The sequence below is a fragment of the Amblyomma americanum genome, chromosome 10 (assembly GCF_052857255.1).
Source record: "Amblyomma americanum isolate KBUSLIRL-KWMA chromosome 10, ASM5285725v1, whole genome shotgun sequence".
Lineage (NCBI taxonomy): Eukaryota > Metazoa > Arthropoda > Arachnida > Ixodida > Ixodidae > Amblyomma > Amblyomma americanum.
The window spans coordinates 88,968,045-89,040,133 of NC_135506.1; the positions used below are offsets into that span (position 1 = coordinate 88,968,045).

Consider the following 72,089-nt stretch of genomic DNA (forward strand, 5'->3'; position numbering starts at 1 on the left):
GCTTGCTTATTGCGACACACTTCGTTGCGAAATGCCTTTGTGCAGCGCGTATGTCGAAAGCGTCGTCTGATTTCCTTATCATTCGCATTTCACGCGGCATTTGTTTCGTTTCTGCTTCGTACGACGGCGTTCGTGGAAATTGTGCTCCTTATTGTCCTCGTTAAAGAATCTCCACAGCTCCAGGAGGGCTGTGTGCTCTTGAACAAGCGTCGTGCTGCACGACACAATAGATAGGCTGCTTTAAGTTCCTGGAAGGCTGGTCTTGCAGCGCAGTGCATAGTCTCTTGCCATCGCAATTTTGAGGGGACTACTGTTCCGAGATAAATGATGAGCATGCTTCGCGCGTCACTTGGGAATTAGACAAAGGTATCTATGTTACGCCCCCAAGAGGCGATACACTTTTGGCAAAAGCACTTCACCGACTATGCAACTCAAAGAGTGCCTGCATAATTAATCATCACGGTACACGTGACACCTTCAGAAATAATGGACGCACTACGTCCGCTGCTATGGGCGAGGGTGGCGCTGGTGAACACTCTCAAAGCTAGGTTAACCGCGACGTAAATGATATCGAAAGTGGAGCACTGGACAGCCGCCGCCGAAGCTCTGTTGGCAGAGCCTCAGACGCGAAATTCAGAGGTAATCGGTTCGGATTCCATCGGCGGCATGAGGCCGTTTTTCTCTTCTACTTTCTAATCAGTTATATTTCAGCGATAAAATAATAACGTATTAATTTCCCATTGATCAACAAAATCAACTAAAGAAAAAAAGATGTAAATATGCCCCTACTCTCCTTAGTTTCGGTGGCTTCCTTCCTAGCTACCTCGGAAAAATTGGAGGAAATATCTTCCTCTATAACGAGTAGGAGGCGGGAAAGGTTGATTGCGGAGCCCCTGTGCCTCTCGCTTCTGCCCGGACTTTGGAAGCAGAGCCTGGGACTTTGTCGACGCTTGCGCGCCAAAGCAGGATCACAATATTTTCATAAAGGCTGCTGTCGAACCGCACTGCAGAGGCGCCGGAACTGATGCGGTGCGTTCGGTATTTTGATTGCTGTAAAAAGAAAAAACACAGAAAAACATACGAAGAAACGGTCGAACAAGATTACTGGGCGAACTTGAAGAAGCTACGCGTGGGTAATGTGAAAACATTCCAATTCTATTCCCATTCTATGCCAATGATATTCTATTTTCTATTTGGTGCAGTTTTAAGTACTATTACTGATTATTCCTGGTTAACGTTCTGTACTTTCCCGCATTTGATGAGGTCAGACATTTTCGACCAATCGCGAGTTTTGTAACGCCTTCCCATTTTAGGCGACACCAGATTTTCGTCTCCATGACCTATTTAACGATTTCTCATTATTAAGACAAAGAGTACCTTTTACAGGAATAGTGGCACGAGTGTCTTCATTCGTGGTAATTTGAGTGCATGCTAGTTAGGGCACTCAGGAAGGCATAATGTAGGGTTCATTAAAGGTACCTCTTTCCCTATTTATCACTCGAAGAAGAGCAAAAACTTTGCTCTTTTTTTACTCTAGGCTTCGGGGTAGAAAGGTAACGACAGAGATAAAGCGAAGAACACAAGGGGTATTAAGAAGGGGTTCCACAAGGCCAGCGCTCGATCAAACGATTTACTGAGCGGAAAATAAAGCATTCTGTTTTCCGCTCAACAAGAGTGGCAGCGACGAGATCTGCTGGAGCCGTTGAAGAGTGAACATGAGAAAATAAGTAAGCACGGAGCCCAAAATACGACCTGTACGGAACTTTACTAAACAAGAGAGGTGGGCTAGTAAGTGCTCTTTAAATTGTCCTAACTTGACTTCAAAAGTCCCGTTCTTTAAGAGCTTTAACGTTCCAGCAAAATGCAGTAATAAAGACCAGAATTTGGTCAGTACGTGCTTGTAAATGATTCGACGGGGCGCCTAAGGCTACGTTCCTCTACCTTTTCTGCTCGTTTGCGCTTCCACGGCTTTAGTGAATCTCGTGGCCGTTCAACATGTCATGCCTGGATGATCTACTTCCCGCTCATCCACTTTCTTCTCTGTTGTTAGGTGCTGCGGAGATCTATTCACAGTCTTTCAAATATTCTCTCTAGTTTCCACGTCTGAGCTCTTCAGCAAGCCCAGACTCGCGATTAATTTTCTTCAGTGAATGTTCCTTTTTTTGGCGATGGAGTTATCAACGAGCACAATCGCGGCAAATTGGATGGAAGAATGGTAATGCGAAGCGTTTCATCACGCCACTAGAAGTGACGCGCGAGTGATGTGGCCAATTTTTTCCCTTAGACCAAAGACACACAGTGGGTTGCAACTGCTGAAAAAATTATTACAAGTACCCTAAATAGTTTCAGAGTTAGTTGGCTATAAAGTTGGCAAAATTTACCGAACAGCATTTTTATGAACGAATAAACAGCTCACAGAACAATGTCCTTGCCTTAAATTCCCACCAAAAACTCTATTGATCGTGGGGTTGCGAATTGTGGAATGAGTACTCTGAGATTTGTTTAAGATTCAATCACAAAATGCTGCTCTTACGCATGCAATGAAGGGTTTTGTTTCAACGGCATACATAGCCACATGATATGCCACAAGTGTTTGAGGGTACGGCGTTTTACCCACGATCCAATTTTTCAATGAAGATCGCTGGTCAGATTTCCACTGAAACAACCCAAAATATTCAAACATGCTCGCGCACTTTGAGCGGGAAGCCGAATCAGGCACCCTAGCCGGTTTAAATAATTCGTCCAAAGCGTCCGTAGCTCAAAGTGAGAAGATGCGGCATAGAAATATGTCCGCGGATGGCATTCCTGCTGTCATCAGGGAACAGCTGCTTGCTCAAGACCACAGCTATCCGTTGAGGCACAAATTTCGGCTAAGGGTGGAAGGGAAGCCTCTACACGGTGACCGATGTTTAATGGCTGCACATGTGTTCTTCCGGGCAAGTTCTGTTGTCCAGGCGTCGGTCGAGGGAATGAGGCTTCCTTCCCTTCCCTTGTTCAGATCTGGGCTGTCAAGAGTCCGGTGTACCTCTTTGTTTCAGAGACCTTAATATCGAGTAGAACACCGACTATGGAAGGCAGCACTTAATATTTGTCATACTTCACTTGCGTAACTTTCAGGAACACACGTTTCTAGTAATCGCACAGAGTTCACTCGCTTGGAATCGAGCACTGAAAAAATTGAAAATTGGCTTTTGAGGAACGGAAATGGCGCAGTATCCGTCTCGAATTTCGGCGGACACCCGAACCGTGCTTTAAGAGAAGAGATAAAGGAGGAACTGGCAGAAGAAAGGAAGAAAGAGGTGCTCTAGTGGACGTCTCCGGAATAATTTTAACCACCTGGGGATCTCTAACGTGCACTGACATCGCACAGTACACGGGCGCCTTTGCGTTTCGCCTCCGAGCACTGTTTCAAAATTAGTATCATGTGTCTATTCGTCATCCATTATCATCAACATTAACAACCTAGCTAGCTACTCTACAGGAGAAAGGCCTAGTGACATCCAATTAACCCTGTCCTGTGCGAGCTGCGGCCACCTTGTCCCCACAAACTTTCTGCTCTCCTCCGGCCACTAGGCTCATAGTGCACCACCCACCCTGTTGAAACTCCACCAATGGCTACACACAAGAATGTGCGGATGAACAACGTTGCAGAGATTATCGTGACCCAAAACTTGCCACGTTCACCAGTTGGGCGGAGAGGATAGTAGGCAGGTGGCCTGGGGCATTGGCGATCGCGCGAAAGCGCTGTGCAAGGTATGGGACTAGTTAGGCGAGGCAAACTGATTGATGGGCAGAGTTGGTAGAGCACTGGACGCGAAGTTTTGAGGTCCTGCGCTCCAATCAAACCGGCGGCATGTGGTTGTTTTCTTTTCTATTTTCTAAGCAATTAGTTAGATAAAAGTATTACAGAATGAATTACCTATTGACAAAAACAAGAAATCAAAAAAGAATAAGATCAATATATTTCCTTACGCTCCTTGGTTTCGGTGACAGTTGGCTTCTTTTTTGCATATGTCAAAAACTAGCCCCTCATTTCCCTTCCCCTGTCTGCTTAACTGATGAGCAAGTTGGTTTGACATATCTGGGCATAGCTCGTCTGTTCTTTACTAGTTCTTATGCTGGTGGGCTGTTTCGCGTGGATGTGTATAGTTGGCACTGCACTCTCGATCCAACTTGGATAATGCGTTCCGTGTGGAGAGAAACACGGAGTTGTCTGCGTACGTCCTCTTCCATTTTGTCCACACTAATCGCATTCGGGTTATATCAAAAGTGGGTCCTGCGAGGTCATATGGCTGCCCTTGGCCCACGTGGTTTCCGGAGGGTGCGCGCTATCATGCGGTAAGGGTGCTCCACAAGTACATTTCGTCTCCTTTACAGAGAAGCGTCGACGTATCAAATCAGTCATCAGTCGCAAGGCACTCTTTGTGAGCGATCACATCGTTTACGACGTGTACCTCGTGGTAAGTCTGTCATTTTGTTACATGCCCAAACAGCGAACGTCCTTAGCACTGCGAAACGAAGCGGCGCACTCGATCGATGCTCTCCGCTGCCGAACATGAGGCGTATGCTTTAGTTGCTTTGATATGGCATCCTTGCACAAGTAATTTGTACTGTCTGCAACGAAAGTTTTTGGTGTGCGGGAAAAAAATTTTTCCACAGCCATTGCATATTAGCCACTGAATAGCCTGCGAAGGCAGGAGGCACACCTGCTTCATCAGGTGGAAAAACAGCGCTGAGTTGTCCGCAAGGCAGCAAAGCTTTAAGCACGGCACGGAAAGGCTTACTGCTCGCCTGATTACTTCGGTTCTCACACCCTGCTTACACTGTAGTTTTGTAAGAATATCGGCTTCAGAGACGTGTAACTTGCTGCGCGAACGCGGTGTTCAATGTGGGTGGTGCCCAACCACAGGCATGCGCTGCAGAATCCTGCGCGCGTAGCGCCTGCTTAAACATACACTCGAAACATTGTAATGAGTGTTTTGTATTAGAAAACTTTTAAGCAAATTCTTCCGTCTTAATTTTCGCTTCGTACGCGTTCCTGAAATATTGTGGTAGAAGCGAAAATTTGAATTTAGCTGCAAAATGGCACACCTTGTCCTATGACGTGTTGATGAATATTTGTAGAGGCAAAGTTTGAAAGGCAGTTGCCCTTAAAAAAAAAAAAACGTCGGCACATGTGTACGCTGCCTCAGTCTTACCCCTTTCATCCACAGCTGGCGTCGCCATGGCAACAAAAGCGGGAGCTTTTCGTTCGAGAAGGTAGATGCACTTGCGAAGCTGGCATTAAAGCTGGCTGCAAGAAATGATCACGAAGCAAAATCATGCACCAGTTAGCTGCAGAAATGGGGCAAGCCAAGTGGGACAGAAGAGGCGCCTGTAACAGCATGTCTGTAGTACATCCTGTTACAACTTAACAGGTCTATCATGTCTCTCGGTTTTCTTTGCGTTGTTGTGGCAGCCCATGACGCAGCCCGCTTTTGTTATTGCGAAAATACCGTTTCGCTAAACGCGCCAGTGTGGAGTTAGCGCACGCAGCTAGCGGAGCGGCATCCCCTCCTGTGCTCCGGCCGGACTCAGGAGCGGGTGGGCGTCGCCTCGAAAGGGGCAGCCCCGGTAGCGCGCATTCCCATTCTCAGTATGCTACGGCTCGCCACCAGGGGAGGGATGCGGCGCTGTCATCGCGCAACCGAACTTCAATCAATCAATCAATCAATCAATCAATCAATCAATGCATAAATAAACAAATTGTTATTCACATACCCTGGAGTTAGCTGGCGCAGACAAAAAGCTCGCCCTGGAGCTTGATTTAGCGCTTGCGGCCCCGTAAAGATTACAAATATTGTTAAATATAATGTATTGGCAACAACCACACACAAATTGCATTTGAGGAAAGATAAGACGCAGACAGGCTACACGAGAAAAAAATGAAAACAATAAAAATGCAAATTATAAATGAAAAGTTAATGAGACTAACTTATGAGAGAATTTGAATTCCATAACTGGTTCGTATCTGTGGAATGAACCCCTCATCGTGATTTCGTATGGCATAGGTGTGTTCTCTGCGTTTCAGGTGATACTTATTGGCTTTATTCGGTTCCTCATAAAGCAGTCCTTGTAACGCTGCCAAAACCAGATAAAAAGCCGCCGCGGTGGCTCAGTGGTTATGGCGCTCGGTTGCTGATTCGAAAGACACGTGTTCAATCCCGGCCGCGGCGGTCGAATTTCGATGGAGGCGAAATTCTAGAGGCCCGTGTACTGTGCGATGTCAGCGCACGTTAAAGAACCCCAGGTGGTCGAAATTTCCGGAGCCCTTCACTACGGTGTCCCTCACAACCTGAGTCGCTTTGGGACGTTAAACCCACATAAGACCAAAACCAAAAACCAGAGAAACGATTGTCGCACTTCCTTGCGTGATAGCAACATTCAAACGAAATGCAGCTGCTGCAAAATCAGAATAGGTATATGCTAGTGCTGCTCATCCACATAATTACGGGTGTAATCACCGTTTTATCTTTAATATTGGTGTAGTTGTACCGGTTCGTTTATGTATTTGGCGGAATTTAGCTCGTGAGCCAAACTTCTCCCACCAGTCAGCCACACAATTAGCTGTTTGGATTGTTGCCATTTCTAAGAGATGCCATGGGAGAAACGCCGCGCTTTTGAAATTTTGCTTGCTTGTTGAGGGTCGGCGCTGAAGGAAAGCACACAGTGTGTGGTGGTTGAGCGGTGTGTTTCAGGTCCCGTCTTGTGCTTGTCGGATAAGTAATTCTTGCTCCCTGGTTGGGGATTTGTCAAAATCATCATCAGCCTAACTTCGTCAGCTGAAGGACAAAGTCCTGCTCCATACTTTTCCGATTAACCATCTCCTGTGCCAGCTGCGGACACTTTATCTCTGATTGGATTGGATTGGAGCAAACTTCATTTGTGCCTGCAGTTGGGCGATCGCGCGCCCCGACGATGGCCTACGTCATCTACGAGGTTGCCGTTATTGGTGCGCTTGCCTTCTCTAGATATCCAGGCCATTACCCTTCACGGCCATCGGTTACCTCGCCTTCGCATTACGCTTCCTGCCCAGTACTTCTTGACTTCAAGTAGGGCTAGTGATGTGTGTGGAAAGGCAAATGAGTAGCAGAGAGATTTTATCGTTTTGAATATGTTGCGCTCCTGATCACGCTGCGTCTGATTATGGTAACTGGAAATGCATAAAAAATAGTGATGAAAATATACACATAAAAGAAGGAGAACAAGACTAAGCAGTAAGTGGACGAAGTTTTTTTTTTTGAATTCACGCGAAACGAGTAACCACCGTACCTTCCTGAACACGGTAGAGGAGCCGACAAGCAGCGGATTTCTCAGATTCTTGGCGCGAAAGGGTGACAGTGATTGGTGGTGCACTCTGCCCACTCCCGCATCCACTCGTGTATCATTCGTATAAGCCTGCTGTACAACGCCGTTGTGTTTTTTGTTGCTCCATTTCTCAGTTGTGACGTCAGTTTCTCCAGAGAAAATGCGGTTCGGAGCTGTTGCTCCTATACAATCGCAAGATGTCGAGACGTGATCATTACAAAGGGTTTCGATTTCGCTCCCGACGCGATTACGGGGACCCCTCAAAAACAAATAATTAGTTCATTGTTATCCCCTTAACACCGAAGTCATGAATGTATCAAAGCAAATAGTGTTTCCTCCATATTATGCCAGCTAGTGTAGCCCAATTGTAATGCCGATACAAAAATTTGTTAGCGCCGCTAAAATTTCAAAAGTTGGCATGTCGCTAATTAGCAAAAATTAGCAGTCGCTTCAATTTTTGACGCTAGTGCGCGTTGTTTGAAAGACCAAATTGGAAGCCTCGCAGTAACTTACAAGCCTAGAGGCATTGAAAAAAATTTTTAAATCAACAAATGTCGTCCTGTTTTCTTAGCGAAGTTTCCCTGAAATTGAGAAAAAGAGGAATTGTTGGACGCTACACTTTAAACACGGGTACAGCCACGTCCAGTTAATATCGACAATTTCGTTCCCGAGTAAAAGTGTCCATAAAGCGAGTCGTCTGCAATAAGGAATACGGAGAAACCGAAATATTCTGAAATAAAAGCACTTTATAATTATACTGACTGTTTCTGTGCATTGTGGAGGAGCAATGAAGTGGAAAGCGGCCATCTCGGTTGCCCTAGGTGCATTAGTTTGTCGCCATTATCTTCAATATCATTCAGTGTTGTTCATCGTGTTGTTCATCGTTGTTGTTGTTGCCTTATTTTTTTTTCTCTGTCCCCTTTTATTAACCAAATTGCATAGTGTTCCTTGTATTTCTGCCCCTCCCCTCTACAATGCTTCTGTAAGCCCTGAGGGTAAAATAAATAAATAAATAAATATATAAATAAATAAATAAATAAATAAATAAATAAATAAATAAATAAATAAATAAATAAATAAATAAATAAGCTGAAGCACGTTTGAAGTGCTTAGTGGTCCATGAAAGGCGTGATGGCACCTCTTGGCGTGATTAGGTATCTCCTAATACGGCTGTTCGCGTCCCAAGAACGCTGTACGCATTCAGCTGACAGCTGCTAAATGTAGTTTTGAGTGCAGCGTACAAAGATAATTTTCTTTGGAACCGTTCATGCAATGCGGGGAATGGTAAGCTGCGTCAACAGGGCGCCTTTCCACTTTGAAGGATGAAACCACACACAAACACAAAGGCCATTGCTGTGACATTTGCACTGCCTTTCGCTGGTGTTCTGCACTAAAAATATATTCGGGATTTTGGTCTCATCGCTTTCAACATTAACAGCACGAAAATACATGTGTCAAAAGGGGCTCCGTGCATTCTCATCCAATCCATTGTCTGGACAGCGAGTTGCCATATTGTCACGTAGTGGTGACGGCAGTCGAAGCAGAGATGAAGACGGACAAAAGGGCATTTTAAAAGAAAACTGTTTATTGGGCTGACTTGCACCCAAAATGGACTGAATCACTTGGCGGCGGCGAAGCGACAAGCGTGCTCGGTGGTCGTCGAACAGAATGCCCGCCGCTGTCGGCCGGGCTCAATTTAAAGCTGATAGCGAACTTTCGAGATAAAGCGTGCAAAGTTACTAGAACATTCCGGAACAACGTAGAATCAGCTCTGCCTGGCTGCGATCAATCGAGATAAATCTAGTCGCGTCTTGCGTCGCGAACAAAGCGATAAGGTGGTGTGGCGGCAGATTTGAAAAACGGAAAAACACTGCAAATATTCGCGGCATTACTCCCCACTCAAAGAAGCATCGACCCGATGCATTAAAACAAATAATGCGACTAGTAAGAGAAATTAAAACGGATCTTGCGTAAATAGAGCATGGAAATGCAGCGGCCTTTAGTGCGCATAATACGGCTTTAGACGTACTACATGGACAACTTCTGGTCGCACGCGGCGTCGCTGGGATGCAGTCATTGCGTCAGGGATGATTTCATAATCCAGTTCACCTAGCCGACGAAGAACCTTGTACGGGCCGAAATAGCGGCGCAAAAGCTTTTCGCTCAATCCACGGCGGCGAATGGACGTCCACACCCAGACTTGGTCTCCTGGCTTGTATTCCGCGTTGCGTCTTCGTAGGTTGTAGCGTGTGGCGTCGGGCCGCTGCTGATATTTTATCCGTAATCGGGCAAGCCTTCGAGCTTCTGCGCGTTGAAGGTAGGCGGCAACGTCGACGTTCCCTTCTTCTGTAACGTTGGGCAGCATGGCGTCTAGCGTGGTCGTTGCCTCCCTGCCATGGACGAGTCTAAAATGCGTCATCTGGGTGGTCTCCTGCACTGCGGTGTTGTAGGCGAAGACGACGTAAGGCAGGATGACATCCCAGGTTTTGTGTTCGGCACCTACATACATGGCGAGCATATCGGCGATGATTTTGTTCAGGCTCTCGGTCAGTCCGTTGGTCTGCGGATGGTATTCAGTTGTCCTCCGGTGGCTGGTTTGGCTATAGCGCAGGATGGCTTGCGTTAGTTCCGCCGTGAATGCTGTTCCTCTGTCCGTGATGAGCACATCGGGGGCGCCATGTCGAAGAAGAATGCACTCCACGAAAAATTTGGCGACTTCTGCTGCTGTTCCGTTCGGTAGGGCTTTAGCCTTGGCGTAGCGGGTCAGGTAGTCGGTCGCTGTGATGATCCACTTATTTCCAGATGTTGGCGTTGGAAAAGGGCCAAGCAAGTCCATGCCAATTTGCTGAAAGGGCCTTGAGGGAGGCTCAATGGGGTTCAGAAATCCTGCTGGTCGTGTGGGAGGGGTCTTTCGTCGCTGACAATCTCGGCAGGTTTTCACATAGGGAATGCTTTATTTTTAATTTGCGGTATTTATGAATTGGAAGTAATAGTGTAATTATTGTTTTGGCAGAAAAATAATTACACTTGTTTTGCATAAATTTTTTGCAAAAACGTCCAAGGTATTTTTTTACGTTTTTTCAGAAATATCTTTTTAAAATATTGCTTATCTCTCAGCTAAAAAATAATTACACTATTACTTCTCAATCATGAAGACCCCAAAATTAAAAATAAAGCATTCTCTGTGCTTTCTTTAGTTCCAAGCTATACTCGCCGCAGTGGCTCAGTGGTTAGGGCGCTCGGCTACTGATCCGGAGTTCCCGGGATAGAACCCGACCGCGGCGGCTGCGTTTCGATGGAGGCGAAACGCTAAGGCACTCGTGTGCTGTGCGATGTCAGCGCACGTTAACGATCCCCAGGTGGTCGAAATTATTCCGGAGCCCCCCATTACGGCACCTGTTTCTTCCTTTCTTCTTTCACTCCATCCTTTATTCCTTGCCTTACGGCGTAGTTCAGGTGTACGCCGATATGTTAGACACATAATGCGCCATCTCCTTTCCCCAAAAACCAATTTTTTTTTCAAGCTATAGCAGTCATACACCGTGGTTAAAGCACCTGCACCAGCAGACCAATTGTTCTCCCGCCGGCGAAGATGCCTTCACCCACAGACAAACGAGACTCTTTTCTAGGTCGGTAGAGGAACGGCTGGGTGCGTCCTGCGCAATCACGTGAACGAATTGTGGCGCGCCCATGCTCGAACAAGTTTACATGCCTCATCGGGCGGGCGAGTGCGCAGTACAACTATTGCTGTACATTATTTGTGCCGCAAGTGGGACAGAATTTGAAATGTTTTGCAGCGATAGCTGTTAAGGGCACGTTTCCCGATTTTGAGGCGTCGGCGTAACACTCCGCTACGGTTGAGAATGTAATTTGTATTGACGTCACGCGCGACGTCACTACAAAACGACAGTCTGATTAGGCCAAACAGAGTGACATCACGAGTGACAATGCGAGAGAATGAGACGAATAACAGCGAATAAAAAATTGTAGAAAGCACTTAAGCTCCGCCTTATGGGTACGAGGCGGCAGCCTTAATGCGTTAATGCCCGCACATGCGGAATTGGTCATTCTCTTTTCACATTCGGAGATCGCAGGGAGTGGTATACCACCCCTGGCGCAGTGGTGTAGCGGTTAAGCGATGCGCCACTGACCTGCGATGGCAGGTGGTGCCACCGGTGAGGCTTACGCGACCCAGGTTGCTCTTCCCGAGGAACCTCTCGCGACCAATCATTAATTTCACTGCCACCTGCCACGGTGGGCAGCTTTTTTTTCAGAATCCGATGTTGCAGGTTGTGATGGCGCCACAACGTCAAATGACTTAAGTTGCCCAACTGCCCCCTAGGTTGCTTCTCTGGGAATTTTTCGTAGGTTTTCTCCATGATCGCCTGTGAGGCTTCAAACTGTCGTCAACGCCAACGCCAGACAATTCTTTTTCGATATGGGGTACTAACGTCTCACATTTCCGCTTCTACAGAAAGCTGTCGCTGAATGCTGTGTTAAGCAGTAGTAACCGTACTGTGAAGTTTATTCATCAACCTAGAGAAGTCACAGGGCCCTTCTCAGTACTTTCAGCGAAGCGCACGATGCTCAAAGCATCGCGAAGCATTCACCACTCACGGCGTTATGTGACCCTGTCTAGCTACGCTGCAATCTCTGGGAGATTCTCTTCACGCTACTGGAACGCTGAACAATTTTCTTCATTTTGCACCCCACCGTGGTAGCTGTTCCATCCAACATGCTGACATGGCCTTTGAGAGTGTTGATCATTCTGGCCCTCAGTGTTTGCTTTAGAAGCGGAATCATGAAAACACATTTTCACACCTGGAATAATGGTTGGCCAGTATGGTAGCCCAGCATCCTTCGGAAGAAAACCCCAGCTGTAAAACGTAGATGAAAAAGTGGTATCAGAAGATGATTACATCATCATTCACAATTCCCGGCATCAGATTGTAGTAAAAATAGCATTCTGTGTTCTTTTCCAAGCCAGAAATGTAACTGACACCATTTATGCCAGCTCGCAGAGATTTGAGTACATGGACTTTACCGTTCCGACGTTGCACCTGCATCATGAGGTATGCTGTGCAGTGCAGAGCTGTGGATTAATTGAGTCCGTTTGAGCTTCTTTAACGTGCACTTACATCCCGGAGCACACAGCCGTCTTTTGCTTTCCGCGTGTATCTATATGACACCGTCGCAACCGGGAGTCGATCTCGCTACCTTAGAATCGGCAACCGAACGTCAAACCCACTCAGCCACCTGCGGGTCACGTATAAATGAGATCGCGCTCCCAGAGCGTGGCGTGTCAATCGTTGACAAAGATACGCAAGGTAAAATTGTGCAGCTTCACATCGTTTTGCACGCTGCGGTGTTTCGCCGCGCCATGTCCCGCCTCGGAAAGTGTCCCGGTAACGCACATGAGCGTCTCGTATGTTTCAGGCCGTAGATATTATGCAGCCAACATGCGCGAAGTTGTCAGCACTCAGACAGCGACTAATTCACAAGAAAACCAACTTCGCTTCCAAAATGCACAGCAAGGCTCCTTAACGGATCGCTCCACTGTCATTGCAGGCTAGCCCCTTACAGGTTTCTTTAGACAGTATGAAGACTTTCTATTACTTTTTCAATAAAGTCTATAGACAAACTTCTTAGGCCAGTCTACAATCAATACAAATGTTATAGACAGTGTATACACATTTTCTTGAGTTATGGTAATACACTTTAGTGGTCTTTTCTCCATAGACTGTGAACAGAAAGAAGGAAATATTAATACAAAGGCAATATACTTTATAAGAAGTCTAGAGCAAGTCTATAGACCATTTTTATAAGGGAGTGCATCGCTCACTTACACTCCTCGATCATGGGCTTCGAAATATGCGCGAGCCATGATCGATCGTAACTTTCGAACACATCAAACCAGGCGATTTGTAGAAAATTTCAGGGTGTGCATAGACAAATAGCTGCAGTCGTGAAAAGTTAGTGGAAGAAAAGGTTTCATTGGTCCCATTTCTATGTCGGAAAAACGTTTCTGTCAGAATCACTGCAAGTTTTAGCCCTTTCCTATGCATACTTATTTGCAGCATTGCAGTAAAAGCATCACGCCGCTCAGGCTGCGAGAAGGACTCGTTTTGCAAAAACATGCAGAGCCACTTAAAATACTGCTTATGTGTGAGAATGCGGAAGCGTTAAAGTGCGGAGAAATACTATAGGTCATCACTGCTAGGCATAACTATGCTTATTTTGTACAAATTCTATGCACTTTACATACCTTACTTGTAAGTGCTGAGTCGTAATATGTTACAGAATCATGACTTTCATAGGTTACAAAAGGTTACAATATGTCTCCTCATTTATGTCTGCATATGTACGCTTATGTGTTACATCGTACATTTGAGTTCTAATATCCTCCGAATTTCGTGCCGTTGACGGCGGACGGCGGACGCTGGCTTTCGTGCTAATGTGACATATAAAGATTTCGCATTAATAACGCTTCTACTTTATAGCTCATCATCATCATTATGAGCCTGACTACGCCAACTGCAGGCCAAAGGCATCTCCAATGTCTCTGCAATTAACCCTGTCCTTTGTCAGCTGCGGCCAACGTATCCCCGCAAACTTCTTAATCTCATCCGCCTACCTAACCTTCTGCCGTCCCCTAATACGCTTGCCTTCTTTTGGTATCCACTCCGTTACCCTTAAGGACCAGCGATTATCCTGCTTTCGCATTACATGACCTGCCCAAGCCCATTTCTTCCTCTTGACTTCGACTAGGATGTCATCAACCCGAGTTTGTTCCATCACCCACTCTGCCCGCTTCCGGTCTCTTAACGTTACACCTGTCATTTTTCGTTCCGTAGCTCGCTGCGTTGTCCTTAAGCTAAACGCTTTTCGTTAGCCTCAACGTTCCTGCTCCATAAGTTAGTGCCGGTAAGATACAGCTTTATAACTCAAGGCAGCGCAAAACAGGCACCACTGCCACAACTCTGAATGAACCTTGGTACTCATATGGGACCTCGACAATTTCATTGCATAAGAACTCTAGTCCTGCTTATGAATAGAAAAATAAAAGCGTCCGCTTTTTGCAGTTCTCCGGAGACAAGGATTGCACTCACTTGGGTCAGGGAGTCTCCAAGCAGCCAGATGCGGGGGTAATCGACGCGCGCCGTATCGATAGCCGTACCATTGATATCCGATGTGCTTCCAAGGTCAAGGACATTCAAGACTAGACAGGAAAAAAGGACAGAGTGTGCTTTGGCCATTCTCGCTTCGTAGCGCAGCCTGCGAGTGGGTCTTAAAGAAATCCTTCTGCTGCTTCGCGATGGAACCAACACAGCGCTCCTCAACGTCTAAGCACGCGTGCGTGATTGAGTAAAGGTGATAGCAGAAGCTCGCGATAAAAGTGGTTTGCGGCTCTTTGTTCGGCCTGATAAGAAGTGCCGGTAGAGAAGAATGAACGTGATATGAACAGGTGATCAGGCAGAGCGAAGGCTGACTGCTTCCACATCTTTGTTCGCCCAATCAGTCTCAGTCCCGGCAGTCACCTGCCCATCCAAGTTTTTGAACTGTATAGCAACCTTAATAACAGCGAACATACACGTAATTAATGTGTTTTATTTCGTGTACTTAATTTGTTTCACTTATGTCACCTATCCCTTAAGTAGTAAAGTGAACTGAATTGAAGTAAAGGAATAAAACCGCCGTTCATAATGTATACAAGGCGACACTTCTAGTGCTCGAACGATGCTATAAAAAGACAAGCAATAAGTGGGCGTGAAGTTTAGATTGTTTGCGTCATTCGCACTTTTACAGGCTTTTATACCGATTAATAAAATGGCTCATTTGATAACTCACACTGTGGGAGACTATGTCCGGGTTACTTGCTCCGCAGACATTAAGGTTTGTGTAATTGTAATGCTCGTGTTGCCGATTTGAATGAAATTGATCATCATTCTGATAATTATTATTAACCTTTATGGCACCAGGGCCGCTTTGGCCAAAGGGTGCCGTGGCTCAAGGTAGTTTTCATTACACAAGGACGCTTCATTACACAGTGGAAACCGGCGGGTAGCCGGCGGCACTGGGGATCGAACCCCGCCCCTCCATCATGCAGTTGACTAAAATTAGTTGAGCTAAACTTTGCCCAAGTGTGAAGCACACACAGGTCTGAAGATAGGCAGAGGTTTGGCATATCGGCGTAGATTCGTGCCCTGTTAAAATGGACGACTCGCATTATGGACAATTTTTCTGAGGAGTGAACTTTTTAAATGCATTTATGCCTCGTTAATATTGCCGCGAATATCTGCAGCGTTTGTCCGTTTTTCAAATCTGCCACCACACCACCTTAACGCTTTGTTTGCGACGCAAGACGCGGCTAGATTTATCTCGATTGATCGCCGCCAGGCAGGGCTGATGCTACGTTGTTCCGGAATGTCCGCCGAGCACGCTTGTCGCTTCGCCGCCGCCGAGTGATTCAGTCCATTTTGGGTGCAAGTCAGCCCAACAAACAGTTTTCTTTTAGAAGACCCTTTTGTCTGTCTTCATCGCTGTTTCGACTCCCGTCACCACTACGTGACATCTGTTGGAGGTGCGTGGTAGCCTTCCATGTTCCGGCCGCCCCCTTCAAGTCGTGAAGCCAGCACTCAGCGCTTCGCTCCCGAGGACGAGCCAGCCGACGTCTCCAAGGAGAGGAGCCTGAGTTCGGGAAACTGCCGCACCGCACCAGACAGCGAAAAGACGCTGCTACGAGCACCGCAACCTCGCCGAAGCTGTCAACATCGATCATACTGCAGCAGCCGCGGGGGCTGCCAAATTTCAATGGATCCCTAGGCGAAGACCCTGAAGAATGGTTGGACCAATTTGAGCGCGTGGCGTCATTCAACAAGTGGGATGATGCGGAAAAAATTGAACACTTGTTTTTCTCATTGGATGGCTCCGCACGCACGGGGTACGAAAACTACGAGTCGTCCCTTACCACATGAGAGCTATTCAAGAGAGAACTATTGGAGGTATTCACCAGTGTCGTAAGGAAAGAAAGAGCGGAACGACTTCTCGAGTCCAGGATCCAGCTTCCGAATGAGCCCGTCCAGGGTTACGTCGAGGAGAGGAAGCGCCTATTTCGCCGCGCCGACCCCGAGATGACCTAGGAAAAGAAAGTTCAGTTTTAATGCGCAGTGTAAAAGAACAACTCTTTGGCACCCTCGTCCGCCAGCCGCCAAAAACAGTACAGGAATTCATGCGACAAGCCTGCACGATTGAGAAGACCCTCGACGTCCGAGCTCGACAGTACAATCGCCCTTCCTCTGCCTGTGCAATCCGTTCGGACACGCCGGCCACCAGCAGCTACAGCTTGCAGGAAGTTATCCGCAAAATCGTCCGAGAGGAGCAACGCCGATTGCCTCTCACGAGCCCCTGTAGATACACCGCCGCCGGACGACGATGAGGACGCCTTCCTGGGAACCATCAGACCCAGCTCTTTTGCCCAGCAGCAACGCTCGGACCCCGACCTAAAACGCCTCATCGAGTACCTGGAAGGCAAGGCTTCTTCACCCCCCGCTTCATTCAAGCGAGGACTGTCTTCCTTCTGTGCGCAGAATCGGGTCCTCATGAAGAACTTTGCAGCGAGCAAAACAGCCTAACTCCTTGTTGTACCTGCTTGTCTCCGCGAAGAAGTTCTACAGGCTTCACACGACGAGCCGACCGCTGAACATCTCGGGTTTACTCGCACCCTCCGCCGCATTCAAGACATTACTGGCCCCTACGGTCTGCCGATGTCGCACACTATGTGAAAACCTGCCGAGATTGTCAGCGACGAAAGACCCCTCCCACACGACCAGCAGGATTTCTGAACCCCATTGAGCCTCCCTCAAGGCCCTTTCAGCAAATTGGCATGGACTTGATTGGCCCTTTTCCAACGCCAACATCTGGAAATAAGTGGATCATCACAGCGACCGACTACCTGACCCGCTACGCCAAGCCTAAAGCCCTACCGAACGGAACAGCAGCAGAAGTCGCCAAATTTTTTGTGGAGTGCATTCTTCTTCGACATGGCGCCCCCGATGTGCTCATCACGGACAGAGGAACAGCATTCACGGCGGAACTAACGCAAGCCATCCTGCGCTATAGCCAAACCAGCCACCGGAGGACAACTGAATACCATCCGCAGACCAACGCACTGACCGAGCGCCTGAACAAAATCATCGCCGATATGCTCGCCATGTATGTAGGTGCCGAACACAAAACCTGGGATGTCATCCTGCCTTACGTCGTCTTCGCCTACAACACCGCAGTGCAGGAGACCACCCAGATGACGCATTTTAGACTCGTCCATGGCAGGGAGGCAACGGCCACGCTAGACGCCATGCTGCCCAACGTTACAGAAGAAGGGAACGTCGACGTTGCCGCCTACCTTCAACGCGCAGAAGAAGCTCGAAGGCTTGCCCGATTACGGATAAAATATCAGCAGCGGCCCGACGCCAGACGCTACAACCTACGAAGACGCAACGCGGAATACAAGCCAGGAGACCAAGTCTGGGTGTGGACGTCCATTCGCCGCCGTGGATTGAGCGAAAAGCTTTTGCGCCGCTATTTCGGCCCGTACAAGGTTCTTCGTCGGCTAGGTGAACTGGATTATGAAATCATCCCTGACGCAATGACTGCATCCCAGCGACGCCGCGTGCGACCAGAAGTTGTCCATGTAGTACGACTAAAGCCGTATTATGCGCACTAAAGGCCGCTGCATTTCCATGCTCTATTTACGCAAGATCCGTTTTTATTTCTCTTACTAGTCGCATTATTTGTTTTAATGCATCGGGTCGATGCTTCTTTGAGAGGGGAGTAATGCCGCGAATATTTGCAGTGTTTTTCCGTTTTTCAAATCTGCCGCCACACCACCTTATCGCTTTGTTCGCGACGCAAGACGCGACTAGATTTATCTCGATTGATCGCAGCCAGGCAGAGCTGATTCTACGTTGTTCCGGAATGTTCTAGTAACTTTGCACGCTTTATCTCGAAAGTTCGCTATCAGCTTTAAATTGAGCCCGGCCGACAGCGGCGGGCAATCTGTTCGACGACCGCCCAGCACGCTTGTCGCTTCGCCGCCGCCGAGTGATTCAGTCTATTTTGGGTGCAAGTCAGCCCAATAAACAGTTTTCTTTTAGAATGCCCTTTTGTCCGTCTTCATCTCTGCTTCGACTGCCGTCACCACTACGTGACAATATGGCAACTCGCTGTCCAGACAATGGATTGGATGAGAATGCACGGAGCCCCTTTTGACACATGTATTTTCGTGCTGTTAATGTTGAAAGCGATAAGACCAAAATCCCGATTATATTTTTAGCGCAGAACACCAGAGAAAGGCAGTGCAAATGTCACAGCAATGACCTTTGTGTTTGTGTCTGGTTTCATACTTCAAAGTGGAAAGGCGCCCTGTTGACGCAGCTTACCATTCCCCGCATTGCATGAACGGTTCCAAAGAAAATTATCTTTGTACGCTGCACTCAAAACTACATTTAGCAGCTGTCAGCTGAGTGCGTACAGCGTTCTTGGGACGTGAACAGCCGTAGTAGGAGATACCTAATCACGCCAAGAGATGCCATCACGCCTTTCATGGACCACTAAGCACTTCCAACGTGCTTCAGCTTACACTGCATGATTTTGAAGATAATGGCGACAAACTAATGCACCTAGGGCAACCGAGATGGCAGCTTTCCACTTCATTGCCCCTCCACAATGCACAGAAACAGTCAGTATAATTATAAAGTGCTTTTATTTCAGAATATTTCGGTTTCTCCGTATTCCTTATTGCAGACGGCTCGCTTTATGGACACTTTTACTCGGGAACGAAATTGTCGATATTAACTGGACGTGGCTGTACCCGTGTTTAAAGTGTAGCGTCCAACAATTCCTCTTTTTCTCAATTTCAGGGAAACTTCGCTACGAAAACAGGACGACATTTATTGATTTAAAAAATTTTTTCAATGCCTCTAGGCTTGTAAGTTACTGCGAGGCTTCCAATTTGGTCTTTCAAACAACGCGCACTAGCGTCAAAAATTGAAGCGACTGCTAATTTTTGCTAATTAGCGACATGCCAACTTTTGAAATTTTAGCGGCGCTAACAAATTTTTGTATTGGCATTACAATTGGGCTACACTAGCTGGCATAATATGGAGGAAATACTATTTGCTTTGATACATTCATGACTTCGGTGTTAAGGGGGTAACAATGAACTAATTATTTGTTTTTGAGGGGTCCTCGTAATCGCGTCGGGTGCGAAATCGAAACCCTTTGTAATGATCACGTCTCGTCATCTTGCGATTGTATAGGAGCAACAGCTCCGAACCGCATTTTCTCTGGAGCAACTGACGTCACAACTGAGAAATGGAGCAACAAAAAACACAACGGCGTTTTCCAGCAGGCTCATACGAATGATACACGAGTGGATGCGGGAGTGGGCAGAGTGCACCACCAATCACTGTCTCCCTTTCGCGCCAAGAATCTGAGAAATCCGCTGCTTGTCGGCTTCTCTACCGTGTTCAGGAAGGTACGGTGGTTACTCGTTTCGCGTGAATTCAAAAAAAAAAAAACTTCGTCCACTTACTGCTTAGTCTTGTTCTCCTTCTTTTATGTGTATATTTTCATCACTATTTTTTATGCATTTCCAGTTACCATAATCAGACGCAGCGTGATCTGGAGCGCAACATATTCAAAACGATAAAATCTCTCTGCTACTCATTTGCCTTTCCACACACATCACTAGCCCTACTTGAAATCAAGAAGTACTGGGCAGGAAGCGTAATGCGAAGGCGAGGTAACCGATGGCCGTGAAGGGTAATGGCCTGGATATCTAGAGAAGGCAAGCGCACCAATAACGGCAACCTCGTAGACGACATAGGCCATCGTCGGGGCGCGCGATCGCCCAACTGCAGGCACAAATAATGTTTGCTCCAATCCAATTCAATCAGAGCTAAAGTGTCCGCAGCTGGCACAGGAGATGGTTAATTGGAAAAGTATGGAGCAGGACTTTGTCCTTCAGCTGACGAAGTTAGGCTGATGATGATTTTGACAAATCCCCCACCAGGGAGCAAGAATTACTTATCCGACAAGCACAAGACGGGACCTGAAACACACCGCTCAACCACCACACACTGTGTGCTTTCCTTCAGCGCCGACCCTCAACAAGCAAGCAAAATTTTAAAAGCGCGGCGTTTCTCCCATGGCATCTCTTAGAAATGGCAACAATCCAAACAGCTAATTGTGTGGCTGACTGGTGGGAGAAGTTTGGCTCACGAGCTAATTTCCGCCAAATACATAAACGAACCGGCACAACTACACCAATATTAAAGATAAAACGGTGATTACACCCGTAATTATGTGGATGAGCAGCACTAGCATATGCCTATTCTGATTTTGCAGCTGCTGCATTTCGTTTGAATGTTGCTATCACGCATGGAAGTGCGACAATCGTTTCTCTGGTTTTTGGTTTTGGTCTTATGTGGGTTTAACGTCCCAAAGCGACTCAGGTTGTGAGGGACGCCGTAGTGAAGGGCCCCGGAAATTTCGACTACCTGGGGTTCTTTAACGTGCGCTGACATCGCACAGTACACGGGCCTCTAGAATTTCGCCTCCATCGAAATTCGACTGCCGCGGCCGGGATTGAACACGTGTCTTTCGAATCAGCAACCGCGCGCCATAACCACTGAGCCACCGCGGCGGCTTTTTATCTGGTTTTGGCAGCGTTACAAGGAGTGCTTTATGAGGAACCGAATAAAGCCAATAAGTCTCACCTGAAACGCAGAGAACACACCTATGCCATACGAAATCACGATGAGGGGTTCATTCCACAGATACGAACCAGTTATGGAATTCAAATTCTCTCATAAGTTAGTCTCATTAACTTTTCATTTAAAATTTGCATTTTTATTGTTTTCATTTTTTTCTCGTGTAGCCTGTCTGCGTCTTATCTTTCCTCAAATGCAATTTGTGTGTTGTTGTTGCCAATACATTATATTTAACACCATTTGTAATCTTTACGGGGCCGCAGGCGCGAAATCAAGCTCCAGGGCGAGCTTTTTGTCTGCGCCGGCTAACTCCAGGGTATGTGAATAACAATTTGTTTATTGATTGATTGATTGATTGATTGATTGATTGATTGATTGATTGATTGATTGATTGATTGAAGTTCGGTTGCGCGATGACAGCGCCGCATCCCTTCCCTGGTGGCGAGCCGTAGCCTACTGAGAATGGGAATGCGCGCTACCGGGGCTGCCCCTTTCGAGGCGACGCCCACCCGCTCCTGAGTCCGGCCGGAGCACAGGAGGGGATGCCGCTCCGCTAGCTGCGTGCGCTAACTCCACACTGGCGCGTTTAGCGAAACGGTATTTTCGCAATAACAAAAGCGGGCTGCGTCATGGGCTGCCACAACAACGCAAAGAAAACCGAGAGACATGATAGACCTGTTAAGTTGTAACAGGATGTACTACAGACATGCTGTTACAGGCGCCTCTTCTGTCCCACTTGGCTTGCCCCATTTCTGCAGCTAACTGGTGCATGATTTTGCTTCGTGATCATTTCTTGCAGCCAGCTTTAAAGCCAGCTTCGCAAGTGCATCTACCTTCTCGAACGAAAAGCTCGCGCTTTTGTTGCCATGGCCACGCCAGCTGTGGATGAAAGGGGTAAGACTGAGGCAGCGTACACATGTGCCGACGTTTTTTTTTTTTTTAAGGGCAACTGCCTTTCGAACTTTGCCTCTACAAATATTCATCAACATGTCATAGGACAAGGTGTGCAATTTTGCAGCTAAATTCAAATTTTCGCTTCTACCACAATATTTCAGGAACGCGTACGAAGCGAAAATTAAGACGGAAGAATTTGCTTAAAAGTTTTCTAATACAAAACACTCATTACAATGTTTCGAGTGTATGTTTAAGCAGGCGCTACGCGCGCAGGATTCTGCAGCGCATGCCTGTGGTTGGGCACCACCCACATTGAACACCGCGTTCGCGCAGCAAGTTACACGTCTCTGAAGCCGATATTCTTACAAAACTACAGTGTAAGCAGGGTGTGAGAACCGAAGTAATCAGGCGAGCAGTAAGCCTTTCCGTGCCGTGCTTAAAGCTTTGCTGCCTTGCGGACAACTCAGCGCTGTTTTTCCACCTGATGAAGCAGGTGTGCCTCCTGCCTTCCCAGGCTATTCAGTGGCTAATATGCAATGGCTGTGGAAATTTTTTTTTTCTCGCACACCAAAAACTTTCGTTGCAGACAGTACAAATTACTTGTGCAAGGATGCCATATCAAAGCAACTAAAGCATACGCCTCATGTTCAGCAGCGGAGAGCATCGATCGAGTGCGCCGCTTCGTTTCGCAGTGCTAAGTACGTTCGCTGTTTGGGCATGTAACAAAATGACAGACTTACCACGAGGTACACATCGTAAACGATGTCATCGCTCACAAAGAGTGCCTTGCGACTGATGACTGATTTGATACGTCGACGCTTCTCTGTAAAGGAGACAAAATGTACTTGTGGAGCACCCTTACAGCATGATAACGCGCATCCTCCGGAAACCACGTGGGCCAAGGGCAGCCATATGACCTCGCAGGACCCACTTTTGATATAACCCGAATGCGATTAGTGTGGACAAAATGGAAGAGGACGTACGCAGACAACTCCGTGTTTCTGTCCACACGGAACGCATTATCCAAGTTGGATCGAGAGTGCAGTGCCAACTATACACATCCACGCGAAACAGTCCACCAGCATAAGAACTAGTAAAGAACAGACGAGCTATGCCCAGATATGTCAAACCAACTTGCTCATCAGTTAAGCAGACAGGGGAAGAGAAATAAGGGGCTAGTTTTTGACATATGTAAAAAAGAAGCCAACTGTCACCGAAACCAAGGAGCGTAAGGAAATGTTTTGATCTTATTCTTTTTTGATTTCTTGTTTTTGTCAATAGGTAATTCATTCTGTAATACTTTTATCTAACTAATTGCCTCGAAAATAGAAAAGAAAACAACCACATGCCGCCGGTTTGATTGGAGCCCAGGACCTCAAAACTTCGCGTCCAGTGCTCTACCAACTCTGCCCATCAATCAGTTTGCCTTGCCTAACTAGTCCCATACCTTGCACTGCGCTTTCGCGCGATCGCCAATGCCCCAGGCCACCTGCCTACTATCCTCTCCACCCAACTGGTGAACGTGGCAAGTTTTGGGTCGCGATAATCTCTGCAACGTTGTTCATCCGCACATTCTTGTGTGTAGCCATTGGTGGAGTTTCAACAGGGTGGGTGGTGCACTATGAGCCTAGTGGCCGGAGGAGAGCAGAGAGTTTGTGGGGACAAGGTGGCCGCAGCTCGCACAGGACAGGGTTAATTGGAGGTGACTAGGCCTTTCTCCTGTAGAGTAGCTAGCTAGGTTGTTAATGTTGATGATAATGGATGACGAATAGACACATGATACTAATTTTGAAACAGTGCTCGGAGGCGAAACGCAAAGGCGCCCGTGTACTGTGCGATGTCAGTGCACGTTAGAGATCCCCAGGTGGTTAAAATTATTCCGGAGACGTCCACTACAGCACCTCTTTCTTCCTTTCTTCTGCCAGTTCCTCCTTTATCTCTTCTCTTAAAGCGCGGTTCGGGTGTCCGCCGAAATTCGAGACGGATACTGCGCCATTTCCGTTCCTCAAAAGCCAATTTTCAATTTTTTCAGTGCTCGATTCCAAGCGAGTGAACTCTGTGCGATTACTAGAAACGTGTGTTCCTGAAAGTGTTACGCAAGTGAAGTATGACAAATATTAAGTGCTGCCTTCCATAGACGGTGTTCTACTCGATATTAAGGTCTCTGAAACAAAGAGGTACACCGGACTCTTGACAGCCCAGATCTGTACAAGGGAAGGGAAGGAAGCCTCATTCCCTCGACCGACGCCTGGACAACAGAACTTGCCCGGAAGAACACATGTGCAGCCATTAAACATCGGTCACCGTGTAGAGGTTTTCCTTCCACCCTTAGCCGAACTTTATGCCTCAACGGATAGGTGTGGTCTTGAGCAAGCAGCTGTTCCCTGATGACAGCAGGAATGCCATCCGCGGACATATTTCTATGCCGCATCTTCTCACTTTGAGCTACGGACGCTTTGGACGAATTATTTAAACCGGCTAGGGTGCCTGATTCGGCTTCCCGCTCAAAGTGCGCGAGCATGTTTGTATATTTTGGGTTGTTTCAGTGGAAGTCTGACCAGCGATCTTCATTGAAAAATTGGATCGTGGGTAGGACGCCGTACCCTCAAACACTTGTGGCATATCATGTGGCTATGTATGCCGTTGAAAAAAAAAACCTTCACCGCATGCGTAAGAGCAGCATTTTGTGATTGAATCTTAAACAAATCTCAGAGTACTCATTGCACAATTCGCAACCCCACGATCAATAGAGTTTTTGGTGGGAATTTAAGGCAAGGACATGGTTCTGTGAGCTGTTTCTTCGTTCATAAATATGCTGTTCGGTAAACTTTGAAAGCTTTATAGCCAACTAACTCTGAAACTATTTAGGGTACTTGTAATAATTTTTTCAGCAGTTGCAACCCACTGTGTTTCTTTGGTCTAAGGGAAAAAATTGGCCACATCACTCGCGCGTCACTTCTAGTGGCGTGATGAAACACTTCGCATAACCGTTCTTCCATCCAATTTGCCGCGATTGTGCTCGTTGATAACTCCGTCACCAAAAAAAGGAACATTCACTGAAGAAAATTAATCGCGAGCCTGGGCTTGCTGAAGAGCTCAGACGTGGAAACTAGAGAGAAAATTTGAAAGACTGTGAATAGATCTCCGCAGCACCTAGCAACAGAGAAGAAAGTGGATGAGCGGGAAGTAGATCATCCAGGCATGACATGTTGAACGGCCACGAGATTCACCTAAGCCGTGGAAGCGCAAACGAGCAGAAAATGTAGAGGAACGTAGCCTTAGGCGCCCCGTCGAATCATTTACAAGCACGTACTGACCAAATTCTGGTATTTATTACTGCATTTTGCTGGAACGTTAAAGCTCTTAAAGAACGGGACTTTTGAAGTCAAGTTAGGACAATTTAAAGAGCACTTACTAGCCCACCTCTCTTGTTTAGTAAAGTTCCGTACAGGTCGTATTTTGGGCTCCGTTCTTATTTATTTTCTCATGTTCACTCTTCAACGGCTCTAGCAGATCTCGTCGCTGCCACTCTTGTTGAGCGGAAAACAGAATGCTTTATTTTCCGCTCAGTAAATCGTTTGACCGAGCGCTGGCCTTGTGGAACTCCTTCTTAATACCCCTTGTGTTCTTCGCTTTATCTCTGTCGTTAAATTTCTACCCCGAAGCCTAGAGTAAAAAAATAGCAAAGTTTTTGCTCTTCTTCGAGTGATAAATAGGGAAAGAGGTGCCTTTAATGAACCCTACATTATGCCTTCCTGAGTGCCCTAACTAGCATGCACTCAAATTACCACGAATGAAGACGCTCGTGCCACTATTCCTGTAAAAGGTACTCTTTGTCTTAATAATGAGAAATCGTTAAATAGGTCATGGAGACGAAAATCTGGTGTCGCCTAAAATGGGAAGGCGTTTCAAAACTCGCGATTGGTCGAAAAGGTCTGACCTCATCAAATGCGGGAAAGTACAGAACGTTAACCAGGAATAATCAGTAATAGTACTTAAAACTGCACCAAATAGAAAATAGAATATCATTGGGATAAAATGGGAATAGAATTGGAATGTTTTCACATTACCCACGCGTAGCTTCTTTGAGTTCGCCCAGTAATCTTGTTCGACCGTTTCTTCGTATGTTTTTCTGTGTTTTTTCTTTTTACAGCAATCAAAATACCGAACGCACCGCATCAGTTCCGGCGCCTCTGCAGTGCGGTTCGACAGCAGCCTTTATGAAAATATTGTGATCCTGCTTTGGCGCGCAAGCGTCGACAAAGTCCCAGGCTCTGCTTCCAAAGTCTGGGCAGAAGCGAGAGGCACAGGGGCTCCGCAATCACCCTTTCCCGCCTCCTACTCGTTATAGAGGAAGATATTTCCTCCGATTTTTCTGAGGTAGCTAGGAAGGAAGCCACCGAAACTAAGGAGCGTAGGGGCATGTTTACATCTTTTTTTCTTTAATTGATTTTGTTGATCAATGTGAAATTAATACGTTATTATTTTATCGCTGAAATATAACTGATTAGAAAGTAGAAGAGAAAAACGGCCTCATGCCGCCGATGGAATCCGAACCGATTACCTCTGAATTTCGCGTCTGAGGCTCTGCCAACAGAGCTTCGGCGGCGGCTGTCCAGTGCTCCACTTTCGATATCATTTACGTCGCGTGTAACCTAACTTTGAGAGTGTCCACAAGCGCCACCCTCGCCCATAGCAGCGGACGTAGTACGTCCATTATTTCTGAAGGTGTCACGTGTACCGTGATGATTAATTATGCAGGCACTCTTTGAGTTGCATAGTCGGTGAAGTGCTTTTGCCAAAAGTGTATCGCCTCTTGGGGGCGTAACATAGATACCTTTGTCTAATTCCCAAGTGACGCGCGAAGCATGCTCATCATTTATCTCGGAACAGTTGTCCCCTCAAAATTGCGATGGCAAGAGACTATGCACTGCGCTGCAAGACCAGCCTTCCAGGAACTTAAAGCAGCCTATCTATTGTGTCGTGCAGCACGACGCTTGTTCAAGAGCACACAGCCAACCTGGAGCGGTGGAGATTCTTTATCGAGGACAATAAGGAGCACAATTTCCACGAACGCCGTCGTACGAAGCAGAAACGAAACAAATGCCGCGTGAAGTGCGAATGATAAGGAAATCAGACGACGCTTTCGACATACGCGCTGCACAAAGGCATTTCGCAACGAACTGTGTCGCAATAAGCAAGTGCTTAGGCTTTTTGAAAAAAAAAGTAAAAGCACTTTCATCACAAGCACCCACATAATAAACTGCTGATGAATGCCTCTCTGCTTCTTTTTCGTTTTCTTGAAATCTACTTGTCACGTTCAAGGTGTTTTTTTTTTCAAGCTATGTTTATTGCCTCAGGGCATAAAGGTTATTAAATGAGAGATAAGGAGGATGCTTAAATAAATGAAAAAGGTAGGTTGATGTAATGAAATCAAGTAGTGAACAAGGCCGTCTTTGTTCATTGATTGCGAATACTGTCGGTCGATAAAGGATGTTGCATGATGGAGGGAAAAGGCGATTTTTACACTTTGTATGTACAAAAACTAAACTTTCTACAAAAAAATGCACAAAGACAACATTATAAGCACAATACTAAGAGTACAAGGTTACAACGCGTACAATGTTATTCCACAAATTCTGTTTAGTCCTAAATTCAATCGATGGCAATGTGTTAAATTCTGGAAAAGCAGCTGGTAAAAAATTCCGCTGTAATAGAATTTTGGGAGGAAGTTTGTAGGTGTACGAGGGAATTTGTGATTCTGGAGCGGGGTAATATCATCATGCCTACCCCACAAATTCTTGGAATTTCTTGCAACTAATGTGTATAATCAATACTGAAGATGTTATTGGATAATAAAAAAAATCAAGTTTGTACCCAACCGATTTCCGGCGATAGTCGAAACTAAACTGAAGGTGAACTAGTGAATTGAACATCTCCGTGACGGAATCCCGTCATGAATATTTTGATGACAGTGGTGGTCCACTGCATCCAGGATGCCCAGCACAGGGGCCACTCACTTTGTTTCGCAGTTGCGCATTTTGTAGTCATGGTAATCCTCAGTAAGTAGCTAGAGACTTTCGTAGGTGCACCAGTTGTAGTTTCCTCAAAGGGCATCTTTTTGTTTCATGCAATATGTGGGCGTCCCATTTCCTCACGACCAACATAAGATATATAGAGCAGTGAAATAACTTGTGGAGTTTTCCTTCCTGTATGCCTTTTTTAAGCTTGTTCTACTCTAATGACATTGGTCAAAATCCATTAAAATTACAGGCATTAAAATTACCTAGTGCCCAGTTTGTTACTCCATATTGTGAAGTCGTGCACACCGGTTATGATTTCTTCTCTGCCCTTCTTGTCCAAATCACGAATCTGGCTGCTCCGCACTGCAAAATCTTCAGTCTTCGAACTAATACGACCTCAAACGGCCACCAGACAACGCTTGCATAGTCTAATGCGGATCTCGGATTTTTTAAGTCAGCAGAAAATTTATTAGTGTTTGATCATCATTATCAGCCTGCTTAGGCTTACTGCAGGGCAAAGGCCTCTCCCATGTCTCTCTAATCAACCCTCTTCTTAGCCAGCCACAGCCACCATATCACCGCAGACTTCTTAATCTTATCTCCCACCTAACTTCTGCTGCCCCTGCTACGCTCGCCCACTCTTAAAATCTACTCCATTGCTCTTAAGGGGCAGCTGTTATCGCATTACATACCAAGTGCAAGTCCACTTCTTCCTCTTGATTTCGACCCGGATGTCATTAACCCGCGTTTGCTCTCTCACCCAGTCTGGCCGCTTCCTTTCTCTTCACGTTACACCTACCATTTTCTTTCCATAGCTCGCTGCCTTGTCCTCAATTTAAGCCGAATCATTTTAGTTAGCCTCCACGTTTCGGCCCCATGGGTGAGCACCGGTGAGGTACAGGCGTTGTATAATTTTCTATTGAGGGATATTGGTAAACTGCCATTCATGATCTGAGAGAACCTGCCGCATGCACCCCACCCCACCCCATAATCGTCGCTTCGAAGTGTCTGAAACGAGTTTTAAGTTCTGACGTAGGAACCGAAGTTTCTTTCTTGCAGTTCAAGAAATCTCATTCATGTTGGTCCGCCAAATTTAGTTATTTCGTATCGTTACTCATAAATCTGTGGCTGTGTGAACTTTATTATTGCGGTAGAGCCCTCCATATAACTATCGTCCAGTACATGCTTAGTCTTGTTAGAAATCTTTGGACACCAGTTCTTTACTGGTTGATATTCATTTTCCACTTTTCATACGAGTTTTTCACCGCAACCGCAGCGTCACTTATCAAGTTTTAGCCATGTTTGGTTTGTATTTTTCATAACGTAACCAATCATCGGCAAAAAGGTCGCACGGTAACATCTGTACAAATATTAGCAGCGACGTCGCTAATAGCAATTTAAAATAAAATTGATCCCGTGACAGATCCTTCAGGGATGCCCCAAGTTATGCCTATGCATTCTGACATACAAGCACTATTCTCGGCGTACTAAGGTCTACTTGGCAAGTGTGGCCTTATAAAGTCTATTAAATCACCACTACCAAACTGACTACATCCACTGCAGGACAACGGCCTTTCCCATATCTCTCCAATTAATTGTGTCCTGTGCCCGCTGCTGACCTCTTACCTTGCAAACTTCTCCGCCCCCCTAACATTCTGCCGCCCCTGCTACGCTTCTCTTCTCTTGATTGGTATCAAGTCTGTTACCCTTATGGGCCATCAGTTATCTTGCCTTCACATTACATGCCCTGGCCAAGCTCATTTCTTATAATCTATTACATTGCGACAGGTCCTTTCTAGTGTTACTTTTTCAGAGGTCAGGATGAGATATGCTTTCAAAGGGCTTAGATAAGTCGAGACAAATTGCATCATCCTGTCCCTGGTTATCCAGTGCCCTGACTACGTCTCAGGTGGTTTCTTAAAGTTGTGTTATCGCGGAAAGTTTTTCACTGGATACGTGCTGCTTTGAAAAAAAAATCATCGTTTTTCGGATAAGAGTAAATTGATTTAGACATTACATACTCCCAAAGCTTGCAAATGACGCATGTTAATTAGACTTGCCGGTAAGTTTTAATATTCTGATGTTTTTCTTGATCTTTATTTGCATTTCCTTAGCTTCACGCCGATTAGTTGAGCGAGGTGTTCGGAATAATCAGCACATATTGAGCAGTCCAATACACGTGCTTCCACAGAAATGCATTTGGTATCGCCGCATCTGTACTGGCGATATAAAATTTGATGATAATGAATGATTATTTTTTTAATACTGCGGAGAATAAAACATGCTCCCTCGCACGTCAATTATATGTCGGGCATTGCGGAATGCCCCTTTGCGGACGGCGACAACACAGTCGAGATTTTTTGCTGGCGCAGGAAATAAGCATTTAAAGAACTGATTGTAGGACGACGCTACAGGTGAACTATTAGTTATTGATTCATTGTTTAAAAGATTCTACGCGGACCAGGAACAGGCAAGAACAGGTGACGCCAGAACTGAAGAGGAGAGGTATTCGTAAAGCTTGTTAATGTTTCGTCTCAATATTCTCTTTTAGTCTAATGGCTTACTACGCAGGAGACTCAAACAAAGCGGTAAGAAGAGAGGGATCTTTTGTTACATCTTTTTCACCGGCGACTTCATTTCAGTTCGACAGATTATCCCTCGATTATATCACGGATTAGTGGGATTTATTTTTCTTAACGGCACAAATGTGTCAGTACAGTGGAAAATAACATTCTTGAAACGCATTCACAGAGCACTGACCCAACTCTCGCTACCGAATCCTTCGAGTGGAAATGGCAGCCACTGATGCATGCGCCATCGGCTCTATCAAAGCTTGCAACAAATAGAATACTTTGGTTTAAGCGCTGAAGTGTGGTTTTTTTTTTGTATCAAGAAAACACAAATACGTGATCTTACAAGCCACGTTCCACTTTTACTTTATAGCTTTCTATTCGCCCGCCGATCAGCACTAGATCCAGCGAGAAATATTTTTTCTTTTCTGATATCCGGGTGCTTTCGTTAACAATCTGCTTTAGGTCGCGCTTAAGGCAATGTGAAGAAACAACTTACAGTCGTGTTTTTGTTGATTCAATTGTGAGATAATTCCAGTCAGTGCATGAGAGGTTAGAGCCCCCCGCAATGATTAGGTGACGCTGTCTCGTTCTAGTTTGATTTAGACAATGGTTCATGTCCTTGAAATATGCAACGAGAGAATTTGGTGTCCCGCATGCGAAGTAGCAAAAAATAATACCGTTATTTCTGCTACAATCTTGTCTTGCATACTAGCTAGTTTTACAGCGACAGCTCTTAAGTCTCTTCCTGGGGTTAAGCTTCGTTGTCGAAGTAGTAGAAGTAGTTTTAATCGGCGTAAGTGGAGGGTGTAAACACCTAGGAATGATGAGGACGGGGTTATCGTGGATGGAGGTGGGTTTGGTGCGAGTGGAATAATGCGCAACCGGTCGTTGGTTTCCACGGGAAGGACCTGCTATTTGGTTGCCGTTGAAGGAATAAAAGTTGTACGTTGTGTCTGCGGCGGCTACTGCGAAACGCACCGCCCGAGAAGAGGCTCAGGGGTGGTGGCGCCGCGTAATTTGAGTGGCGGACTGGAGAGGAGAGCTAGTCCAGGAACAGTTATGAGTGGAAAACTAAAAAAAGTGCTCCCTAAATACATATAAATGCATGTCACTCTGAAATTATTTGCCTCAGTATAATTCGAGTTGAAAGGCGTCAACAGCTTTCATTGAATCTCGCGTTACACAGTGGTAACCATCTTGCGTGCGTATCTAAAGTGGGGGGAGGGGGTGGGGGGAATTTAGTGTTGTTTTGGAAGAACGGTGTCAAAGACTTTCACTTTTTGACTTTGTATAAGTTCGATAATGCCCTACGTTTGATGTTTAATGCTTTTTGCGGCATTTTCGACTTCTCTAGGCCTCTCTGCTAGTTCTTATAAATCTGCTTGAATTCCGCTTTGGCCATCCCATAGTTTCTTCAAGAGCGGCTTCATGCTCTCCATTTCTGTCGCCCTCAGTCCTGAGTTCAACTCTACTTCCCTTGACAACAACAAACGCAGAGATGAAAACTGAAAAAAAAATGCGTTTGGGCGCGGCAGCACGACAGCAAATCATTCCTATTTTTTTTTTGTGACCACAATACGAGTGGTAACGAACCTGCTCGAAAAATAGCAGTCGGATGTTAGGCCACGTTGCTGCGGCGTTGCTGCCGTACCCACGTGCAGGCATCCTGGAACAGCTGTACGTCTACCGATTCGCCCAATCAGCGAACGTGACGATCAGGCCTAGAGCGCGGCCTTCCCTAAATTAGCGGCCAATCTCTCCACACCAGGTTTAAAGACAGGAGCGTACGCCTCTACTTTTATTTTTTCCTTCGGGCCAAATTCCAAACAAAAACACAAAAAGAACGAAAGAGAACGCGAAAGCATTGGAAGAAAGCCAGGGAGGCTAACGCGATTTCCAAAGGCGGTACACGCAGTATAACAAAGATTACAATAGGTGCAAACTATTTTACTCTTGTAAAAATTCCAGCAAAGCCTACCGCATGTATTTTCAGGATACTCATCTGCTATGGCCGCATGAATTATGCCAGACATAACACGCCGACAGTAACATCTGCCCACATCCTGCGCTACCCATATGACGCCAATCTGTTTCGCAATTGGGCAGTGATGCGCAGCCAGGGACACGAAAGAACAGCACACGACAAAGCAGCATGCGACAAAACAGTGCACACAAAACAGCACAGCAAAAGACAGCACAAGGAAATAATGGTACAGCGACAAAACAGCACAGGAAAAAAACAGCATGTCGCCAAATAGCACAACGATAAAAGTGCACGCGTCAAAAAAGCATGCCGGAGAAAACGGCACAGCGACAGAACAGCACAGCGAAGCAACAGCACGATGACAGAAGAGCTCCGAGAAAAAATAACACGACGACAACAAAGCGCAGCGCAGTACGGTGCAGCGCTGCACAGGCTGCTACAGTGGTCGAGTGCTCCAAGGCAGCGGGAAGTGTAGCTGTTTTGCGCGTCTCTGTTTCAATTTGAGCATTTTTTCTACTCATACTGTTCTGACGCACAAGTTCGGAACATCAGAAGTGAGCATATGTCATGCGGCATGCGGCAGTTTCTATAAGGCTTCTCACGCAACCTTTTGTTTTAAGCGAGAAAATAATTATTTTTCAAGTTAAGGCCCCCTCTGAGGGGCATCTCCCGCTTCTTTCTTGAGTTCTATCCGACTATAGCCACGATGTTATCGTGCGTGCTTAAGAAAGAGGTAAGGTTCTACGCGCGCATTTGAGCTGTAAATTGCAATTAGACGATATCGGCTCTAAGCCCCTCTTCCTGTCAGTGACGGTCATTATTAAGCAGCCACCAAATGAGCTCATAATTTGCCCAGTTGTACCGAAATGCATAGCAAAGAACATGTAATAAATAGCTTGAGCCTAAAAAAATAGTGTCATATGATTATTTGAAGACACGTGGAGGCTTGATGCGAAGTACTATATATCGCACTAAGCTTTAAGTACTCAAGAATACATTTATTACTAATTATTATGAATTATAAATATAAAATATTATTAATACAAGCGGAATTTAAGAACGACGCTTATGACAAAATTTCGCACAATGCTTTCGCAATTTCGCACAGGCTACGAGGATAATGCAATGCTGTTTTTCTGATCTTATTTTGAATGCAGGCAAAAAGAAATACAACCTTGCTTGTCCACCATTTCTGCCATCCCTCTTTATGCACTGCAGAATTTGAAAGGTCAGCACTGCCTTTAATAGCATCGATGACGAGGACGATTCAAAGGCAACGGAGGATTTCCAAGGCGCTGCCATCCACGCCTCAGTCCATAGAGAACTCGTGCAGTTGGCTACAGGAGACGGTTTTCTGCTGTTCGATGCTCGGCCGGGAGACGCAGAGAGACTCATTCTTCTTGGAACGAAGGCAAATCTGGACAACCTTGCCTTCTGTCTGCACTGGTTCGCCGATAGAACATTTTCAGTGGCGCCAGCTGTGTTTTATTAGCTGCACACCGTTCACACCCTGCAGTCTGACACGGTGCTGCCAATGGTGTATTGTCTGGTAAAGAGGAAAACGACAGCAACCTATGCACTGGCGTTCAAGAAAATGACGGAACTCGAGCCGGCTCGGTCCCCAATGGTCCCCGATGAGTTTGCTCACAGATTTCGAGCAGGCAGCCATCCAAGCCTTTCGCGTGGTGTTTCCAGCCGCAACCCCTTCCAAATGTTTTTTTTTTTCATTTGAAGCAGTCTGTCCGAAGGAAGGACCAATATCGGCCTTATCAGAACGTACGCTACCGACTCCTACTTCCGGGAACCAGAGCAGCTACTTCCGGCGTTGAGTTTTCTGGGACCGGAAGACGTTGCCAAATGTGAGTTGGGCTCTTGCAGCCCATGTTTCTTTCGACTATTTGCTTTGAAGTTGAAATAATTGCTTCCCAGCTCCAATGCACACGCGTTAGACGTACGAAAAGTTTCACTAAAACGCCGACTTGGCGTGTGTGAAAGAAGGCAGTTCTGCTTTCATACGCTTAAAATGTGCTTAAGGAGATGCATTTAGAACAATTTAAAAAAATAAGTGAACGGATGTCTCCTGTAAGTGCAGTTGTAGTGTGTGCGTTTGTTTTCTTTTTAATGGGCTTCCGATTTTTTCTGGCTATGAAAAGCTACAGGACCATGTGGAAGTCCTGGAGCATCAAGAGTGAGAAGTTTTTGACTATTTTGAGCGGACATACATGGGTGTCCCATTTGGAAGAAATCGAACGCGGAAGGACACCCCGTTTCCGCCCACACTTTGGAGCTGCCACGACCGCTTGCTGGATGGTCTGCCGCAGACCAACAGCGTTGAAGCAAGGCACAACCGCCTGCAGTAATCACTAGGTTTCCGCCGCCCATACCCCTACCGCCTCATCGCGGCCCTGAAGCAGGAGCAGTCACTAACCGAGCAAATGCAGGCGGAGGCTAGACGTAGGATTTCAGTTCCCCAAAGGGCAGCCTATGCTAAAAATGCTGAGCGCTTGCAAGGCGTCTTGGCAAACGACTCAACGACGCCTTTTGTAGATGGTATGCTAGGCTGCCGGTTTGCTTACGAGTTGTAAACCTCTACAGTGTGAGCTTCTCGCGAAATAAATGTTTTCTGCAAGCGTCTACTTCTAGTAGCCGTCGTGTTGGTTTCCCGCAGCAGTCCTGAAACATGCGGCGGGTTTGACACGCAGTTATTTATATCATCATTTTTCTGGATTCTGCTCTCTCTATCTCTCTCTCTTTTATCCGTACGCTTCAGTAATAGTGGCCGAGTTGGTGCCGCTTGACAGGCTCATGCCCATTCTTCTTTATAAACCCACTAACTAGTACGACTAGTCTATTTGCGGCAACCTGTCTTGCCTTTCCCGATACAGCTGCCCACTAGGTCACACTACGGCTACAAATGAAGACAAAGAACTGATTAAAAATGAGCACCCTCGTCTGGCGTGTCTTGTAGCCCACAATGTCACTTTGGCACGTAGAGGAATTCATCAGTAAATCAGCAGCGTACGTAGACGGATATTGTAGTAAAGCATTGTGCGAAATTTTGTCATAGGCGTCGTTCTTAAATTCCGCTTGTATTAATACTATTTTATATTTATAATTCATAATAATTAGTAATAAATGTATTCTTGAGTACTTAAAGCTCAGTGCGATATATAGTACTTCGCATCAAGCCTCCACGTGTCTTCAAATGATCATATGACACTATTTTTTTAGGCTCAAGCTATTTATTACATGTTCTTTGCTATTCATTTCGGTACAACTGGGCAAATTATGAGCTCATTTGGTGGCTGCTTAATAATGACCGTCCCTGACAGGAAGAGGGGCTTAGAGCCGATATCGTCTAATTGCAATTTACAGCTCAAATGCGCGCGTAGAACCTTACCTCTTTCTTAAGCACGCACGATAACATCGTGGCTATAGTCGGATAGAACTCAAGAAAGAAGCGGGAGATGCCCCTCAGAGGGGGCCTTAACTTGAAAAATATTTATTTTCTCGCTTAAAACAAAAGGTTGCGTGAGAAGCCTTATAGAAACTGCCGAATGCCGCATGACGTATGCTCACCTCTGATGTTCCGAACTTTTGCGTCAGAACAGTATGAAGTAGAAAAAATGCTCAAATTTAAACAGAGACGCGCAAAACAGCTACACTTTCCGCTGCCTTGGAGCACTCGACCACTGTAGCAGCCTGTGCAGCGCTGCACCGTACTGCGCTGCGCTTTGTTGTCGTCGTGTTATTTTTTCTCGGAGCTCTTCTGTCATCGTGCTGTTGTTTCGCTGTGCTGTTCTGTCGCAGTGCCGTTTTCTCCGGCATGCTTTTTTGACACGTACACTTTTATCCTTGTGCTATTTGGCGACATGCTGTTTTTTTCCTGTGCTGTTTTGTCGCTGTACCATTATTTTCTTGTGCTGTCTTTTGCTATGCTGTTTTGTGTGCACTGTTTTGTCGCATGCTGCTTTGTCGTGTGCTGTTCTTTCATGTCCCTGGCTGCGCATCACTGCCCAATTGCGAAACAGATTGGCGTCATATGGGTAGCGCAGGATGTGGGCAGATGTTACTGTCGGCGTGTTATGTCTGGCATAATTCATGCGGCCATAGCAGATGAGTATCCTGAAAATACATGCGGTAGGCTTTGCTGGAATTTTTACAAGAGTAAAAGAGTTTGCACCTATTGTAATCTTTGTTATACTGCGTGTACCGCCTTTGGAAATCGCGTTAGCCTCCCTGGCTTTCTTCCAATGATTTCGCGTTCTCTTTCGTTCTTTTTGTGTTTTTGTTTGGAATTTGGCCCGAAGGAAAAAATAAAAGTAGAGGCGTACGCTCCTGTCTTTAAACCTGGTGTGGAGAGATTGGCCGCTAATTTAGGGAAGGCCGCGCTCTAGGCCTGATCGTCACGTTCGCTGATTGGGCGAATCGGTAGACGTACAGCTGTTCCAGGATGCCTGCACGTGGGTACGGCAGCAACGCCGCAGCAACGTGGCCTAACATCCGACTGCTATTTTTCGAGCAGGTTCGTTACCACTCGTATTGTGGTCACAAAAAAAATAGGAATGATTTGCTGTCGTGCTGCCGCGCCAAACGCATTTTTTTTTTTTCAGTTTTCATCTCTGCGTTTGTTGTTGTCAAGGGAAGTAGAGTTGAACTCAGGACTGAGGGCGACAGAAATGGAGAGCATGAAGGCGCTCTTGAAGAAACTATGGGATGGCCAAAGCGGAATTCAAGCAGATTTATAAGAACTAGCAGAGAGGCCTAGAGAAGTCGAAAATGCCGCAAAAAGCATTAAACAACAAACGTAGGGCATTATCGAACTTATACAAAGGTAAAAAGTGAAAGTCTTTGACACCGTTCTTCCAAAACAACACTAAATTCCCCCCACCCCCTCCCCCCACTTTAGATACGCACGCAAGAGGTTACCACTGTGTAACGCGAGATTCAATGAAAGCTGTTGACGCCTTTCAACTCGAATTATACTGAGGCAAATAATTTCAGAGTGACATGCATTTATATGTATTTAGGGAGCACTTTTTTTAGTTTTCCACTCATAACTGTTCCTGGACTAGCACTCCTCTCCAGTCCGCCACTCAAATTACGCGGCGCCACCACCCCTGAGCCTCTTCTCGGGCGGTGCGTTTCGCAGTAGCCGCCGCCGACACAACGTACAACTTTTATTCCTTCAACGGCAACCAAATAGCAGGTCCTTCCCGTGGAAACCAACGACCGGTTGCGCATTATTCCACTCGCACCAAACCCACCTCCCTCCACGATAACCCCGTCCTCATCATTCCTAGGTGTTTACACCCTCCACTTACGCCGATTAAAACTACTTCTACTACTTCGACAAGGAAGCTTAACCCCAGGAAGAGACTTAAGAGCTGTCGCTGTAAAACTAGCTAGTATGCAAGACAAGATTGTAGCAGAAATAACGGTATTATTTTTTGCTACTTCGCATGCGGGACACCAAATTCTCTCGTTGCATATTTCAAGGACATGAACCATTGTCTAAATCAAACTAGAACGAGACAGCGTCACCTAATCATTGCGGGGGACTCTAACCTCTCATGCACTGACTGGAATTATCTCACAATTGAAGCAACAAAAACACGACTGTAAGTTGTTTCTTCACATTGCCTTAAGCGCGACCTAAAGCAGATTGTTAACGAAAGCACCCGGATATCAGATAAAAAAAAATATTTCTCGCTGGATCTAGTGCTGATCGGCGGGCGAATAGAAAGCTATAAAGTAAAAGTTGAACGTGGCTTGTAAGATCACGTATTTGTGTTTTCTTGATACAAAAAAAACCACACTTCAGCGCTTAAACCAAAGTATTCCATTTGTTGCAAGCTTTGATAGAGCCGATGGCGCATGTATCAGTGGCTGCCATTTCCACTCGAAGGATTCGGTAGCGAGAGTTGGGTCAGTGCTCTGTGAATGCGTTTCAAGAATGTTATTTTCCACTGTACTGACACATTTATGCCGTTAAGAAAAATAAATCCCACTAATCCGTGATTTAATCGAGGGATCATCTGTCGAACTGAAATGAAGTCGCCGGTGAAAAAGATGTAACAAAAGATCCCTCTCTTCTTACCGCTTTGTTTGAGTCTCCTGCGTAGTAAGCCAGTAGACTAAAAGAGAATATTGAGACGAAACATTAACAAGCTTTACGAATACCTCTCCTCTTCAGTTCTGGCGTCACCTGTTCTTGCCTGTTCCTGGTCCGCGTAGAATCTTTTAGACAATGAATCAATAACTAATAGTTCACCGGTACCGTCGTCCTACAATCAGTTCTTTAAATGCTTATTTCCTGTGCCAGCAAAAAATCTCGACTGTGTTGTCGCCGTCCGCAAAGGGGCATTCCGCAATGCCCGACATATAATTGACGTGCGAGGGAGCATGTTTTATTCTCCGCAGTATTAAAAAAAATAATCATTCATTATCATCAAATTTTATATCGCCAGTACAGATGCGGCGATACCAAATGCATTTCTGTAGAAGCACGTGTATTAGACTGCTCAATATGTGCTGATTATTCCGAACACCTCGCTCAACTAATCGGCGTGAAGCTAAGGAAATGCAAATAAAGAGTAAGAAAAACATCAGAATATTAAAACTTACCGGCAAGTCTAATTAACATGCGTCATTTGCAAGCTTTGGGAGTATGTAATGTCTAAATCAATTTACTCTTATCCGAAAAACGATGATTTTTTTTTCAAAGCAGCACGTATCCAGTGAAAAACTTTCCGCGATAACACAACTTTAAGAAACCACCTGAGACGTAGCCAGGGCACTGGATAACCAGGGACAGGATGATGCAATTTGTCTCGACTTATCTAAGGCCTTTGAAAGCATATCTCATCCTGACCTCTGAAAAAGTAACACTAGAAAGGACCTGTCGCAATGTAATAGATTATAAGAAATGAGCTTGGGCAGGGCATGTAATGTGAAGGCAAGATAACTGATGGCCCATAAGGGTAACAGACTTGATACCAATCAAGAGAAGAGAAGCGTAGCAGGGGCGGCAGAATGTTAGGGGGGCGGAGAAGTTTGCAAGGTAAGAGGTCAGCAGCGGGCACAGGACACAATTAATTGGAGAGATATGGGAAAGGCCGTTGTCCTGCAGTGGATGTAGTCAGTTTGGTAGTGGTGATTTAATAGACTTTATAAGGCCACACTTGCCAAGTAGACCTTAGTACGCCGAGAATAGTGCTTGTATGTCAGAATGCATAGGCATAACTTGGGGCATCCCTGAAGGATCTGTCACGGGATCAATTTTATTTTAAATTGCTATTAGCGACGTCGCTGCTAATATTTGTACAGATGTTACCGTGCGACCTTTTTGCCTATGATTGGTTACGTTATGAAAAATACAAACCAAACATGGCTAAAACTTGATAAGCGACGCTGCGGTTGCGGTGAAAAACTCGTATGAAAAGTGGAAAATGAATATCAACCAGTAAAGAACTGGTGTCCAAAGATTTCTAACAAGACTAAGCATGTACTGGACGATAGTTATATGGAGGGCTCTACCGTAATAATTAAGTTCACACAGCCACAGATTTATGAGTAACGATACGAAATAACTAAATTTGGCGGACCAACATGAATGAGATTTCTTGAACTGCAAGAAAGAAACTTCGGTTCCTACGTCAGAACTTAAAACTCGTTTCAGACACTTCGAAGCGACGATTATGGGGTGGGGTGGGGTGCATGCGGCAGGTTCTTTCAGATCATGAATGGCAGTTTACCAATATCCCTCAATAAAAAATTATACAACACCTGTACCTCACCGGTGCTCACCCATGGGGCCGAAACGTGGAGGCTAACGAAAATGATTCGGCTTAAATGAGGACAAGGCAGCGAGCTATGGAAAGAAAATGGTAGGTGTAACGTGAAGAGAAAGGAAGCGGCCAGACTGGGTGAGAGAGCAAATGCGGAAGAGAAAGGAAGCGGCCAGACTGGGTGAGAGAGCAAACGCGGGTTAATGACATCCGGGTCGAAATCAAGAGGAAGAAGTGGGCTTGCACTTGGTATGTAATGCGATAACAGCTGCCCCTTAAGAGCAATGGAGTGGATTTCAAGAGTGGGCGAGCGTAGCAGGGGGCAGCAGAAGTTAGGTGGACAGATAAGATTAAGAAGTCTGCGGTGATATGGTGGCCGTGGCTGGCTAAGAAGAGGGTTGATTAGAGAGACATGGGAGAGGCCTTTGCCCTGCAGTAAGCCTAGTCAGGCTGATAATGATGATCAAACAATAATAAATTTTCTGCTGACTTAAAAAATCCGAGATCCGCATTAGACTATGCAAGCGTTGTCTGGTGGCCGTTTGAGGTCGTATTAGTTCGAAGACTCAAGATATTGCAGTGCGGAGCAGCCAGATTCGTGATTTGGACAAGAAGGGCAGAGAAGAAATCATAACCGGTGTTCACGACTTCACAATATGGAGTAACAAACTGGGCACTAGGTAATTTTAATGCCTGTAATTTTAATGGATTTTGACCAATGTCATTAGAGTAGAACAAGCTTAAAAAAGGCATACAGGAAGGAAAACTCCACAAGTTATTTCACTGCTCTATATATCTTATGTTGGTCGTGAGGAAATGAGACGCCCACATATTGCATGAAACAAAAAGATGCCCTTTGAGGAAACTACAACTGGTGCACCTACGAAAGTCTCTAGCTACTTACTGAGGATTACCATGAGTACAAAATGCGCAACTGTGAAACAAAGTGAGTGGCCCCTGTGCTGGGCATCCTGGATGCAGTGGACCACCACTGTCATCAAAATATTCATGACGGGATTCCTCACGGAGATGTTCAATTCACTAGTTTACCTTCAGTTTCGACTATCGCCGGAAATCGGTTGGGTACAAACTTGATTTTTTTTATTATCCAATAACATCTTCAGTATTGATTATACAAATTAGTTGCAAGAAATTCCAAGAATTTGTGGGGTAGGATTGATGATATTACCCCGCTCCAGAATCACAAATTCCCTCGTACACCTACAAACTTCCTCCCAGAATTCTATTACAGCGGAATTTTTTACCAGCTGCTTTTCCAGAATTTAACACATTGCCATCGATTGAATTTAGGACTAAACATAATTTGTGGAATAACATTGTATGCGTTGTCACCTTGTACTCCTAGTATTGTGCTTATAATGTTGTCTTTGTGCATTTTTTTGTAGAAAGTTTCGTTATTGTACGTACAAACTGTACAAATCGTCTCTTCAATCCATCATGCAACATCCTTTATCGACCGACAGTATTCGCAATCAATGAACAAAAACGGCCTTGTTCACTACTTGATTTCATTACATCAACCCACCTTTTTCATTTATTTAATCATCCTCCTTATCTCTCATTTAATAACCTTTATGCCCTGAGGCAATAAACATAGCTTGAAAAAAAAACACCTTGAACGTGACAAGTAGATTTCAAGAGAACGAAAAAGAAGCAGAGAGGCATTCATCAGCAGTTTATTATGTGGGTGCTTGTGATGAAAGTGCTTTTACTTTTTTTTTTCAAAAAGCGTAAGTACTTGCTTATTGCGACACACTTCGTTGCGAAATGCCTTTGTGCAGCGCGTATGTCGAAAGCGTCGTCTGATTTCCTTATCATTCGCACTTCACGCGGCATTTGTTTCGTTTCTGCTTCGTACGACGGCGTTCGTGGAAATTGTGCTCCTTATTGTCCTCGATAAAGAATCTCCACAGCTCCAGGAGGGCTGTGTGCTCTTGAACAAGCGTCGTGCTGCACGACACAATAGATAGGCTGCTTTAAGTTCCTCGAAGGCTGGTCTTGCAGCGCAGTGCATAGTCTCTTGCCATCGCAATTTTGAGGGGACAACTGTTCCGAGATAAATGATGAGCATGCTTCGCGCGTAACTCGGGAATTAGACAAAGGTATCTATGTTACGCCCCCAAGAGGCGATACACTTTTGGCAAAAGCACTTCACCGACTATGCAACTCAAAGAGTGCCTGCATAATTAATCATCACGGTACACGTGACACCTTCAGAAATAATGGACGCACTACGTCCGCTGCTATGGGCGAGGGTGGCGCTGGTGAACACTCTCAAAGCTAGGTTAACCGCGACGTAAATGATATCGAAAGTGGAGCACTGGACAGCCGCCGCCGAAGCTCTGTTGGCAGAGCCTCAGACGCGAAATTCAGAGGTAATCGGTTCGGATTCCATCGGCGGCATGAGGCCGTTTTTCTCTTCTACTTTCTAATCAGTTATATTTCAGCGATAAAATAATAACGTATTAATTTCCCATTGATCAACAAAATCAATTAAAGAAAAAAAGATGTAAACATGCCCCTACGCTCCTTAGTTTCGGTGGCTTTCTTCCTAGCTACCTCGGAAAAATCGGAGGAAATATCTTCCTCTATAACGAGTAGGAGGCGGGAAAGGGTGATTGCGGAGCCCCTGTGCCTCTCGCTTCTGCCCAGACTTTGGAAGCAGAGCCTGGGACTTTGTCGACGCTTGCGCGCCAAAGCAGGATCACAATATTTTCATAAAGGCTGCTGTCGAACCGCACTGCAGAGGCGCCGGAACTGATGCGGTGCGTTCGGTATTTTGATTGCTGTAAAAAGAAAAAACACAGAAAAACATACGAAGAAACGGTCGAACAAGATTACTGGGCGAACTTGAAGAAGCTACGCGTGGGTAATGTGAAAACATTCCAATTCTATTCCCATTCTATCCCAATGATATTCTATTTTCTATTTGGTGCAGTTTTAAGTACTATTACTGATTATTCCTGGTTAACGTTCTGTACTTTCCCGCATTTGATGAGGTCAGACCTTTTCGACCAATCGCGAGTTTTGTAACGCCTTCTCATTTTAGGCTACACCAGATTTTCGTCTCCATGACCTATTTAACGATTTCTCATTATTAAGACAAAGAGTACCTTTTACAGGAATAGTGGCACGAGCGTCTTCATTCGTGGTAATTTGAGTGCATGCTAGTTAGGGCACTCAGGAAGGCATAATGTAGGGTTCATTAAAGGTACCTCTTTCCCTATTTATCACTCGAAGAAGAGCAAAAACTTTGCTATTTTTTTACTCTAGGCTTCGGGGTAGAAAGGTAACGACAGAGATAAAGCGAAGAACACAAGGGGTATTAAGAAGGGGTTCCACAAGGCCAGCGCTCGATCAAACGGTTTACTGAGCGGAAAATAAAGCATTCTGTTTTCCGCTCAACAAGAGTGGCAGCGACGAGATCTGCTGGAGCCGTTGAAGAGTGAACATGAGAAAATAAGTAAGAACGGAGCCCAAAATACGACCTGTACGGAACTTTACTAAACAAGAGAGGTGGGCTAGTAAGTGCTCTTTAAATTGTCCTCACTTGACTTCAAAAGTCCCGTTCTTTAAGAGCTTTAACGTTCCAGCAAAATGCAGTAATAAAGACCAGAATTTGGTCATTACGTGCTTGTAAATGATTCGACGGGGCGCCTAAGGCTACGTTCCTCTACATTTTCTGCTCGTTTGCGCTTCCACGGCTTTACTGAATCTCGTGGCCGTTCAACATGTCATGCCTGGATGATCTACTTCCCGCTCATCCACTTTCTTCTCTGTTGTTATGTGCTGCGGAGATCTATTCACTGTCTTTCAAATTTTCTCTCTAGTTTCCACGTCTGAGCTCTTCAGCATGCCCAGACTCGCGATTAATTTTCTTCAGTGAATGTTCCTTTTTTTGGCGATGGAGTTATCAACGAGCACAATCGCGGCAAATTGGATGGAAGAATGGTAATGCGAAGCGTTTCATCACGCCACTAGAAGTGACGCGCGAGTGATGTGGCCAATTTTTTCCCTTAGACCAAAGACACCTAGTGGGTTGCAACTGCTGAAAAAATTATTACAAGTAATCTAAATAGTTTCAGAGTTAGTTGGCTATAAAGCGTTCAAAATTTACCGAACAGCATATTTATGAACGAATAAACAGCTCACAGAACCATGTCCTTGCCTTAAATTCCCACCAAAAACTCTATTGATCGTGGGGTTGCGAATTGTGCAATGAGTACTCTGAGATTTGTTTAAGATTCAATCACAAAATGCTGCTCTTACGCATGCGGTGAAGGGTTTTGTTTCAACGGCATACATAGCCACATGATATGCCACAAGTGTTTGAGGGTACGGCGTCCTACCCACGATCCAATTTTTCAATGAAGATCGCTGGTCAGATTTCCACTGAAACAACCCAAAATATTCAAACATGCTCGCGCACTTTGAGCGGGAAGCCGAATCAGGCACCCTAGCCGGTTTAAATAATTCGTCCAAAGCGTCCGTAGCTCAAAGTGAGAAGATGCGGCATAGAAATATGTCCGCGGATGGCATTCCTGCTGTGATCAGGGAACAGCTGCTTGCTCAAGACCACACCTATCCGTTGAGGCATAAATTTCGGCTAAGGGTGGAAGGGAAGCCTCTACACGGTGACCGATGTTTAATGGCTGCACATGTGTTCTTCCGGGCAAGTTCTGTTGTCCAGGCGTCGGTCGAGGGAATGAGGCTTCCTTCCCTTCTCTTGTTCAGATCTGGGCTGTCAAGAGTCCGGTGTACCTCTTTGTTTCAGAGACCTTAATATCGAGTAGAACACCGTCTATGGAAGGCAGCACTTAATATTTGTCATACTTCACTTGCGTAACACTTTCAGGAACACACGTTTCTAGTAATCGCACAGAGTTCACTCGCTTGGAATCGAGCACTGAAAAAATTGAAAATTGGCTTTTGAGGAACGGAAATGGCGCAGTATCCGTCTCGAATTTCGGCGGACACCCGAACCGCGCTTTAAGAGAAGAGATAAAGGAGGATCTGGCAGAAGAAAGGAAGAAAGAGGTGCTGTAGTGGACGTCTCCGGAATAATTTTAACCACCTGGGGATCTCTAACGTGCACTGACATCGCACAGTACACGGGCGCCTTTGCGTTTCGCCTCCGAGCACTGTTTCAAAATTAGTATCATGTGTCTATTCGTCATCCATTATCATCAACATTAACAACCTAGCTAGCTACTCTACAGGAGAAAGGCCTAGTCACCTCCAATTAACCCTGTCCTGTGCGAGCTGCGGCCACCTTGTCCCCACAAACTTTCTGCTCTCCTCCGGCCACTAGACTCATAGTGCGCCACCCACCCTGTTGAAACTCCACCAATGGCTACACACAAGAATGTGCGGATGAACAACGTTGCAGAGATTATCGCGACCCAAAACTTGCCACGTTCACCAGTTGGGTGGAGAGGATAGTAGGCAGGTGGCCTGGGGCATTGGCGATCGCGCGAAAGCGCAGTGCAAGTTATGGGACTAGTTAGGCAAGGCAAACTGATTGATGGGCAGAGTTGGTAGAGCACTGGACGCGAAGTTTTGAGGTCCTGGGCTCCAATCAAACCGGCGGCATGTGGTTGTTTTCTTTTCTATTTTCGAAGCAATTAGTTAGATAAAAGTATTACAGAATGAATTACCTATTGACAAAAACAAGAAATCAAAAAAGAATAAGATCAAAACATTTCCTTACGCTCCTTGGTTTCGGTGACAGTTGGCTTCTTTTTTACATATGTCAAAAACTAGCACCTTATTTCCCTTCCCCTGTCTGCTTAACTGATGAGCAAGTTGGTTTCACATATCTGGGCATAGCTCGTCTGTTCTTTACTAGTTCTTATGCTGGTGGGCTGTTTCGCGTGGATGTGTATAGTTGGCACTGCACTCTCGATCCAACTTGGATAATGCGTTCCGTGTGGACAGAAACGCGGAGTTGTCTGCGTACGTCCTCTTCCATTTTGTCCACACTAATCGCATTCGGGTTATATCAAAAGTGGGTCCTGCGAGGTCATATGGCTGCCCTTGGCCCACGTGGTTTCCGGAGGGTGCGCGCTATCATGCGGTAAGGGTGCTCCACAAGTGCATTTCGTCTCCTTTACAGAGAAGCGTCGACGTATCAAATCAGTCATCAGTCGCAAGGCACTCTTTGTGAGCGATCACATCGTTTACGACGTGTACCTCGTGGTAAGTCTGTCATTTTGTTACATGCCCAAACAGCGAACGTCCTTAGCACTGCGAAACGAAGCGGCGCACTCGATCGATGCTCTCCGCTGCCGAACATGAGGCGTATGCTTTAGTTGCTTTGATATGGCATCTTTGCACAAGTAATTTGTACTGTCTGCAACGAAAGTTTTTGGTGTGCGAGAAAAAAAATTTTTCCACAGCCATTGCATATTAGCCACTGAATAGCCTGGGAAGGCAGGAGGCACACCTGCTTCATCAGGTGGAAAAACAGCGCGGAGTTGTCCGCAAGGCAGCAAAGCTTTAAGCACGGCATGGAAAGGCTTACTGCTCGCCTCATTACTTCGGTTCTCACACCCTGCTTACACTGTAGTTTTGTAAGAATATCGGCTTCAGAGACGTGTAACTTGCTGCGCGAACGCGGTGTTCAATGTGGGTGGTGCCCAACCACAGGCATGCGCTGCAGAAGCCTGCGCGCGTAGCGCCTGCTTAAACATACACTCGAAACATTGTAATGAGTGTTTTGTATTAGAAAACTTTTAAGCAAATTCTTCCGTCTTAATTTTCGCTTCGTACGCGTTCCTGAAATAATGTGGTAGAAGCGAAAATTTGAATTTAGCTGCAAAATTGCACACCTTGTCCTATGACTTGTTGATGAATATTTGTAGAGGCAAAGTTCGAAAGGCAGTTGCCCTTAAAAAAAAAAAAAAACGTCGGCACATGTGTACGCTGCCTCAGTCTTACCCCTTTCATCCACAGCTGGCGTGGCCATGGCAACAAAAGCGGGAGCTTTTCGTTCGAGAAGGTAGATGCACTTGCGAAGCTGGCATTAAAGCTGGCTGCAAGAAATGATCATGAAGCAAAATCATGCACCAGTTAGCTGCAGAAATGGGGCAAGCCAAGTGGGACAGAAGAGGCGCCTGTAACAGCATGTCTGTAGTACATCCTGTTACAACTTAACAGGTCCATCATGTCTCTCGGTTTTCTTTGCGTTGTTGTGGCAGCCCATGACGCAGCCCGCTTTTGTTATTGCGAAAATACCGTTTCGCTAAACGCGCCAGTGTGGAGTTAGCGCACGCAGCTAGCGGAGCGGCATCCCCTCCTGTGCTCCGGCCGGACTCAGGAGCGGGTGGGCGTCGCCTCGAAAGGGGCAGCCCCGGTAGCGCGCATTCCCATTCTCAGTAGGCTACGGCTCGCCACCAGGGGACGGATGCGGCGCTGTCATCGCGCAACCGAACTTCAATCAATCAATCAATCAATCAATCAATCAATCAATCAATCAATCAATCAATCAATCAATAAACAAACAAATTGTTATTCACATACCCTGGAGTTAGCCGGCGCAGACAAAAAGCTCGCCCTGGAGCTTGATTTCGCGCCTGCGGCCCCGTAAAGATTACAAATGGTGTTAAATATAATGTATTGGCAACAACAACACACAAATTGCATTTGAGGAAAGATAAGACGCAGACAGGCTACACGAGAAAAAAATGAAAACAATAAAAATGCAAATTATAAATGAAAAGTTAATGAGACTAACTTATGAGAGAATTTGAATTCCATAACTGGTTCGTATCTGTGGAATGAACCCCTCATCGTGATTTCGTATGGCATAGGTGTGTTCTCTGCGTTTCAGGTGAGACTTATTGGCTTTATTCGGTTCCTCATAAAGCACTCCTTGTAACGCTGCCAAAACCAGATAAAAAGCCGCCGCGGTGGCTCAGTGGTTATGGCGCTCGGTTGCTGATTCGAAAGACACGTGTTCAATCCCGGCCGCGGCGGTCGAATTTCGATGGAGGCGAAATTCTAGAGGCCCGTGTACTGTGCGATGTCAGCGCACGTTAAAGAACCCCAGGTAGTCGAAATTTCCGGAGCCCTTCACTACGGTGTCCCTCACAACCTGAGTCGATTTGGGACGTTAAACCCACATAAGACCAAAACAAAAAACCAGAGAAACGATTGTCGCACTTCCTTGCGTGATGGCAACATTCAAACGAAATGCAGCAGCTGCAAAATCAGAATAGGTATATGCTAGTGCTGCTCATCCACATAATTACGGGTGTAATCACCGTTTTATCTTTAATATTGGTGTAGTTGTACCGGTTCGTTTATGTATTTGGCGGAAATTAGCTCGTGAGCCAAATTTCTCCCACCAGTCAGCCACACAATTAGCTGTTTGGATTGTTGCCATTTCTAAGAGATGCCATGGGAGAAACGCCGCGCTTTTGAAATTTTGCTTGCTTGTTGAGGGTCGGCGCTGAAGGAAAGCACACAGTGTGTGGTGTTTGAGCGGTGTGTTTCAGGTCCCGTCTTGTGCTTGTCGGATAAGTAATTCTTGCTCCCTGGTGGGGGATTTGTCAAAATCATCATCAGCCTAACTTCGTCAGCTGAAGGACAAAGTCCTGCTCCATACTTTTCCAATTAACCATCTAAAGTGCCAGCTGCGGACACTTTATCTCTGATTGGATTGGATTGGAGCAAACTTTATTTGTGCCTGCAGTTGGGCGATCGCGCGCCCCGACGATGGCCTATGTCGTCTACGAGGTTGCCGTTATTGGTGCGCTTGCCTTCTCTAGATATCCAGGCCATTACCCTTCACGGCCATCGGTTACCTCGCCTTCGCATTACGCTTCCTGCCCAGTACTTCTTGATTTCAAGTAGGGCTAGTGATGTGTGTGGAATGGCAAATGAGTAGCAGAGAGATTTTATCGTTTTGAATATGTTGCGCTCCTGATCACGCTGCGTCTGATTTTGGTAACTGGAAATGCATAAAAAATAGTGATACACATAAAATATACACATAAATATACACATAAAAGAAGGAGAACAAGACTAAGCAGTAAGTGGACGAAGTTTTTTTTTTTGAATTCACGCGAAACGAGTAACCACCATACCTTCCTGAACACGGTAGATGAGCCGACAAGCAGCGGATTTCTCAGATTCTTGGCGCGAAAGGGTGACAGTGATTGGTGGTGCACTCTGCCCACTCCCGCATCCACTCGTGTATCATTCGTATGAGCCTGCTGGACAACGCCGTTGTGTTTTTTGTTGCTCCATTTCTCAGTTGTGACGTCAGTTGCTCCAGAGAAAATGCGGTTCGGAGCTGTTGCTCCTATACAATCGCAAGATTTCGAGACGTGATCATTACAAAGGGTTTCGATTTCGCTCCCGACGCGATTACGGGGACCCCTCAAAAACAAATAATTAGTTCATTGTTATCCGCTTAACACCGAAGTCATGAATGTATCAAAGCAAATAGTATTTCCTCCATATTATGCCAGCTAGTGTAGCCCAATTGTAATGCCAATACAAAAGTTTGTTAGCGCCGCTAAAATTTCAAAAGTTGGCATATCGCTAATTAGCAAAAATTAGCAGTCGCTTCAATTTTTGACGCTAGTGCGCGTTGTTTGAAAGACCAAATTGGAAGCCTCGCAGTAACTTACAAGCCTGGAGGCATTGAAAAAAATTTTTAAATCAACAAATGTCGTCCTGTTTTCGCAGCGAAGTTTCCCTGAAATTGAGAAAAAGAGGAATTGTTGGACGCTACACTTTAAACACGGGCACAGCCACGTCCAGTTAATATCGACAATATCGTTCCCGAGTAAAAGTGTCCATAAAGCGAGTCGTCTGCAATAAGGAATACGGAGAAACCGAAATATTCTGAAATAAAAGCACTTTATAATTATACTGACTGTTTCTGTGCATTGTGGAGGGGCAATGAAGTGGAAAGCGGCCATCTCGGTTGCCCTAGGTGCATTAGTTTGTCGCCATTATCTTCAAAATCATGCAGTGTTGTTCATCGTGTTGTTCATCGTTGTTGTTGTTGCCTTATTTTTTTTTCTCTGTTCCCTTTTATTAACCAAATTGCATAGTGTTCCTTGTATTTCTGCCCCTCCCCTCTACAATGCTTCTGTAAGCCCTGAGGGTAAAATAAATAAATAAATAAATAAATAAATAAATAAATAAATAAATAAATAAATAAATAAATAAGCTGAAGCACGTTTGAAGTGCTTAGTAATCCATGAAAGGCGTGATGGCACCTCTTGGCGTGATTAGGTATCTCCTACTACGGCTGTTCGCGTCCCAAGAACGCTGTACGCATTCAGCTGACAGCTGCTAAATGTAGTTTTGAGTGCAGCGTACAAAGATAATTTTCTTTGGAACCGTTCATGCAATGCGGGGAATGGTAAGCTGCGTCAACAGGGCGCCTTTCCACTTTGAAGTATGAAACCACACACAAACACAAAGGCCATTGCTGTGACATTTGCACTGCCTTTCGCTGGTGTTCTGCACTAAAAATATAATCGGGATTTTGGTCTCATCGCTTTCAACCTTAACAGCACGAAAATACATGTGTCAAAAGGGGCTCCGTGCATTCTCATCCAATCCATTGTCTGGACAGCGAGTTGCCATATTGTCACGTAGTGGTGACGGCAGTCGAAGCAGAGATGAAGACGGACAAAAGGGCATTTTAAAAGAAAACTGTTTATTGGGCTGACTTGCACCCAAAATGGACTGAATCACTTGGCGGCGGCGAAGCGACAAGCGTGCTCGGCGGTCGTCGAACAGAATGCCCGCCGCTGTCGGCCGGGCTCAATTTAAAGCTGATAGCGAACTTTCGAGATAAAGCGTGCAAAGTTACTAGAACATTCCGGAACAACGTAGAATCAGCTCTGCCTGGCTGCGATCAATCGAGATAAATCTAGTCGCGTCTTGCGTCGCGAACAAAGCGATAAGGTGGTGTGGCGGCAGATTTGAAAAACGGAAAAACACTGCAAATATTCGCGGCATTACTCCCCTCTCAAAGAAGCATCGACCCGATGCATTAAAACAAATAATGCGACTAGTAAGAGAAATAAAAACGGATCTTGCGTAAATAGAGCAAGGAAATGCAGCGGCCTTTAGTGCGCAAAATACGGCTTTAGACGTACTACATGGACAACTTCTGGTCGCACGCGGCGTCGCTGGGATGCAGTCATTGCGTCAGGGATGATTTCATAATCCAGTTCACCTAGCCGACGAAGAACCTTGTACGGGCCGAAATAGCGGCGCAAAAGCTTTTCGCTCAATCCACGGCGGCGAATGGACGTCCACACCCAGACTTGGTCTCCTGGCTTGTATTCCGCGTTGCGTCTTCGTAGGTTGTAGCGTCTGGCGTCGGGCCGCTGCTGATATTTAATCCGTAATCGGGCAAGCCTTCGAGCTTCTTCTGCGCGTTGAAGGTAGGCGGCAACGTCGACGTTCCCTTCTTCTGTAACGTTGGGCAGCATGGCGTCTAGCGTGGTCGTTGCCTCCCTGCCATGGACGAGTCTAAAATTTGTCATCTGGGTGGTATCCTGCACAGCGGTGTTGTAGGCGAAGACGACGTAAGGCAGGATGACATCCCAGGTTTTGTGTTCGGCACCTACATACATGGCGAGCATATCGGCGATGATTTTGTTCAGGCGCTCGGTCAGTCCGTTGGTCTGCGGATGGTATTCAGTTGTCCTCCGGTGGCTGGTTTGGCTATAGCGCAGGATGACTTGCGTTAGTTCCACCGTGAATGCTGTTCCTCTGTCCGTGATGAGCACATCGGGGGCGCCATGTCGAAGAAGAATGCACTCCACGAAAAATTTGGCGACTTCTGCTGCTGTTCCGTTCGGTAGGGCTTTAGCCTTGGCGTAGCGGGTCAGGTAGTCGGTCGCTGTGATGATCCACTTATTTCCAGATGTTGGCGTTGGAAAAGGGCCAAGCAAGTCCATGCCAATTTGCTGAAAGGGCCTTGAGGGAGGCTCAATGGGGTTCAGAAATCCTGCTGGTCGTGTGGGAGGGGTCTTTCGTCGCTGACAATCTCGGCAGGTTTTCACATAGGGAATGCTTTATTTTTAATTTGCGGTATATATGAATTGGAAGTAATAGTGTAATTATTGTTTTGGCTGAAAAATAATTACTTGTTTTGCGTAAATTTTTTGGAAAAACGTCCAAGGTATTTTTTTACGTTTTTTCAGAAAAATCTTTTTAAAATATTGCTTATCTCTCAGCTAAAAAATAATTACACTATTACTTCTCAATCATGAAGACCCCAAAATTAAAAATAAAGCATTCTCTGTGCTTTCTTTAGTTCCAAGCTATATTCGCCGCAGTGGCTCAGTGGTTAGGGCGCTCGGCTACTGATCCGGAGTTCCCGGGATAGAACCCGATCGCGGCGGCTGCGTTTCGATGGAGGCGAAACGCTAAGGCACTCGTGTGCTGTGCGATGTCAGCGCACGTTAACGATCCCCAGGTGGTCGAAATTATTCCGGAGCCCCCCATTACGGCACCTGTTTCTTCCTTTCTTCTTTCACTCCATCCTTTATTCCTTGCCTTACGGCGTTGTTCAGGTGTACGCCGATATGTTAGACACATAATGCGCCATCTCCTTTCCCCAAAAACCAATTTTTTTTTCAAGCTATAGCAGTCATACACCGTGGTTAAAGCACCTGCACCAGCAGACCAATTGTTCTCCCGCCGGCGAAGATGCCTTCACCCACAGACAAACGAGACCCTTTTCTAGGTCGGTAGAGGAACGGCTGGGTGCGTCCTGCGCAATCACGTGAACGAATTGTGGCGCGCCCATGCTCGAACAAATTTACATGCCTCATCGGGCGGGCGAGTGCGCAGTACAACTATTGCTGTCCATTATTTGTGCCGCAAGTGGGACAGAATTTGAAATGTTTTGCAGCGATAGCTGTTAAGGGCACGTTTCCCGATTTTGAGGCGTCGGCGTAACACTACGCTACGGTTGAGAATGTAATTTGCATTGACGTCACGCGCGACGTCACTACAAAACGACAGTCTGATTAGGCCAGAGTGACATCACGAGTGACAATGCGAGAGAATGAGACGAGTAGCAGCGAATAAAAAATTGGAGAAAGCACTTAAGCTCCGCCTTATGGGTACGAGGCGGCAGCCTTAATGCGTTAATGCCCGCACATGCGGAATTGGTCATTCCCTTTTAACATTCGGAGATCGCAGGGAGTGGTATACCACCCCTGGCACAGTGGTGTAGCGGTTAAGCGATGCGCCACTGACCTGCGATGGCAGGTGTTGCCACCGGTGAGGCTTACGCGACCCAGGTTGCTCTTCCCGAGGAACCTCTCGCGACCAATCATTAATTTCACTGCCACCTGCCACGGTGGGCAGTTTTTTTTTCAGAATCCGATGTTGCAGGTTGTGATGGCGCCACAACGTCAAATGACTTAAGTTGCCCAACTGCCCCCTAGGTTGCTTCTCTGGGAATTTTTCGTAGGTTTTCTCCATGATCGCCTGTGAGGCTTCAAACTGTCGTCAACGCCAACGCCAGACAATTCTTTTTCGATATGGGGTACTAACGTCTCACATTTCCGCTTCTACAGAAAGCTGTCGCTGAATGCTGTGTTAAGCAGTAGTAACCGTACTGTGAAGTTTATTCATCAACCTAGAGAAGTCACAGGGCCCTTCTCAGTACTTTCAGCGAAGCTCACGATGCTCAAAGCATCGCGAAGCATTCACCACTCACAGCGTTATGTGACCCTGTCTAACTATGCTGCAATCTCTGGGAGATTCTCTTCACGCGACTGGAACGCTGAACGATTTTCTTCATTTTGCACCCCACCGTGGTAGCTGTTCCATCCAACATGCTGACATGGCCTTTGAGAGTGTTGATCATTCTGGACCTCAGTGCTTGCTTTAGAAGCGGAATAATGAAAACCCCAGGTGTAAAAGGTAGATGAAAAAGTGGTATCAGAAGATGATAACATCATCATTCACAATTCTCGGCATCAGATTGTAGTAAAAATAGCATTCTGTGTTCTTTTCCAAGCCAGAAATGTAACTGACACCATTTATGCCAGCTCGTAGAGATTTCAGTACATGGACTTTATCGTTCCGACGTTGCACCTGCATCATGAGGTATGCTGTGCAGTGCAGAGCTGTGGATTAATTGAGTCCGTTTGAGCTTCTTTAACGTGCACTTACATCACGGAGCACACATCCGTCTTTTGCTTACCGCGTGTATCTAAATGAGACCGTCGCAACCGGGAGTCGATCTCGCTACCTTAGAATCGGCAACCGAACGTCAAACCCACTCAGCCACCTGCGGGTCACGTATAAATGAGATCGCGCTCCCAGAGCGTGGCGTGTCAGTCGTTGACAAAGATACGCAAGGTAAACTTGTGCAGCTTCACATCGTTTTGCACGCTGCGGTGTTTCGCCGCGCCATGTCCCGCCTCGGAAAGTGTCCCGGTAACGCACATGAACGTCTCGTATGTTTCAGGCCGTAGATATTATGCAGCCAACATGCGCGAAGTTGTCAGCACTCAGACGGCGACTAATTCACAAGAAAACCAACTTCGCTTCCAAAATGCACAGCAAGGCTCCTTAACAGATCGCTCCACTGTCATTGCAGGCTAGCCCCTTACAGGTTTCCTTAGACAGTATGAAGACTTTCAATTACTTTTTTCAATAAAGTCTATAAACAAACTCCTTAGGCCAGTCTACAATCAATACAAATGTTATAGACAGTGTATACACATTCTCTTGAGTTATGGTAATACACTTTAGTGGTCTTTTCTCCATAGACTGTGAACAGAAAGAAGGAAATATTAATACAAAGGCAATATACTTTATAAGAAGTCTAGAGCAAGTCTATAGACCATTTTTATAAGGGAGTGCATCGCTCACTTACACTCCTCGATCATAGGCTTCGAAATATGCGCGAGCCATGATCGATCGTAACTTTCGAACACATCAAACCAGGCGATTTGTAGAAAATTGCAGGGTGTGCATAGCCAAAGAGCTGCAGTCGTGAAAAGTTAGTGGAAGAAAAGGTTTCATTTGTCCCATTTCTATGTCGGCAAAACGTTTCTGTCAGAATCACTGCAAGTTTTAGCCCTTTCATATGCATACTTATTTACAGCATTGCAGTAACAGCATCACGCAGCTCAGGCTGCGAGAAGGACTCGTTTTGCAAAAACATGCAGAGCCACTTAAAATACTGCTTATGTGTGAGAATGCGGAAGCATTAAAGTGCGGAGAAATACTATAGGTCATCACTGCTAGGCATAACTATGCATATTTTGTACAAATTCTATGCACTTTACATACCTTACTTGTAAGTGCTGAGTCGTAATATGTTACAGAATCATGACTTTCATAGGTTACAATAAGTTATGTCTCCTCATTTATGTCTGCATATGTACGCTTATGTGTTACATCGTACATTTGCGTTCTAATATCCTCCGAATTTCGTGTCGTTGACGGCGGACGGCGGACGCCGGCTTTCGTGCTAATGTGACATATAAAGATTTCGCATTAATAACGCTCCTACTTTATAGCTCATCATCATCATTATGAGCCTGACTACGCCAACTGCAGGCCAAAGGCATCTCCAGTGTCTCTGCAATTAACCCTGTCCTTTGTCAGATGCGGCCAACGTATCCCCGCAAACTTCTTAATCTCATCCGCCTACCTAACCTTCTGCCGCCACCTAATACGCTTGCCTTCTTTTGATATCCACTCCGTTACCCTTAAGGACCAGCGATTATCCTGCTTTCGCATTACATGAACTGCCCAAGCCCATTTCTTCCTCTTGACTTCGACTAGGATATCATCAACCCGAGTTTGTTCCTTCACCCACTCTGCCCGCTTCCGGTCTCTTAACGTTACACCTGTCATTTTTCGTTCCGTAGCTCGCTGCGTTTTCCTTAAGCTAAACGCTTTTCGTTAGCCTCAACGTTCCCGCTCCATAGGTGAGTGCCGGTAAGATACAGCTTTATAACTCAAGGCAGCGCAAAACAGGCACCACTGCCACAACTCTGAATGAACCTTGGTACTCATATGGGACCTCGACAATTTCATTGCATAAGAACTCTAGTCCTGCTTATGAATAGAAAAATAAAAGCGTCCGCTTTTTGCAGTTCTCCGGAGACAAGGATTGCACTCACTTGGGTCAGGGAGTCTCCAAGCAGCCAGATGCGGGGGTAATCGACGCGCGCAGTATCGATAACCGTACCATTGATATCCGATGTGCTTCCAAGGTCAAGGACATTCAAGACGAGACAGGAAAAAAGGACAGAGAGTGCTTTGGCCATTCTCGCTTTGTAGCGCAGCCTGCGAGTGGGTCTTAAAGCAATACTTTCTGCTGCTTCGCGATGGAACCAACACAGCGCTCCTCAACGTCTAAGCACGCGTGCGTGATTCAGTAAAGGTGATAGCAGAAGCTCGCGATAAAAGTGGTTTGCGGTTCTTTGTTCGGCCTGATAAGAAGTGCCGGTAGAGAAGAATGAACGTGATATGAACAGGTGATCAGGCAGAGCGAAGGCTGGCTGCTTCCACATCTTTGTTAGCCCAATCAGTTTCAGTCCCGGCAGTCAGCTGCCCATCCAAGTTTTTGAACTGTATAGCAACCTTATTAACAGCGAACATACACGTAATTAATGTGTTTTATTTCGTGTACTTAATTTGTTTCACTTATGTCACCTACCCCTTAAGTAGTAAAGTGAACTGAATTGAAGTAAAGGAATAAAACCGCGGTTCATAATGTATACAAGGCGACACTTCTTGTGCTCGAACGATGCTATAAAAAGACAAGCAATAAGTGGGCGTGAAGTTTAGATTGTTTGCGTCATTCACACTTTTACAGGCTTTTATACCGATTAATAAAAAGGCTCATTTGATAACTCACACTGTGGGAGACTATGTCCGGGTTACTTGCTCCGCAGACATTAAGGTTTGTGTAATTGTAAAGCTCGTGTTGCCGATTTGAATGAAATTGATGATCATTCTGATTATTATTAACCTTTATGGCACCAGGGCCGCTTTGGCCAAAGGGTGCCGTGGCTCAAGGTAGTTTTCATTACACAAGGACGCTTCATTACACAGTGGAAACCGGCGGGTAGCCGGCGGCACTGGGGATCGAACCCCGCCCCTCCAGCATGCAGTTGACTAAAATTAGTTGAGCTAAACTTTGCCCAAGTGTGAAGCACACACTGGTCTGAAGATAGGCAGAGGTTTGGCATATCGGCGTAGATTCGTGCCCTGTTAAAATGGACGACTCGCATTATGGACAATTTTTCTGAGGAGTGAACTTTTTAAATGCATTTATGCCTCGTTAATATTGCCGCGAATATTTGCAGCGTTTGTCCGTTTTTCAAATCTGCCACCACACCACCTTAACGCTTTGTTTGCGACGCAAGACGCGGCTAGATTTATTTCGATTGATCGCCGCCAGGCAGGGCTGATGCTACGTTGTTCCGGAATGTCCGCCGAGCATGCTTGTCGCTTCGCCGCCGCCGAGTGATTCAGTCCATTTTGGGTGCAAGTCAGCCCAATAAACAGTTTTCTTTTAGAAGACCCTTTTGTCCGTCTTCATCGCTGTTTCGACTCCCGTCACCACTACGTGACATCTGTTGGAGGTGCGCGGTAGCCTTCCATGTTCCGGACGCCCCCTTCAAGTCGTGAAGCCAGCACTCAGCGCTTCGCTCCCGAGGACGAGCCAGCCGACGTCTCCAAGGAGAGGAGCCTGAGTTCGGGAAACTGCCGCACCGCACCAGACAGCGAAACGACGCTGCTACGAGCACCGCAACCTCGCCGAAGCTGTCGACATCGATCATACTGCAGCAGCCGCGGGGCTGCCAACTTTCAATGGATCCCTAGGCGAAGACCCTGAAGAATGGTTGGACCAATTTGAGCGCGTGGCGTCATTCAACAAGTGGGATGATGCGGAAAAAATTGAACACTTGTTTTTCTCATTGGATGGCTCCGCACGCACGGGGTACGAAACCTACGAGTCGTCCCTTACGACATGGGAGCCATTCAAGAGAGAACTATTGGAGGTATTCACCAGTGTCGTAAGGAAAGAAAGAGCCGAATGACTCCTCGAGTCCAGGATCCAGCTTCCGAATGACCCCGTCCAGGGTTACGTCGAGGAGAGGAAGCGCCTATTTCGCCGCGCCGACCCCGAGATGACCTAGGAAAAGAAAGTTCAGTTTTAATGCGCAGTGTAAAAGAACAACTCTTTGGCACCCTCGTCCGCCAGCCGCCAAAAACAGTACAGGAATTCATGCGACAAGCCTGCACGATTGAGAAGACCCTCGACGTCCGAGATCGACAGTACAATCGCCCTTCCTCTGCCTGTGCAATCCGTCCGGACACGCCGGCCACCAGCAGCTACAGCTTGCAGGAAGTTATCCGCAAAATCGTCCGAGAGGAGCAACGCTGATTGCCTCTCACGAGCCCCTGTAGATACACCGCCGCCGGACGACGATGAGGACGCCTTCCTGGGAACCATCAGCCCCAGCTCTTTTGCCCAGCAGCAACGCTCGAACCCCGACCTAAAACGCCTCATCGAGTACCTGGAAGGCAAGGCTTCTTCACCCCCCGCTCCATTCAAGCGAGGACTGTCTTCCTTCTGTGTGCGAATCGGGTCCTCATGAAGAACTTTGCAGCGAGCAAAACAGCCTAACTCCTTGTTGTACCTGCTTGTCTCCGCGAAGAAGTTCTACAGGCTTCACACGACGAGCCGACCGCTGAACATCTCGGGTTTACTCGCACCCTCCGCCGCAATCAAGACATTACTGGCCCCTACGGTCTCCCGATGTCGCACACTATGTGAAAACCTGCCGAGATTGTCAGCGACGAAAGACCCCTCCAACACGACCAGCAGGATTTCTGAACCCCATTGAGCCTCCCTCAAGGCCCTTTCAGCAAATTGGCATGGACTTGCTTGGCCCTTTTCCAACGCCAACATCTGGAAATAAGTGGATCATCACAGCGACCGACTACCTGACCCGCTACGCCAAGGCTAAAGCCCTACCGAACGGAACAGCAGCAGAAGTCGCCAAATTTTTCGTGGAGTGCATTCTTCTTCGACATGGCGCCCCCGATGTGCTCATCACTGACAGAGGAACAGCATTCACGGCGGAACTAACGCAAGCCATCCTGCGCTACAGCGAAACCAGCCACCGGAGGACAACTGAATACCATCCGCAGACCAACTGACTGACCGAGCGCCTGAACAAAATCATCGCCGATATGTTTGCCATGTATGTAGGTGCCGAACACAAAACCTGTGATGTCATCCTGCCTTACGTCGTCTTCGCCTACAACACCGCAGTGCAGGAGACCACCCAGATGACAAATGTTAGACTCGTCCATGGCAGGGAGGCAACGACCACGGTAGACGCCATGCTGCCCAACGTTACAGAAGAAGGGAACGTCGACGTTGCCGCCTACCTTCAACGCGCAGAAGAAGCTCGAAGGCTTGCCCGATTACGGATAAAATATCAGCAGCGGCCCGACGCCAGACGCTACAACCTACGAAGACGCAACGCGGAATACAAGCCAGGAGACCAAGTCTGGGTGTGGACGTCCATTCGCCGCCGTGGATTGAGCGAAAAGCTTTTGCGCCGCTATTTCGGCCCGTACAAGGTTCTTCGTCGGCTAGGTGAACTGGATTATGAAATCCTCCCTGACGCAATGACTGCATCCCAGCGACGCCGCGTGCGACCAGAAGTTGTCCATGTAGTACGTCTAAAGCCGTATTATGCGCACTAAAGGCCGCTGCATTTCCATGCTCTATTTAAGCAAGATCCGTTTTTATTGCTCTTACTAGTCGCATTATTTGTTTTAATGCATCGGGTCGATGCTTCTTTGAGAGGGGAGTAATGCCGCGAATATTTGCAGTGTTTTTCCGTTTTTCAAATCTGCCGCCACACCACTTTATCGCTTTGTTCGCGACGCAAGACGCGACTAGATTTATCTCGATTGATCGCAGCCAGGCAGAGCTGATTCTACGTTGTTCCGGAATGTTCTAGTAACTTTGCACGCTTTATCTCGAAAGTTCGCTATCAGCTTTAAATTGAGCCCGGCCGACAGCGGCGGGCATTCTGTTCGACGACCGCCGAGCACGCTTGTCGCTTCGCCGCCGCAAAGTGATTCAGTCCATTTTGGGTGCAAGTCAGCCCAATAAACAGTTTCCTTTTAGAATGCCCTTTTGTCCGTCTTCATCTCTGCTTCGACTGCCGTCACCTCTACGTGACAATATGGCAACTCGCTGTCCAGACAATGGATTGGATGAGAAAGCACGGAGCCCCTTTTGACACATGTATTTTCGTGCTGTTAATGTTGAAAGCGATGAGACCAAAATCCCGATTATATTTTTAGTGCAGAACACCAGCGAAAGGCAGTGCAAATGTCACAGCAATGACCTTTGTGTTTGTGTGTCGTTTCATACTTCAAAGTGGAAAGGCGCCCTGTTGACGCAGCTTACCATTCCCCGCATTGCATGAACGGTTCCAAAGAAAATTATCTTTGTACGCTGCACTCAAAACTACATTTAGCAGCTGTCAGCTGAGTGCGTGCAGCGTTCTTGGGACGTGAACAGCCGTAGTAGGAGATACCTAATCACGCCAAGAGGTGCCATCACGCTTTTCATGGACCACTAAGTACTTCAAACGTGCTTCAGCTTACACTGCATGATTTTGAAGATAATGGCGACAAACTAATGCACCTAGGGCAACCGAGATGGCCGCTTTCCACTTCATTGCCCCTCCACAATGCAAAGAAACAGTCAGTATAATTATAAAGTGCTTTTATTTCAGAATATTTCGGTTTCTCCGTATTCCTTATTGCAGACGACTCGCTTTATGGACACTTTTACTCGGGAACGAAACCGCCTTTTTAAAGGTCAGAAATGCATCCTCACCAAAAAGTATCTTCTGGATGTCAGCGCTGGCGAAACCACACACAAATCTGTCTCTGAAAGTTTCTTCTAAGTTCGCTCCAAAGTTGCATGTTTCTGCAGATCGCTTGAGGCCTGCCACGAACAGCGCGATGCTCTCCGTTTGCTGTTGCGTTTTCCGGTGAAACTTTGCTCTTTCCGCTATAACCGATGGCTTGGGCGAAAGATGCTCTCGTAATGCTTTCTGCAGTTCTAACAAAGACTGACTAGCCGGCGTGTTCGGGGCGGTCAAACTCTTCAATAACTTGTACGTCCTCGGACCCAAGATACTCAGGAAGGCATCTACTTTGTTCTCTCTGGAATCTTATTCACTCGCAGGAATGCATTCATCCTTTCTTCGTACGTTTCCCAATCCGACTGAGATTCATCGAAAGTTTCCCCTTGCCCAATCGTGACCATCCTGGATGTTTCCGAGTCGCTCCGTCGTTCTTGTACGCTTGGCTGAATATCCGTCTTAACGGTCTCTGTGGGAACGGTCATCGGCCTGCTTCAGGATCCCATCCTCGTCGCCAAAAGTTGTCGTTTCTTGGGGGGGGGGGGGGGGGGGAACGACACTGTAGCCGAGGTGAAACAAGAACTAAGGTTTAATGTCAGCCGGCCTTCAGACCGCGCGTCCCGCTGGTCGACGGCTGCCCGTGCAAACCAGCACGCCATGCACTTATATCGGGATACAGACAGGCAAGGGGGCGGTGTCCAAATACCGGCACGTGGCCATGATTTCGCCGTTTGCTTATCGTGATACAAACACAACAATTTGAATATTGTTTTCGTTGTTTATTTTATTATTTTTCGCTCCGCTGCCTCCCAAGGTCCTTTTGCATGCCGACATGACCACGAAGAACTGGAGCAGAAGAGCTTTCACTCTAAAAAGTGTGGGGCCTGCCCTACAGCCCCCTGAGTTTGCTTTCCCGCGAGGCACCGTGCAGCGGCGGTTCACCTCGAGGCTGAGCGCATTCCCTTGTGAGTTACATTAACTGGCAAGAGAGGGCGCCAGCATCGCTGCGCGGAGACTGCCAAAGCCCGCGCGCGGGAGAGGGGGCAGTGGGGCTTCGGCTGGGATAATCGGCGCGAGCGGACGTGTCGCTGGCGGCTCCGCTCTACGCAGGCGGGGCGAAGGAGCCACGGGGAGACAAGCTCCCGTACTCGTCCCGTCCGGCCGGTGGAGTTTATATCCCTTGCCCTAGCGCGGGCGAACATTCGCTCGGAACCTTGCTGGTGAGTCGGACGTCCTCGATTGATTAGCGTACCTTGTTGCTAGCTGGCGTTATTGTTTCTGTAGCAATAAATGCCTGTTTGTGTCTGCCAATGTGTCGTTCCTTTGTTCCCTCAGAGCAAGGCCCGCCGTCTTCGGCGAGCGCTCGGTAGCGTACGCGATCACGGGGTGGGGTCTGGGCGGCTTTGAACCGTGTCAGCCGCGATTGAGTGGGGAGAACGTACTTATCTCCCCAAGTCAACCCCACTTCTGACAGCCCAACGTGGGGCCTGCTCTTGGAACATTGGACGACTGTCGGTTCGGTTCGAGGAAAGTTCTTTGTCCGGACTTGACAAGTGCTAGGCCTAGAGTGAATTTTGATCGCTAGGACCTGCGGCATGCTTTCTTGAGTGCGAGGTGTATTGCGCTGCAGCATGTTTGAACTTTTCGACATGATCAGCACATTTTTTCCCTGGAGATTCTTCGCGAGAATCACTTGGTCCGCATCGAAGGAGCGCGAGGCCTAGCGCCCGCGGAGTCGCCGAGCCCGAAGCGAGTGAGTACGGAAGCCGCGTGGGTGGTCCGAGTTTCTGTATATATTTTCTCTACTGTCTCTTTTTCGACTCTGGGAGTCGCGGCTCCGGGAGCCGGGTGGCCTGGGGCCACGGGTGCCGCTACGAGCTCGCTGGTATTGCAGCTCCTCACCGGGCGCTCCGACACCGTCTGATACGGTGGGCGCCGACCGCTCAGAAGCTGCTTTGTGCAGTGAGCGGAGTAGGACCACCCCACAAAGCTGACGTCTCCTCCCGGCTGCGCGCGCATAACCCGTTTCGGGTCTTTGTTGTGGTCACGGTCGTTGTCGGAGTGGTAGTTAGGCCTGAGGCTTTCGGAGCTGCCTGCACCACGTTAAAAGAGACGCGACCACCGGGCCGTGTCGTTGAGAGGGGGCCCGCTTTGCTGCCCGCCTGTTTTTTTTGTAACCTCGCAAGAACTGAGCAGTCTCGTTCAACTCAAGAAAGGACTTTATTCACTCGAAATTTGCGTTTGCACAGCCGCCGACACGATTTGCTTGTGAGTTAGGCATTGTGCCACGAGACCCTTGCGGATGACGTTTCCCCTGCCGTGACCTACGTTAAAGGCACGCCGAGAGCGTTTCGGCAATTTTGCAGATTCGGTGGAGCCACCCAGGCTTGCTGTCCGGTGCACATCGTCTCGCTGCCACCTGCTGCGACGGAGCGGCCTGTATCCTGTTCGTCGCATCCATCCGGGGCAGCTGTGGCGAGACCAGTCAGCAGTCACCTCCGGCTGCTGCTGCCCTGGCGACTACTGCAGGATCCTGGCCTGCAGTTTTCCCACCGGCCTTCGATTCGCGGGCCTGCAGACACGGTAGTCCGCGGGCCGTGCGAGTCGTCCCAGCGGAGACCTTCACGCCGCCTTCGGAATACCGCGGAACTCTGCGTGGATGCTGTCGGCGTGACCTCCGCTGCAGGACGTGCCTCAAGGACATGAAGACCAAGAGACTCCTCCATAGCATGTACTTTCAGGCGCGTGTGTATATTTAAGGTTGGGGGATGTGGGGACCTGCCCTGCAGCCCCCTGAGTTTGCTTTCCCGCGAGGCACCGTGCAGCGGCGGTTCACCTCGAGGCTGAGCGCATTCCCTTGTGAGTTACATTAACTGGCAAGAGAGGGCGCCAGCATCGTTGCGCGGAGACTGCCAAAGCCCGCGCGCGGGAGAGGGTGCAGGAGGGCTTCGGCTGGGATAATCGGCGCGAGCGGACGTGTCGCTGGCGGCTCCGCTCTTCGCAGGCAGGCGGGGCGAAGGAGCGACGGGGAGACAGGCTCCCGTACTCGTCCCGTCCGGCCGGTGGAGTTTATATCCCTTGCCCTAGCGCGGGCGAACATTCGCTCGGAACCTTTCTGGTGAGTCGGACGACCTTGATTCATTAGCGTACCTTGTTGCTAGCTGGCGTTATTGTTTCTGTAGCAATAAATGCCTGTTTGTGTCAGCCAATGTGTCGTTCCTTTGTTCCCCCAGAGCAAGGCCCGCTGTGGTCGGCGAGCGCTCGGTAGCGTACGCGATCTCGGGGTGGGGTCCGGGCGGCTTTGAACCGTGTCAGCCGCGATTGAGTAGGGAGAACGTACTTATCTCCCCGATTCAACCCCACAAAGGAGAGCAGGCTCGTACAGGTAAAAGCGTGGTTTGAAAGTGCAAATCGCAGTTTTACCCAGAATAGCGGTCCACCATTATAATATCCTACCTTCCTCCTTCGTTTACGGCGCGGTTAAGGTGACCCCCGAGATAAGTGAGACACTTGCTGCGCCATTTCCTTTCCTCAAAAACCAATTTTCCCTTATGGTAGCCCAGCATGCTCCGGTAAAAAAGCAGAGCTGTAAAAGACAAATAAAAATAAAAACGCAAAGCTATTGTCCGGCATTCAATTAGCATCACTCTCGGTACGAGATTGATTCGAAAATGAAGTTTGTTCTATTCCCAAAAATGACTAACATCCTCTTCGCCACCTTGCTCCTTGACAGTGGCACTAATTCTTTGATGGCAGGTTACGCCGAACGGTAGCGACTTCGTTATGAACTTGAAAGCCCCAAAACGATTCCGGGTATACACACTTCTGCATGTTACTTTGGTCTTCGTCCGCCAGGTGTAGTAACTACGATCGAAATGTTCGGATTGAAAAAGTTTTCAATAGCCCTGAGAGAACCAGGCACTGAAGAGTGGTGTTCTGGCCATCGGCGGTTATTCTAGAGCCAGCCAACAGCGCGTGTCAGCGATTGCACTGCCGCTACCGCGTTGACACATCTTCGTCTTTACAATAGCCCCCGGGGATGAAAAGAGATGCATCCTGGCGACTCAAGGCGTAGTGCACATCAAGGGGTCATAGTAAGGCTACAGATGACTTATAAGCACCGTTTCACGGCCACGACGGCGAAGGCCAGAAGGTGTCAATGGTTCGACGGCATAGTTCAAAGGAGAAGGTTGAGAGAGAACACGGTAAGGTCCGTGATATTTGGCGAGGAATTTGGACGACAGGCCAGGAGAGCCAGCAGAGATCCAGAGCCAAACAAGTGAGCCGGTGGGAAGGGGTACGTGGGTGTGGCAACCAGAATCTCGGCGCTGTTTTTCTCGATTCTAATCATCGGACGTGAGGAAACGGGCGAGCTGTCGGCATTCCTCGGCCTACTAAGCAATTTCAAAAGCAGCCGCGCAGTCGGATGCATCAGGATGTTAGGAAAGATTTGTGTCACGCATACTTGTAGGTTCACGTCCGTAAAGAAGAAAGAACGGAAAATGTCCGGTGGTGGACAGGACGGCGGCATTATATGCATAGGTGACGAATGGAAGGACTAGGTCCCAGTTAGAATAGTCTGAATTGGTTTGCATCGTTAGCATGTCACCGAGTGACCGGTTAAACCGTCCGGTGAGGCCGTTGTTCTGAGGATGGTACGCTGTGCACGTTCTGTGAACGATGCGGCATTCTGCGAGGAGCGCCTGGACAATCTCTGATAAAAACACAAGGCCGCGGTCGCTCAGAAACTCACGAGGAGCGCCATGACGAAGAATGGGCTGGCGGACAATGAAGAAAGCTACACCACGCGCTGTAGCCGCTGGAAAAGCCGCCGTCTCAGCATAGCGCATGAGATGGTTTATGGCGACTATAACCCAACGGTGACCAGAAGGGGAAGAGGGCAGGGGCCCATAAAGGTCGATGCCTACTCGATCAAAGAAACTGGCCTGTATGGTATTGGCTGCGACGGGCCAAAAAGGCGCTTTGGTAGGGACTTGCGGCGTTGGCAAACAAGGCATGAGTGAATGTTCTTGCGCAAAAAGCTTTATATTCCACGCCAGTAGTACCGGTGCCGAAGTCGAGTGTAGGTTTTCAAAACACCAGCATGAGCAGTGTGGGAGTCGGCTTGGAAAAAGGCGCAGACCAGCTCGTAGGTGGCGAGGAATGACGAGGAGCCATTTTCGACCGTCGGGCAGGTAATTACGACGATAGAAGGCACCGTCATGCAGAGCGAAGTGGCGGGCTTGGCGCCGAAGAGAGCGAGAGGCTGCCGCCGTAGGGCGCCCATACAGATAGCGCACGAGATATGTAATCCTGGGGTCCTTACGCTGTTCCACAAGCATCTTTGGTGGGTGCAACGAGGACAGCACGGAGTCAATGCTGGAGATGTTGGCAGAGTCGGAAGGCACCGGAGACCGGGAGAGGGCGTCAGCGTCAGAATGCTTGCCTCTGGAACGGTAGACGACTCTAATGTCGTACTCCTGAAGGCGTAACACCCAACGGCCAAGGCGACCCTATGTATCCTTCAACGACGCCAGCCAGCACAAAGCGTGATGATCGGTGACTGCGTCGAATGGGTTACCGTAGAGGTAGGGTCGACATTTGGGTATCACCCACAGAATGGCCAAGCATTCTTTTTCTGTGGCGGAGTAATTAATCTCGGCCTTGGACAGCGTGCGGCTCGCATAGGCGGCAACGTATTCTTGAAATCCAAGGATTGGCTGGGCGAGCACAGCACCATTGCCCACGCCGGTACTATCCGTGTGTATCTCTGTCGGGGCGTTAGGGTTGTAATGACGAAGGATGGGGGGTGAAGTAAGGAGCCGACTTAAGGTAACACAGGCTTCATCGCACTGAGAGGACCATGAGGACTAAGAGCTCTTCAGGGCTTGAAGCCGCGTCAATGACGAAATGATGGTAGCGAAATTTAGTATGAAGCACCGAAAGTGGGCACTGAGGCCAATGAAACTCCGCAGTTCTTTAAGAGTAGACGGCGTTGGAAAGTTGGCAACCGCGCGAAGCTTTGCTGGATCCGGAAGGATGCCCGCTTTGGATATGACATGGCCGAGTATGGCGAGTTGGCGAGCTCCGAAGCGGCATTTATTCAAGCTCCAACTCAAGCGTCTTCCAGCTCAAGCGCTCCAGCTCCAGCGTCTTCCAGCTCAAGCCACCCAAGACGTTATCCATCATGCGTTCGAATGTTGCGGGGGCATTCCAAAGGAAAATGGCATGACATTAAATTCGTATAATCCGTCGGCATGAGGAAAGCAGTTTTTTAACGGTTGGATTCGGCCAAGGGGATTTGCCAATATTCAGAACGCCGATCCAGTGACGAAAAGAATTCCGCTCCTTGCAGGCAATCGAGGGCGTCATCTATGCGCGGCAGAGGATAGACATCTTTTCGAGTTGTTGTGTTCAGGTGGCGATAATCCACACAGAATCTTATGGAGCCATCTTTCTTTCCAAACCAGCACGACCGAGTATGACCAAGGGCTGTGAGAAGGCTTTATAATCCCGCGCTCAATCATGTCGTCCACTTGTTCGGTGATGACTTGACGCTCTGTTGTTTACACGCGATATGGGCGCTGTCGCCGAGGTGGATGGGAGCCAGTATCGATGGTATGGTGGACATCGAAAGAATGCCCGAGGGGAGACTGGCATGCGTCAAACGATGACCGAAATTGGTGCAACATGTAGAACAGCTGGTTACGGCGCGTAGAACTGAGATCTTGATCGATGGCGCTATACATTATGTCTGACGGCGGTCAGGATGACAGGGGAACAGGAGTAAGAGAGTTCAGCGATGGAGCAAGAACAGTTTCGCGTTCGTCGATGACTTGCAGGATTTCAGCCGGTTCGACGCACCCAAGGCATTCACCATGAATCAGAGTCACTGGAGATGACAAGGGGTTGCGGACGAACATGGCTGTCGTTCCGGAGGTCACCGTGAGGACAGCGAAGGGAAGAGGCATGTCCTTGCGGCGAAGAAATAAATCAGAGGGAGTAAAGATTACAGGTACAGCTGGTTGGCCGCGTAGTGATGCGCACGAGAGGGATATAAGGACGGAGGAGTTTGCAGGGAGCTCGACATCGTGAGTCATGTGTACTTTGGCCGGATATTCAGGAAACGGTTCGGCTGGGGAGGCGTTGGGCAGGGCAGAGAAGGTAACTTCGGCGCGGGCGCAATCGACGACGGCGGAGTGCTTAGAAAAGAAGTTCCATCCTAGAATTACGTCATAGGAGCAAGAGGAGAGGATCAAGAATTGAATTATATACAAGATGTCTTGAATAACCACTCGTGCTGTGCATGTTGCGAGCGGCTCGACCTGTTCGGCGGTAGCAGTGCGAAGAGAAACTCTAGAAAATGGTGGCATAACTTTCTTCAGTATTCGGCAAAATTCCGCATCCATAACTGAGACAGCAGCCCTGGTGTTACGAGAGCACACGTTTCAACACCTTCAATAAAAGCATCAAAAGCATTTGTTGATGACATCAGAAACCTTGGAGAGTTCCGAGTGGGCGCAGCTCTTGCCTCGGGAACTGCGCACATTAGTTTTCCGCAGCGGAAGGGCTGATGCGAGTGCGCATAAGAGAGACGTAACGGCGCCGCGGAGAAGAGGAGCGTCGAGAAGTGGCAGCCTCGCCGTCGGTGGAGAAGGCAGGAGGCAGGGGTCCGCTTGTACGCGGTGTGGCTGCGTGTAAGACCCATACGCAGATGGTGGCAGGACGTCAGCAGGCGAAGAAGGACGACTGCGGCAGTGGCGGGCAAATGGGTCTGCTGTCGTGAATGCGCCACGGACGACCGTAGTGGGGGAGTTTCGGCGCGAAGCGAGGCGACGGTGGTGCCACCCGAGCCCGATACGAGGAAACAGGCGGGGGCGTCGAAGGCAGCGGCGTTTGAGTGGCGTCCTGAAAGTGTCCAAGGGATGGGATGGTGATCTGGCCAGAGCGGCGGCGTACGTAAGAGGGGCAGCCACAGGTTGCTGAGGCAGGGTGGCTGCGCCTCGGCGACCAGGGCTCGGATCGTCTGCAGAAGGGTGGGAGTCAGCACTGGCAAGGGGTCCCGAACTTCCGCGATGAGCGCTATTTGAAGTGCGATCTGTTCTATGATGAACTGCTAAATATCATGCCTGAGCTGAGGCCCTCGTGCGGTCATGGCATCAGCGGGAATGGACCTCGACATGCTCTACGGTGCGACGAGTGAGGACGCGTTGCTTGCAGAGCTCCTCGTAGCTCTGGCACAAACTGATAACGGAGGCCTGCTTGGCCAGATGCATTTGGAACGCATCTTCATCAATACCCTTCATAATATTTTTGTCTTATCAGCCTCGGACATATCACAATTCACGCACTTGCAAAGATCCACTACGTCCTCAATATAGCTAGTGAATGTCTCGTCGGCCTGCTAAACCCGCTCTCGTAAGCGCTGTTCGGCGCGGAGTTTGCGCACACCAGGACGGCCAACTACATCAGTGAAGCTTGTCTTGAATGTGTACCATGTGGCGATATCCGCTTCGTGGCTGCGGAACCAGCGATTTTCGACCTCAGTCAGGTAAAAGATGACGTTGTTAAGTTTCATGGCGTCATCCCAGCGGTTGTGCGTGCTGATCCGCTCGTTGGAAGCCAGCCAGTCCTCGACTTCATAGTCTCCGATCCCACTGAAGACAGCCGGGTCCCGTTGTCGAGGCGTGCCGGAGCAGACAAGCGAGGCAGGCGGCGGCTGGGGAGTCAGGGGGGCGTTATTCGGCACTTAGGATGTTACAGTGCCGCTGCGCAGCTCCAGGACGGGATCAGGGGCAACTTCATCTACTTGAAAAGGGGTTTAATAGCCGTGAGAGAACCAAGCACTTAACGGTGTTCTTCTGGCCGTCGGCGGTTGTTCTAGAGCCAGCCAGCAGCGGTCGCTCAGCGGTAGCACTGCCGCTACCGCGTTGACACATCTTTGTCGGTACAGGATATTTTATTAGTGGAAACAAGACATTCCTGTTTGTGCACCACAAGGATTTCAGTACGTCATGAACAATTATGCAAGAATCAAAGTTCAACTGATCATTTTGGCCGCCGCTGTGGCTCAGCTGTTATGGCGCTCGCAAACCGAAAGACACGAGTTCAATCCCCCGGCCACGGCGGTGGAATTTTGATGGAGGTGATATTATAGAGGCCCGTGTACTGTGCGGTGTCAGCGCACGTTAATGAACCCCAAGTGGTGGAAATTTCCGGAGCCCCTTACTACGGCGTCCCTGATAGCCTCAGTCGTTTTGGCATGTTAAAGCCCCATGAACCAAACCAAACCATCAATAGATCATTTTACGTTTGGGAGCTCCGGTGTGTCATGATGAAAATGGGGGCGCAAACAAAAACGGAGACACCTAGAGAAGACCACCGGACGAGCGCCTTTTCCTCAACTGGTTTATTTGGAAGGAAACTAACTCCTAAATAAAAACGATACTAAAGGCAGCAACAAAAAATTGTTTTCGTATCAATATTAAGAAATGAAACGAACAAGATGAAAAACTAAAATCCTTGCAGGCAGCCTATTTCCTTCTTAGACAGCGAGAGCGAAGGCTTGCTCACGCAGTTTCCATGCGAAGCTACGGGGAATGCTTCCATCACCTCTCTGGTTCTTTGTTGGGGGTGACGATACAACGCCTGAGGGGCCTCAAAGAGAGAAGACGTCAACTGTTGTATTCTCGGATATGTTCACTCACCCCTGACGAACCGTCATTTTTGTGCTGTCTAAGGCGAATGTTCAAACACCGCTGGTTTGGCCTATGTACACTAACGCACAGAGGAACGAAATTTTATACATCACACCAGTTTCACATCGCAAAAATTGCACTCAGCCTCACTTTGTAGGAACGGGAACACTTTCCACCATTCCTTGCACAAGAGGGCAAAGTCTTCCTAATCTCATGGGGGCAGATAGGGCTACTCCGACATCATATCTTTTTGCAACATGTCTTAACCCATGAGATAAGCGGTGAATGTAAGGTATTACAGCGTGCTTCTTCGAGTTCGCTTCAGTTGGGGATAAACGGCGTTTGACCCACTTCATTAACTTCATACATGACTAGAAAATGACATTTATATGATAGCCTGCTTTTATCAATATGGAAACTTGGGTGTTGAACCTTTCGCATAGAACATGAAGGCAAGAGTTTGTTAGGCTTGATTTGAGACAAGAAACAGCTATTCTGTTCTTCACTAGTTTAGAATGTTCGGTTTTGCAGTTGAGCAGTGGTGTTCTTTTACCTTGCCCAGTACTGCCGGCAAACATGCCTAGAACTGAAGTGCAACTTGAGATGCAGAAACTGTAACTAAATGTCTTTTGGAATCTCTACGGTAAATCTGAGACCAGATCCACACTATTAGAAGTTCTCAAAATTTTCACCACGCTGTTACTGAACCCGGCATTATCAACTAAGATAAAAAAAAACATCGACACAACGAAAACTGCCTTTGCGTAAACCGTCCAATCTTTGCAGAGAACACGATCCACTTCGCTCGAAAAAATACTACTCAAAAGGGGTGCCACAGGCGACCCGATGCAAATTCCCGACTTCTGTGAATATATCTTATCTCCCCACACTGCAATTGTGGAACGCAGGTCCTGTATTGTCACCCCCAAAAAAGAACCAGAGAAGCATTCAACATAGCTTCCCATGGAAACTGCGTAAGCAAGCCTTCGCTCTCGCTGCTTAAGAAGGAGATAGGCTACCTGCGCAGTTTTTAGTTTTTTTGTCTTCTTTGTCTTCTTTT

At 47.3% G+C, this 72,089-nt stretch overlaps 2 long non-coding RNA genes across 3 annotated transcripts; both read right to left on the bottom strand.

The window, feature by feature from the left end:
* Positions 1 to 882: 882 nt before the first annotated feature.
* LOC144106804 (uncharacterized) lies at positions 883 to 14,743 on the bottom strand. 2 transcript variants are annotated; one of them, XR_013309119.1, is made up of 3 exons: positions 14,457 to 14,743; positions 12,169 to 12,224; positions 883 to 1,050 (listed from the first exon to the last, which is right to left on the bottom strand). It is a non-coding gene; the product is annotated as an uncharacterized LOC144106804 (long non-coding RNA). The 2 variants fall into 2 exon arrangements; XR_013309120.1 differs by lacking the exon at positions 883 to 1,050 and adding an exon at positions 5,269 to 5,293 and having other exon boundaries at positions 14,457 to 14,739.
* Positions 14,744 to 41,557: 26,814 nt separating this feature from the next.
* LOC144106891 (uncharacterized) lies at positions 41,558 to 56,789 on the bottom strand. The gene is made up of 3 exons (XR_013309153.1): positions 56,541 to 56,789; positions 47,344 to 47,438; positions 41,558 to 43,190 (listed from the first exon to the last, which is right to left on the bottom strand). It is a non-coding gene; the product is annotated as an uncharacterized LOC144106891 (long non-coding RNA).
* Between the last annotated feature and the right edge of the window lie 15,300 nt (positions 56,790 to 72,089).